This window comes from Danio aesculapii, chromosome 22, assembly GCF_903798145.1.
Source record: "Danio aesculapii chromosome 22, fDanAes4.1, whole genome shotgun sequence".
Classification (NCBI taxonomy): domain Eukaryota; kingdom Metazoa; phylum Chordata; class Actinopteri; order Cypriniformes; family Danionidae; genus Danio; species Danio aesculapii.
Window position 1 is genome coordinate 26,831,635 of NC_079456.1, and position 72,089 is coordinate 26,903,723.

A 72,089-nucleotide genomic window follows, 5' to 3' on the forward strand; every position below is an offset into this window, starting at 1 on the left:
AAACACTACAAACTATAAAATACTATTCATGAAAATACCTAAATAACAGACAAATCAAATGCCCTACACAAGCGAGCTGCGCTCCAGACCAGTTCAGCTCGATGACGTATAATGCCTCTGACACCGCCTGTAGTCCAGTTTAGCAACTTGATAGCAAACGTCTTTTTAAAAAAGCGTAACCGCTTTAAAAAAAAATCAAGAGTGTGCTGTAACTGATGTGTTTTATGTCGTAGAACAAAACGTGAAAGTATCTTGAGTTTGTGTTAGCCACGGACCATATTTAAGCAATTTTACTGAAATCCCATTTAAAAAACCAATTGACTTTGGGACGAGGGAACCAGAACAGCTAAAATGCTAACTCGCTTCCGGGTTTTTGCATACAAATTGACGTCATAGTTCCTCCACTCTATTGGATGAAATAATGAAACTGCATTTCTAGGACCATAGTTTTGTAACAGCGCCACCTGCCGCATTGGATGAATTAGCGGAAACTTAAGTTTCAGGACTGCCTTTCCAGCGCCACCTACCTGATAAGGTGATATAGTGAAACTGCATTTCTAGGGCCGTAGTTTTGTAACAGCCTGTTTTTTTATGTAAAATACACCAGTGAGGTTAAAGTGGGAAACACCTGCTTTGAGCAACAATTTTAAATTAAAACAAACTAATTTACAGCTAAAAAATAAAAGAAAATGTTTTTTAAACAGATATTGTGAAGAAAGATGAAAAACTGTAACCATTGACTTCCATAGTAGGAAAAACAAATACTATGGAAGTCAGTGGTTACAGGTTTCCAACATATTTCTAAATAACTTCTTTTGTGTTTAACAATGGAAAGAAATTGATAAAGATTTGAAACAAGTAAAGGGTGAGTATATAATAAAATATTTTTTTATCCTGTTAATGATTACTATATTGTACAACTATAACTTAATGACATTGGTCTAAAACTCAATTCCTGGACTGTCATAGCTCTACTCAGCCCCTAAGTAAACACAACTGATCCTGGTCTAATCAAGGTCTTCAAGGTAACTAAAAATGTCCAAATAGCTGTGAGTTGGAGCTGGTTGGAACAAAACGGTGCAGATCTTTGGCTCTGTTGCAGTACAAGTTGAAGCCGACTGTCTCTCAGTCTCCACTCTGAAGTCATGAGGTGTATTTCTATGTTCTGCAATCTTCTCATTATTGATGTGGTTTCTTACAGATGACTAGCATGGCTGCTAATATTAGCACAGCGAGTGACTCTGTCCTTTCTCTCCAGTTGGAAACTCAGATGGATGATGCTTCTGCTTAAACCAGGTCTACTCAATAGATACGTTCACCTTCATTGCTTAACAGTTATGTCTGTAATCTCTTTTTGTCATGTTTTCTTGATATTTTACTATATTTCGTTGCATATCTGGTGTGAATTACCACTCTCAACAGTTTAACGACATGTGTCCAGTAGGTTAGTGGTAGTGCAATATTTCAGGCCAGTTTTGTCCATCTCAGGCAATCTTTTCATGGTTAGATGTTACTTTAAATTTTACACTCACGACGTCCCCACAACACACATTCAGTCTCTGTGTTGGAGTTCACACTGGTGCAACTTGAATGAATCTGGTCCCCATAAGTAACTATAATGTTGTGTGTGGAAGGTCCTCATAAAGCGTGTTTTACTCAAGGTGTGTGTGAGAGAGCACAGACAGAAGTTCCAGGACAGGAGTAAATATTTAAGTTGAAGCTGACTGTCTCTCAATCTCCTTTCTGAAGTCATGAGGCGAGTTAATGTTCTGCAATCTTCTCATTATTGATATGGTTTCTTACAGATGACTAGCATGGCTGCTAATACTACTGCAGCAGGTGACTTTGATGCTTCTCTTCAGGAAACTCAGATGGATGATGCTTCTGATTATTGGTGTAGTCCCAAATTTTAAATGAAAGTAGGCAAAGAAACGATGAAAGTCGATGTTTCTTTCATTCATTAGCTATGTATGTATGTATGTATGTATGTATATATATATATATATATATATATATATATATATATATATATATATATATATATATATATATATATATATATATATATATATATATATATATATATATATATACACACACATATAGGACGACTATCCATTTAAAAAGAAAAAAAAAACATAACAAATTTGTTCGTTTTAAAGGGTAATGCTAATAGTCTAATCCTATTTAATGATTTATGTTTAGCTAATAGTGCCCCCCCAACAGACTCAGAGATTGGCTGTATGTATACAGTATGTAGCTTATTTAATCATTTTATTATTGAAAAAAAGAGTCATTCAAGATAGTTACAACAATTTAGTTCAATTTTATTTAAGTTAACTCAATAGGGCCTGTGCATACATGAAAAGACAGCTTTTGAACTTAGTTTCTTTACTGGCTTATTACTTTACATTTAATAGGTTCCTTTAAATATCAATTAGCCATTATTTTTGATTGTCACATTCATGCATGCTTGTTTCCAACCAAGCTATTAGGAGTCTGTCATCTGTTGTAATTAGTGTTATAATTATAATGTGTTATAATTAGTGTCGTTCCCTGTAGCGGTAGGCATGATTAAGACAAATGTGAAATACTGCGATTTTAGGAATTTAATTTTAGGGCGGATCAGGATCAGATCCTTTTGGGGTAAACAAAGAAAAATGTGTTATATACATATATACACATTTTTAAGTAAGAATTCAAAATAATACACTTAAAAATGTTTGACTAATATGGTAGGCTAGAATACTAAACTAGCAGTATTCCACTGTATTATATAGACAGGCAAAGTCATTTGAGTTCTGAATGAGCCAAATAGGCTCAACATACCTGTTTACTGTAGTACAAATTACTTTCTATATTCAATTATTTTTTTCCATCTATTAAATAAATAAAACTGCCACTTTTTAAATTCAAAATGGCATAAATATGAACATATAAAAATGTACAGGTTATTTTACATGTTTCACGATCATAATAAAAGACATAATAAAAAATAAATGAATACGATATAACACGTGATGTTTTTCTCTGATATGAAGTTAAAATTAGTACATTCAGTGAGTGGTTCTGTCACTATGTTTAATCCTGTGCATGAATGTATGCTATAGGTAATACCACATGCACGGTAATGTGTTTTATAATCATAGTTAAATTTGAAATAATCATAGCGAAATGTTTGTTAAGAGTTGCATTTTTGCTGGAGTAAACAGATGTGATGATGAGGGAAGCATCGGGAACAGTGGAGGGGAAACCCGATGGAAGCTCCTCCATGATCCTTTGATTGGGGTAAAAATGATACAAGTGTTTCTGTAGTAAAGAACTACAAATATGCAGATATTATAAGAATCTTTGGATAAACACACACCTTCTGCTCTCACTCTGCACAGCTGTGGTTTGCTGATTAAATGGAAAACGAGCTGAAAACGCCGCTGTTTTCATATCAAATTTAAAGGGGACTGAGGCGATCATTTAGTAGTGTACAGTTCATGAGCTAAATCGCAAAAAATTCAAGGGGGATGAATAGCTAAAGCGACGCCCATGCTGTTTCATAAATTTACCTGATCGTTTCAGTGAGACATCATTCAGCTGACTTGTCGGGGTCTTCGAAAAACTCTCACGAAATTTTCTCACAGCTGCTGCAGTCGTCAGGGGGCGGGGAATGGTGCAATTTAAACAAAAATGTACCAGTTGCAACCAATCAATATGCGAGTTAAAAAAAACATTTGGTATATAGTTATAGACGACGTGAATACATGTAAATAAGGGAAGTTTAATCGGAAAAAAATAGAGTATACCGAGGGTATACGCAATTATTGATCCTCAGAAGTCGTAATACCCAAACAGCTCATGGAAAAAAGTAAGAATGCTGAGTATACGTGCGTATAACAAAGACTACACCACTGCTTCTGATCAAACCAAATCTATTCAACAGGTACAGGACCAGAATTAATTTATTTTCTCTCTTAATTTTGTTCTCTCATCTGGGTCAACCACTAGAAGAGACTCGATGCCATGTAATTGTACTTAGTCAATAGTCTGATGTTTGTCTTTGTCTGATAAACTACTACTGAACTTTTATTTCACTTACAACTTTATTTTAAAACAGAAAGATTCTACAAATACCACATGTAAATTATAAAACTGACAATATCTTAACAATAGTTGCAAATTTGCAATTAATTGTGGCATTTCTACTTTATTTGTTTTATAGATGTAATGCACAAATCTTCAAGATTTGATTTCAAGATTTGATCACAGACACAGTGAACAGTCTTGCACCCAAAAGCACCTGGAACAGGAGAAGAACCCAGTCAGAACACACATAACAAAAAAAAAATGGGGCTAGAGAGTGATCTTTCTTAATATGTTCTCATAGAGCCTTCAGCAGACGTGGCTCTTCCTCCTGCTGAAGTGAATACGTCACCACCATCCGACGAGCAAATGCCTTCTGGAATGTGAAAACCGTACAGTTTTACATTTATAAATTGCATCACAGTTTAAAGAAATTATTACTGTAAACAAGCTCTCTGACATGGCAGGGTTTGTAACTTATGGCTTAAAAAAAACATGAAATAATTTGTTAGGTATAAAATGACAAATATTTAAGCTTGACACCGATTAAAATCTGCGTTTGTTTTGTTTTACATATTCTACTGTTACACGTGGCCATTTGTAGTTTAATTTAGCATAAAGCAACATATGTCTAATAGCAACATGTAAAGGTGGCCTTGCAGCACTGTCTCCAGAAGTAATCTGATGTTTTGATCTCCTGGATGCGTGTTGATGTATTCACTTCAGTAGTAGAAAGAGCCACCGCTGCAAAAGGTTCTATGAGAAATATTCAACATTTTAAGAAATATCAGTAATAAAAATAAATAAATCTTTTTAAAATGTTTACTATGCACAAGCGATGTAATTTGTTAAACTAAAGTTTCAAAGTAATTTCTACTTTTACAAATTATCTCAAAAGCATGTAGTTCTTATCATCATTACAAACATAACTGAACTACATCTACAAATGTTTTTGCAGTGAACATTTATTTAAAAATAAGCTCAACTAAATAGTTTTACTGTAGTCATAACGTCATAAAACCTTTATTTGTTGCTCAACCCATCCAACATGAGTGAATCAGCTAGCATTGCACATGTAAGCTTTTGTTATGAAACCACAATTATATTAGTATTAGGTTCCTCTAAATATTGGTTACTTTAAGCTGTGTGGAATGATAGCTGGAAGACATTTCATTCCCTACAAGCATTTTTAACAACAAAAAAGCATTTTCAGCACACTGAAGCTGCATCCTCAATGTTGCTTATGATGCTGGATGCCATGGTATATATGGTATACACCCTCAGCACTGATCCCAAATTCATCCAAGTTTTTACAAATGAACTCCTCTAAGTTTCCGTATTTGAACCACTGGAGACACATGGGCTGTTTTGAGAGTGTTGTTGGTTCCTTTCTGGTCATTGAGTGTCTTGCTGCTATGGGGGGTCAGAGAGCTCTCACATTTCATCTAAAATATCTTCATTTGTGTTCTGAGAGGGCAACTGAGAAGGCAAATGCATTTGAATATGAATAGACAGAATAGAGAGGGCGGCGTCCGCGTCAGCTCCCTCGCCACCCGCATCCTCAGCAGTTATATCCGTGCCTAGGGTGGCAGAACAGAGAGGGCGGCGTCCGCGACACCTCCCTCACCACCCGCGTCCTCAGTTATATCCACGACCAAATCCTGCTTGGCAGACTTTCTTTTCAAGCCTTATAAACAGCAACGTAAATAATGCTTGTAAACTCTTTGGAATGATAGAGAGCCCCAACAACCCCCCCCCACCCCCCAAGCTCATTTCTTTACTGACAAGATCAGTAATATCAGATAGGCAATCAGCTCATCCAATCAGCCAAGTTGTGTCGAAATCAGACAAGCTCAACCACAACTTAAGAAATCAGACATTATGTTTGATTTCATGGCAATTAATGGTAAAATCTGAGAAGAGATTGTGCAAGTTATGAAAAAACATCAACCTGCACTCTTGACACGCTCCCCACATCATTCTTTAAAACGGTGTTTACCTGTTTAGAAATGGATCGACTAAAAGTGGTAAATGCTTCACTTCTCTCAGGGTTTTTCCAAACTCACTTAAAACTGCAGTTGTTAAACCTCTCTTGAAGAAGAGCAACCTGGATAATTCACTATTGAGCAATTACAGGCCCATCTCAAATCTCCTTTTCATTGGCAAAATCATTGAAAAAGTTGTTTTTAACCAGGTTAACAAGTTCTTAAACTTCAAGGGGTGTTTAGACAATTTTCAATCTGGTTTCAGACCACATCACAGTACAGAGAGTGCCCTTATAAAGATAATCAATGATATCCGCCTTAATACAAACTAACAGTGCTGGTACTGTTCAATCTAAGTGCCGCATTTGACACTGTCGATCACAGCATACTTCTGGATAGGCTGGAAAACTGGGTTGGGCTGTCTGGGACGGTCCTCAAATGGTTTAGATCTTACCTTGAAGGGAGAGGTTACCATGTCAGTATAGGTGATCATAGGTCAAGGTGGACACCCATGACATGTGGAGTCCCACAAGGCTCGATTCTGGCACCTCTCCTGTTCAACCTTTATTTGTTAATTGATTGTTAATGCGTGCACACGGCGCATACCTGAAGGCATTTTCAGTAGATCGCAGAATTCACGAGTCACCATAGAAAGTCACGGTGAGAAAAAAAGCAATGCACCTTACAGAGGCGGAGCTGGAGGTTTTAATGACAGATTACACATCTGCATCAATGAAAGAAAGAAATATAAGATAAGAAATAGATAAGAAAAGAAAAAATAAATAATATGAAAATTTGTTAGTTCATTAAATTGCACATGCCACCCTCCCTTTTATTGTAATGAAAAATGTAACTTCTCTTTAACATCCTTCTTGAGTATGTTATGTAACCATTCATGCATTTAATTTTCTTGCCATTAATTTCTTAAGGCCACAATACAAATGTGTTTTGACTCGTATATAAGGCTTATAGAAATTGTAATCCTTCTGGAGCTAGAATAACTCTGTCCAAAGTCATAATTAAACACAGAAACATTCTCTGAAAACGTAATATTTGATTACTGGAGCCATGTATTAAACACTTTAGAATATTCTTTCTGTCATGTAGCTAATAGAAAGGAGGTTGAGGCCTGTCTAACTGCTGTGGCCCACCAGTTAGAGGAGCTGCTCTGTCCTTTAATAAAGGCTCATCAGTGGTTGAGTTATTTGACTTAAACCACACAATCTGTCACTGATGTAGATGAATGCAGATGAAGTTCCTTCTGCCTCAACTAACAAGCAGTGCAAGAATTTGTCTGCACTTTTCCATATTTAAATTTCACTATCGTATCACAAAACAATCTTTTATTTATTTATTTTAATTCTAAAGTAGCTGTATAAGGTCCATCTTCAAAGACAAATAAAGTCACACGAGCATCATCTTAAGGAAAGAAATGTAAAGGAAAAAATATGTTACATGTTGAAAGGTGTGTGAGTGTGTGTATAAAGCAATGTAAAAATCAAATCATTCATTTTATTTCAGGAAATAAAGAAATGAACAGTGCTTCAGTCCAAACTATTTAATTAAAAAATTTTTTTGACAAATTATATTTCTTAGCACACTTCCATCTCTTTGGTCTGCTTGGGTCACTGAGGTTTCCTCTGGGTCAGGCTGCAGGTAGGGTGTCATCTTGTAAGGCAGAAAAGGGTATCCTTTATCCTCCAGCAAGTAACAATGTAGTGCCCAGTAATGATTCAAGTGTACAATACAAATATAGTGAAATGAAACATTGTTTAATTCAACATGCTTTACACAATGTTTTTTTTTTTTTACTATATTTGTATTATACAATTAAATCTTTGCTCCCTGAAAATCAGCCATTTAGCCTCAACGTAGTGATGAGGTGGGGTCATCATCACTTATGAGCTAGTAAGTGGAAGCAGTAATGAGTTTAATAGTTGAAACACCAAAAGATTAAGGACAGAAAATTAAGATGTAACTGCACATTTATACCATTGACAGATTTCATATTATCAGTGTCATTTAGTGACTGATGGAGCTTTAAAATAGGCAGTAATTAATGGTCACAATAGCATTTGGAAACCCTGAAAAATTGTTTAAAAAAATATATATAAAGTGTGTGTGTGTGTGTGTGAGAGAATAGATGTTTACATATGAACGTCGTCCTACATCTTAAAATATGGATATATTTTCCTACAAAAGACAAAGCTGTACTTATATTATAAGTTACAGAAAAATGTGAGGGGTGCAGAATGAAAGAAAACCACAAGAGCTCTATGTGAGATTCAAAATCAAGTCCCCACACACACCATAAAGGAATGTGTGTTTGCAGGATCACCACAAATCATAAACTAATGCGTGTTTGTATAATGCAGATAATATGCATATGAGGTCCTTGTAAGTGACATTCATTCAGTTTTGGAAATACCATGAACAATTTTTAAATCATCATCATTATATGCAGGTATAAATGCTGATTTTTATCAGACCTCTGAAACCTTTAGAAAGGGTGGTCCCCACAGATGATGATTGTAAAGTCTGTCCCCCAAAAAGCGCATGTGTGTGTGTGTGAGAGAATAATAGCTTGTGCCTAAAGATTTAATGCGTTTAAAATCCTAGCAACATTTCCATCATTCTATGGTTCATATTTGGGTAACTCATGGAAAAATTCACTAAAGTTGAGTAAACAGAACGGGCTCCAATGAGTTTCATTTGCAGCAGCTCATCTTTCAGTTTTTGAAAAGGTTTGATGTAACTTTTGCCAGCTTTAAGAAGTCCGGCCAAGGTCTTAATACATCTTATACAAACAGGTTTCAAAAGACCCTTGATAATAAAACTTAATCTTTTAACTAGAATAAAACAGGACATAGAGAACCAACTTTTATTTCAAAATGAATTTAATGCAAACAGCACAAAGGATAATATTGCCAGTTGTGAACCATACTCAAAAGGGAAAGTTCATGTATTTGTGGAACAAATCAGATTTTGGTTAACCATTTAAATGCTACAGTTACACTACAGCACATCCAAAGCCAACATGGTTTAACAATTAGTGAGAAGGTTAATCTTCATGAGGGAAGGCTTCAGAAACTTTGTGTTCCCAATGAGAAGATGTTGACAAAAAAGGTCAAATCCACAAGATCAGCCCCTACGACCTGCAAAATTAAAACTATGGCTTAAATGGGAGTTTTAACTCATCTCGAATAACTTTGCTGCTTGGCACAATAACTTACGCTTGCAGCAGTATTTGACTCTCAGGAACTTGTATGTGCCGACACATGGATCAGAGAATACACTGTTGGTGGCTGATATGGTGCAGCTCCGATGTCCATCACAGCTACACAGACAATTCATGAAACCCATTTGATTAAATTGGACATGCCGGTTTGTTTTAGTTGTGTATAATGCTTATAAAACACCATACAAAAGTTTATATGCCAATCACATGCCCCCATCTATCGATAAATCAAAACTGTTAAAGCCTTAGAGGGGAAGAAAAAAAAAAAAAAAAAACTTATACCTTCTGGACACAATGTACAGAGAGTTGCGTGAAATGCAGTTGGTTTTTCGGATTTGACCCCATGGACGATGGTCAATGCAGGTTCTTCTATCTGTACGTCCATAGTTTGCAGCAAGTATGTGGATCTTACGAAATCCTACAGAGGGAGAAAGGAGAGAGAAAAAAAAAAAAAAAACACACACTAATACCACAATATTTATCCCACATGCCTAAATATATTGGGACACTTTAACAGCTTACTAGGACAAGACAGCACCAGATTAAGTCCTTCACACTCAGTTGCGGTTCCTGTAAATAGGACAGTCCAGCTTCAGTAACAAATTTCACCTACTTAAAGAAACTCTGGGGGGGGGGATTTTTTGGGATATGACACTCACTAGAAGACCTCCTACAGTAATCATCATCATCATCATCATCATCATGACCATGGCCACCATTTGCAGATATTAGCAGGCTGGAGTTCAGAAGAATTACTGAAATGAACAAGACAGAACTGATTAAGACACTTGTGCGTTTCTATTCACATTATTAGTAGCACAAAACCTGATAAAAAGAAAAAAAAATTCACATGAAAACAATATATCTAAAATACAATTACACCACACATCTGCTTTCTCAATTCAGTAAGAAACTCACAGGTGAGAAATAAACTGATAGAAAACATGATTCTGCTGTTGTCCTCAACATTCCATGCAGCCTTTACTGATTCAAATTTATAGGCCGCTGGTGTGAGTGGTAATGAGCGACACCTGTGTGCCACACCAATCTGCAGTCCCACAAAGGACAACACGAGGATGAGTGACCGGCGCATAACAGTTCTGAAGGGAAGTTAATAAACATTATCAATCAATAATAATATAATAAAAATAATTATAATAATATTGCCTTTATAAAGGCAAATGCAGAAAAGAGGAAGTGCTAATGACTAGACTAAGATTAGGACATAGTAGTTTAAATTTCACTCCTGCTTTAATGGGGAAAAGTTTATCAGATAAATGTGACGAGTGTAATATAACAGAAAATGTAGAGCACGTCCTTATGAAATGTAATAAATATAAGTCAGAAAGGAAAATCTTGAAGGAAATAATGTATGAATTAGAACAAGAATGGAGATTGAAAGGATTATTGGGGCAGTTGAGAAATATGTGGGAAATTAGCAAGGCTATTTTAAACTTCCTTAGAGATACGGGACTGGAGCATAAGATATAGATGATTATCATTTTTTAATTTTTCATTTTAATTATTTAACCCTTGAAGTTACACGTCCTGGTACAGTAGGTTGCAATCCGCCATTAAATCAAGATGTGTGTGTGTGTGTGTGTGTGTGTGTGTGTGTGTTTTACAGTAAACGGCATGTTCTAGCAGAATAAAACACAACAGGTTTATCAACGACACAACAGGACTGTAGGCTGCGTTCACACTGCGAGGCTTAGTGCTCAAATCTTTTTTCTCAGAGCTGATTTTTTTGCATAGCTGTTCCCAGAAAAAGTACAGATACGGACAGCACAAAATGTCTAATTATGCACACAATATATGAAGTAAGTACGTTGTCAGATCATATATGATTGCCCTTTTCACAGACAACCGTGGTGTATTTCATGAACTGTAAAGGATTGTTTTGCTACAACTGATGTGTATTTCAGCATTTGAAATCTAAAATAAGTCACTTTTTTTCTATCGGAGAGAAAGTTCCCCCTTGAAATGAAAGTGTCCCGTCCTTTGGACCAATAGTATCATCCTGCACAACTGGAGTAGCTGCACATTAGACCCTTTTCACAATGACGTCGCTTCACTTCCCCCTATTTGCAACACAGTGTATTTTTAGTTCTGGTTTACCTTTGAATGAATGGGAGACTTCTCTGGAAAATGTACAAATAAAAATATTAACATTGCACGATCTGATTTAAGACTATTATTAGTATTGGGCTTGTGTCCAAATGTTTCTCTTTTAATAATGAACTGCTTTCTGAGTTTGAAAATGATTCTTTAAGTTATTAAGAATAGGTATAAGCTATTGTTTATCAAGAAAAGCATATGTTTGCAACCTTTTCACTTATTAATTAGTTTTTTTTCCTCAATAATGGATTTATTTTTACTTTAATGCTGCTCTGAATATAAATTTATATCATTTGGTCTATAAATGCAACCAGTTTCATAATTTATTATTTACTGATCTATTAATGTTTTGTTCAGTTTCTCCATTTGAAGAAATTATGTCCTACCGCCACCTTTTGGGTGGATTTAATTTGATATTAGTACTGCATTTTAATTAATAACGCTACAAATAAATTCATAATCTAATAATACTGAATTCAAATACAGTCTTCTTAGTGTTATTTTTGCAACTGTAATTTTTTTAATGCTTTTGTTTGATTATTAAGAGTCACATACAACATTGTTATTTCATTTAAATATTAAATAGACATAAATGTTTTATGTTCATGAATAAAATACCTTTATAGAAATAAAATGGCAGAGAACTGAGCAGTAGAATGTGAACAATATGAATGTGTTTGTGAATCAGCTGTCCACTGTATAGAACCACAGTGAAACGCACACCGTTTTATTTATTTTTTATTCTTCAGGACACAAAATAAAAAAAAAAAATAATAATAATTCTGGCATAAAAAAAATGTTGAGCACCCGTGTAAACATCTGAAATCTTTATTTGACAAATACTGACAAGTCCATACCAACTTCATCTGCAGTAAAGACAGCAACACAAAGCAATAGACTGTTTAAAGTCCTATTTTTCTTGGTTCAAGCTGAAATCTGGATGATCTGTAAGATTTTTTAGACGTCAGATGTCTCACCTTGGGTGCAGACAACAGAAAACAGTCATAGTTACAGTCTAACCGTTTCTGTAGTAAATATACAGCTGACTGGCTGAGTTCTCTATGGGGATTTCTGTGTAGGCGGAAGTAACCATACACTGCGTGGAGTGAAACTGGAAACGGCATGACGTCATGTGAAAAGGGTCTGCAGCAGCACCACCTACCGCATTAACAGCATCTTAATTTTTTCTAATATTCCAAGTTTCTGCACTCTATTGTTAACTGTTATTGAAACCAATAACAGTAAAAATATAAAAGTAAAAAAATCCTATTCATGAAAAAAACACCTACCGCATAGAGTGGAGGAACTATGACGTCACTTAGGCGAATTGGCTGCTAGCATAAAACTGGTTCCCTGGTTTTGTTTGGAAAATGGCAGCGTGAAGTTGACAGCGCAGGTGAATCAGTCCTGGGACATTTGACTCTTTGCCCTCAGTTCTCAGCCCAGATCGTTTGACATAACATGTATTCTTCACTCTAAACTTTTTCTGATCAGTGAGGGGATCTTTTGGATATACTTAACGTTACACATTTAATTTTTTTTTTTTTTAATGTCTGTTATGCAAGTTAATTAAGCGTGTTTGTTGCCATGGCTCACTCTTTCTTGGATACTTTACTTTTTGTTAGTGCTGTGATTGATCTTGTTCGATAAATTTATGGACTATGTCAAAGGATAAAAAACGCAAATCAAAATCGATGGATTCATCTTTAAGTCTTGGTGCCTGTGTTACGGTGGACTTGGCCTCAGATGTAGGCCTACTCATTCCACTACCCGAAACTCCACTTAAGGAACCTAAACAAAAAAAAAGGCAGAAATGGCGATGATGACGCCGTTGAAGACTTGCAGTCTGTTACATATTTGTGTTATTTGTGCTCTGTTTGTGTTTTCTCTCTCGCTCTGCTCTCCCATATCTGCTTTCTTTATTCACAGGTTCCGTTCATTGGTCTATTCAGCTGTCAGTCATTTCTCCCCCGGTTACGTCATTCTTACTTCACATCCAATAAGCAAAGACCACCCACCATAAAAGCGTGCGCCAGACCACTCACCAGCTCCCTCTCTTTTTTCCCTTTCTTATCTTGTTTTCTTGTTGCGTTGCATTACGAAAAAACCCGTCTAACTGTGTATTTTGTTGTTGCCCATTTCTGTGTGCACGTTATCCGTCCGTTATTTGTACATCCCTCCATTTCTCTGTTTAAACGTTGTTTACGAGGCTTGGACGAAGCGGACAGGTAAGAAGGTCACGTGACATACATTTTGCAACACTTAGGACTACTCTTCTGTATAGTACATTAGGTTAGGGGCGAGCGCCACCCCTTGTACTTTTGGATAGATAGATAGTGTAGACAGTCAGGACTCGGAAGACTCTTCGCGTGCTAATTATTTTGTTTCACATAGTTAGTTAGCTAGATGCTTTTGGGAAGTTAGATTTAGTTAGGGTTTTGTTCTTTTCGTTCCTTTAGCGCCGTCCATGTCCCTTCTGCCAGCTGTTCTGTCTTTGTATTTGTTTCAGTGTTGTAAATATTGTAAATAGTATATTTTGCCTTACTTTATTTTCTTTATTTTGGATTTATTCGTTGTTTTTGTTCACTTTGGGAAATATAAATAAAAATCACAATTTTGGTATTATTTTGGTTGTCTTTAGCACTTATTTACTGTTTGTATAAATATATTTTAATTACAAATAAATGTCAAACCCCACCATCCCCTGAACTAACATCAGGGGTTTGTAACACAGTCTCCTTTAGCCACTGTAATTATATCATCCCTCAAGTCCATTATTAATCAGAGAGCCGACATCCTTTATAAGGGCATCGAGGAGCTTAAATTGTCAGTTGAATTTCTGGCAGAAGAGATCAAGGATGTGAAGGGAAAAGTGGAGCGAGTCGTTAAACGAGATTTACGTATGTAAATGCGGTTCTATGAGTTCTGGATGACCGCCAGAGGCAGTGCTTCACACTGGATATCATCCCATCGCAGATGCACAGGTCGAGTCTAGTACAAACAAAGTCCCTCATGACCAGGAAGATTGGGATCCTCCCCTATTTAATCCCGTAACTTCCTGCAAACTGTCCCTATGGAATCTTCTTGTCTAGACTCCGAGTGACAGAGAACTCTGGCGGTCATCCAGAACTTATAGAACCGCATTTACATACGTAAATCTCGTTCTATTTCGTTCTTCCTGACCACCAGAGGCAGTGCTTCACACTGGATGACTTATAGCCACAAGGTCATGAGGAGGCTGTTTACCTTTAGGAAGTTGAAGGTCCCCACAGGACAGCGGTTTCAAAAGTGTTTAATGTAGCCACATTACATCTGTAGTATCTGGAAAACATATTCGTAGACGACCAAGAAGCCGCTGCACAAATATCATTTAGGGGAACACCCTTTAGTGCGGCCCAAGATGTCGATATACCCCTTGTGTATAACATAAGTTTATAATTAGTTCCTTCTTCTGTATCCTCTGTAGGAGGATTAAATGCTGCCAGTTCAATTGCTTGATTTTGGAAAAAGGCTGAGAGTCTTTTGGGGAAAAAAGTTGGGTTTGGCCACAGTGTCACTGCTGAACTATCTGCATTCCAACGCATGCAGGTTGTATTGACAGATAATGCGTGTAGCTCACCCACTCGCTTTGCCGAAGTAATTGCTAAAAGAAAAGCAGTTTTCAATGATAGCCACTTTAAGTCACTGTGCTCCAGGGGTTCAAAAGGAGGTAGTGTAAGGGATTTCAAGACTAGACTCAAATCCCATGAAGGTACTCTAATTTTCTGCGGGGGTCGTAATCGCTGTACCCCTCTTAGAAATTGAGTAATCAAGGTATGAGATCCCAATGTGTGACCCTCTATTCTAACATGATGCGCTGAAATTGCAGCTACATAGTCTTTCAGCGTGGAAGCTGCTCGATTGTTTTCCAACAGAGATTGCAAAAAACGTAACACCAAGGGAACAGGGCATTCTTCTGGGGATACGTTTTCCTCTTTACACCAATTTGAGAACAGCTTCCACCTATAAGCGTAAGCGCTCCTAGTGGAAGGAGCTCTAGAGTTCATTATAGTGTTTTGCACCTCCTGATCACAGACTCTTAAAAGTGATTCTGGCCCCTCAGAGGCCAAGCACAAAGCTGAAGGTGGTCCGGATTCGGGTGCCAAATCTGACCCCCCAACTGGTGGAGGAGGTCCCTCCTCCTGGGAAGGCTCCAGGGTTTCCCCTCTAGGAGCCTGTGCATCATTGGGAACCAAGGTCTCCCCGGCCAGTTTGGTGCTACTAACAGAACCCTGTGGCACCCTTGAAAGACTCTGTGAACGGTTGCCAATATCAGCGGTATTGGAGGGAAGGCATACAGCAGCTGATGTGGCCAGTCGTGTGCTAGAGCATCCTGCCCTAGGGGGCTGGACTCCTCTGACAGAGAAAACCAGAGAGGGCACTGGGTTGACGCTGCTGACGCAAAAAGGTCTACTTCTGCCCTGCCGAACCGCTGCCATATCATCTCCACTACCTCTGGGTTGAGTTTCCACTCCCCTTCTGGAGGCTTGTGCCGTGACAGGAAATCTGCCACTGCATTGTTCACCCCTGGTCTGTGCATTGCTCTGAGGCTTGCCAACCGAGGAAATGCCCAGGTCAACAGTTTCTGTGATACTCGAAGAGACTGGCTGGACCTTGTGCCCCCTTGATGGTTGATGTGGTAAATAACTGAAGTATTGTCTGACCTGACAAGAACATGCCTGCCTAGCAGATTCCGAGCAAAATACTTCAATGCCAGCATCACTGCCCATAGTTCCAGTGTGTTTATGTTCTCTCCTTTTTGCTTGGAGTTCCAATGCCCTCTGATTATTCTGTGTCTCCAGACTGCCCCCCAGCCTGAAAGAGAAGCATCGGTCTGGACTACCTCTCGACGAGATGGAATCCTGCCCAGAGCAACTCCCTGTTTTAGATAAGCTCTGTTCCTCCATGGTTGCAATGTGAGAAAGCCTTTCTGTTTTACTTTGACCATTGTGTTCTTGTGCCTCATGGGATCTAAGTGCAATCCGTTCACCCATCTCTGAAAGGGACGAAGTGAGAGTAGGCCCAATGGTATGACCATGGCTGCTGCTGCCAGCATACCCATGAGTCTGAGAAAGCACCTGAATGGTAGCTTGGTTTGGTTTCGGAATCGTTGAATGAGAAGCAGAATAGCATCCAACCGCTGTTCTGTTGGGAAGGCTATCATCAATCGGGAGTCCAGTACAATCCCAATGTACTTTATGGACTGAGTTGGAGTTAACTGGCTCTTGCTGAAGTTCACTTCCAGGCCCAGTTGGGCAATGTGGGAAAGCAACTGAGCAGCATCTACCACTGCCTGCTCCTGAGAATGAGAGCAAAGAAGCCAGTCATCCAGATATGGGAGTATTCGTAATCCTTTGGCTTGCATTGGGGCAAGTGCTGCTGCAACGCACCTGGTGAAGACCCTTGGTGATAGAGACAGCCCGAATGGAAGTACCCGGAACTGATACACCTGTTCTTGGAATGCAAACCGAAGGAACGGTCTGTGCTGTGGGGTGATTGGAATATGGAAGTAAGCATCCTTTAAGTCTATTGTGGTGAACCATTGTCCTTGTCTAACTGACTGGAGAACATCTGTTACGTGCAACATGCGAAAGGGTAATACCTTTAGAAACTTGTTGAGAGACCGAAGATCGAGTATAGGTCTCATTCCACCGCCTTTTTTTGGGACAACAAAGTATATTGAATAGAACCCATTGAGCCGTTCTGACCATTTTACTGGCTCGATCGCTTCTTTCTGTAAGTTTTTTTATTTCTAGTTTTAAGGCATTCGTGCTGTTGGGGTCTGAGACTGTAGTCATTCTTACCCCTCTGAAAGTAGGAGGCCGCCGTCGGAACTGCAACTTGTATCCCTGAATTAAAGTTGCTAAAACCCAAGTGTCTGAGGTTGTTGTCTCCCAGTACTTGAGCTGCTGATGAGAAAAACGTCCGACAGACAGCCGCAGACCTTCAGGTCCTGCATCTCTGGCCTTTATTATTCCTGGAAGGCTGCTGGGTTGGTGCTCTGCCCCTTGGGACCTGAAAAGATTGTCGGCCCTGTCCTTAAGGTCGCTGAACGAATCGTTCTACCCCATGAAACCTGTCCAAGTGCTGATATTGGCTTCTACGGACACCTGCTGGGTTTGTAGGAGTTTGAAATTGTGGTGCTTCATTGCACCTAGGAGTCTGCCTGTACTGCAAGCAAGTTGACGGACCTCTCCTTAGGTCTGCATATTGCTGTCTGGTCTGATTGGCCTGTACACTACGTTCTAATGTCTGTTGAGCTGCTGGGCCAAATATCTGTCCAGGAACTACTGGTAAGTCTCTCAGAGTCTTCCTACAAGATTCAGACAGAGGTGATTGACCAAGCCAGACCTGTCGTCGCGCTTGTGTGAGTGTTGACATGAGTCTACCCAATTCTCTTGTCATGAAAGCCACTGATTGTAAAGTAGCATCACTGAAGTCTTGGACTATAGTGTCTCTCTCAGCTGACTGCAGAGATTGAGACATTGCTAATACAAGATGAGAGAGAGAGTTGCCAATGCGACCCATACGTGCTGCAGTGTTATATGCCTGTATAAGAAGATCATCAGTAATTCGACACTGAGGCCTTGGGCAGCGGACATTAGGTTTCACAACCTCATCCGGGGAAAGAACAAAAGAAGCAATGATAAGATCAACCTTAGGCATCTGACCCAGCCCAAAAATATCTGCATCTTGCATCGCAGCCAAGGCCCTGCTGGCACTTGTATGGTGGGTCAGTGATTTTGGATTAGCCCAACATTTATGTAGTTCCTAAATATAATCCTTTGATGGTGGAATTGTGAGAGCAGATGGCTGAACCATACCCCTAAAGAAAGCCGAAGTTGGTGGGGCTGCTAATGGGGCTGTATCAAGACCCAAGCGGGCCAATGCTGCCCGAAGTGCGCTTTTCACTACTTCTTGCTCTGACTGAGAGCTTTCTGTGGATACACCAGTATCATGAGATTCGTTTAAAGAAAGCGAAGACTGATTTTCCGCAGTAATTTCACTTTCATCTTCCTCAAAAAACTGGCTTTGAGAAGCAGCCATCGATATAGCATCCTCTTCAGAAACAGGTAACTGTAAAGTGGGGTTTTCAACTGATGAAACTAGCTTTTCTCCCGATTGCAAATTCATAATAAGTGATTTAATTTGGGCAAACTCAGCAGTTAACACATCCATCTTCTTAGCTAATGGATCTTTTGATCTTTTACTCAAAATAGCACCTGCATCCACAGTATGCTTTCGTCTGGTTATCACCTTACGTGGTGGGGGTGGTGCTGGCGGAGCATCAACCAACAGCCCTTCCACTGAAGCTATTCTCGAAGTCCTCCTTTCCCAAGACAAAACTCTGCAATTCATGCAGGCATCCTCTGTGAGACCCTGTTTCAGGTGTTCCAAACCCAAGCAGGATGGGCAGCAATCATGACCATCATCCTTTTGCATAATAGCCATGCACAATGTGCATAATTGAGATGATTTTTCCATTTTTATTTTATTTTTATTTATTTATTTATTTTATTTGTATTTATTTATTTATTTTTTTTAAATCAAGCGAATAACTATAATCAATGAATCACAAGAACTGACAACAGAGCAGTCACTCTTAATATACTGTTGCAAGAAATTACAACACAGTCCAATAGCGCCCCCGGGCGAACACAACCTGAACAGCTATAACAACGCAGAGGAGCTGATTCACCACTCAGTAATATATTCAACAGAGACGCGCACATACACTCGTGGAACATAAATACCGCACCGCAGAGCGTAATCACTCTTGCTGCAGTACTCGTGTAGAATACAGTAGCAACCCAAGCGAAAATCACTCTATGGCTGCAACATAGCAGACGTGTAATTATACTCACCTTATTTTTAAGAACCTTAACTGAACCAATGCAGCCTCTGGAGGACGTGTAGTCACGTAACACCAGAATTGTTACGAGGCTGATAATGGCTTCGGCGTGTCTTCCTTAAAATTCTCTGACCTGTAGTACATACGCTCGAGAAGATTATAGGGACAGTTTGCAGGAAGTTACGGGATTAAATAGGGGAGGATCCCGAGTCTTCCTGGTCATGAGGGACTTAGTTTGTATTAGACTCGACCTGTGCATCTGCGATGGGATGATATCCAGTGTGAAGCACTGCCTCTGGCGGTCAGGAAGAACAAAATAGAACGAGTCACAACTGCTGAAAAAAAAATCGGAGAGTTGGAAATAAGGTACAGGATCTCTCCAGATATCAGAGGAGGTGGAATTTGTGGCTCTACGGTTTATCTGAACAACAAGGAGAAAACGTCAGACAGAAAGTTCTTGATATATGTGAGGCTGTCATCCCAACCTTTGCTAGAAAAGCTCACGAGCTCATTGATGTGGTACATCGTTTGGGTAAGATGAGGAGCGAGAGTGCTCTGTCCTCTGAAAAAAAACCTTGAGGGATTATTCTACAGTTCACAATGCGTCACTTTCGTGATGCTCTCTGGAAAGCTGCAAAGAACTCTCCCTATCTAACAAAACATCACTTGCGGTTCGCGGAGGATCTGTCCCCCGAAGATCGAGAGCAGCGCAATAAACTTTGGCCACTTGTGGAGAGAGCTCGGCAACAAGGACGCCGCGCTTATTTTGTCGGTCCAAAGGCGTTTGTTGATGGTAAAGAACTTGTTTCACAGAATATGGAAGTCGCCGAATGAATCATACCCAAATAAGGTTGCTATTAGGTCTGCTACTTTTTTGGCCAAAGGTTTCATTTTAATAATGGTGGACTTTTTTTTTTCTTTATATATATTATTTTATTCGATTATGATTACAATTATACTTCTATTTTTATTAAGTGCTATACAAAAATCAAAGTTTTTGATTTAGACTTGAAGCACTTTTTTTCTTTATTAGTATCTATATTGATTTATTTGTATATTTATTTCATTTTTATTTCTGGTAATTTAGATTTTTATTTTTTATTTTTTGTCATAACATGCTATTGATTTAGATTTTCTAATGATCCCAATATCGTTGTTTAAAAGATTTTATTCATGGGATATCTAGGGCTAATTCACCTGTTCCTACCGTTCTGGTGTCATTGTTAATGTTTCCAAATTTGTCTATTTGTTCAGTTAATGCAAGAGGGTTGCATAATGATATTAAACGTAAAGCTATTTTCTTATATGCAAAATCGATCAACACTGTTTTTTGTTTCATACAAGAGTCACATGCAAATTCTAGTGATATTAAGTTTTGGAAGCCACAGTGGGGTGATGAATTATTTTCTTCATTTGGCTCAAATTATTCTGCAGGTGTTTTAACTTTAAAGCACAAGTTTAGAGGAAAGATTATAGAAACAATAGCTGATCCTGAAGGCCATTACATTTTTTACTGATTACTTTAAATGATATTTTCTTTGTTTTGGGTAACATTTATGGGTTTAATACAGCAAAAAATAACCTTAAACTATTTAATTCTATAGAAACACATTTAGAGTATTTTAAATCTAAATATCATAGCATATTTATTATCTTGAGTGGAGACTTCAATCAGACTATAAATAATAATTTAGACAGATCACCTCCTAGACCTCAGCATGTTCAAGGACCCACACACAATTGTGGACACACTCTTGATCTACTTATAACTAAGGGTTTACACATTTCTTCAACTGTTGTTAAGGATGTTGCACTATCTGATCATTTCTGTATTTTCTTTGACATATTGATCACTCCAGCTATTAAAGACAGATCTGTCTTTGTCAGAAAGAGATGCATAAATGAGAACACTAATGAGCAGTTTATGAAGGCCATATCGCTAGCACCAAGTATATCTGCAGACTCTGTTGATTCTCTCCTTGATTTGTTTAACTCTAAAGTTAAGAATGTCATAGACGGCATTGCTCCTGTTAAAGCCAAGAATATAACTAGCAGGCAAAGGGGATCTTGGACTAGGTCCCCAAGAATACAAATGACGAAAAGACAGTGCAGAAAAGCTGAGCGTATGTGGAGAAAGACAAAACTAGTAGTCCATTATAATATCTATAAAGACAGTCTTCGTGCTTTTAATATGGAACTAAAAACTGCTAGGCAGACTTTCTTTTCAAGCCTTATAAACAGCAACGTAAACAATGCTCGTAAACTCTTTGCAACGATAGAGAAACTCACAACATCCCCCCCCCCCCCCCCCCCCCCAGTTGGATTCCCAGTGAGCTACTCTCTGAAAGCAAATGTAATGAGTTTGCTCATTTCTTTACTGACAAGATCAATAATATTAGAAAGGCAATCAGCTCATCCAATCAGCCAAGTTGTGTCGAAGTCAGACTAGCTCAACCACAACATAAGAAATCAGACATTATGTCCGATTTCATGGCAATTAATGGCAAAATCTTAGAAGAGATCGTGCAAATTATGAAAACATCAACCTGCACTCTTGACACGCTCCCCACATCATTCTTTAAAACGGTGTTTACCTGTTTAGAAATGGATCTTCTAAAAGTGGTAAATGCTTCACTTCTCTCAGGGATTTTTCCTAACTCACGTAAAACTGCAGTTGTTAAACCCCTCTTGAAGAAGAGCAACCTGGATAACACCATATTGAGCAATTACAGGCCCATCTCAAATCTCCCTTTCATTGGCAAAATCATTGAAAAAGTTGTTTTTAACCAGGTTAACAAGTTCTTAAACTTCAAGGGGTGTTTAGACAATTTTCAATCTGGTTTCAGACCACATCACAGTACAGAGAGTGCCCTTATAAAGATAATCAATGACATCCGCCTAATTACAGATTCAGGTAAACTAACAGTGCTGGTACTGCTCGATCTCAGTGCCGCATTTGACACTGTCGATCACAGCATACTTCTGGATAGGCTGGAAAACTGGGTTGGGCTGTCTGGGACGGTCCTCAAATGGTTCAGATCTTACCTTGAAGGAAGAGGTTACTATGTCAGTATAGGTGACCATAGGTCGAGGTGGACACCCATGACATGTGGAGTCCCACAAGGCTCGATTCTGGCACCTCTCCTGTTCAACCTTTATATGCTCCCTCTGAGCCGAATAATGAGAAAAAAACAAATCTCCTATCACAGCTATGCTGATGACACTCAGATCTACCTAGCCTTACTGCCTAATGACTACAGCCCCATTGACACCCTCTGCCAATGCATTGATGAAATTAACAATTGGATGTGCCAAAACTTTCTTCAGTTAAACAAAGAGAAAACTGAAGTGATTGCGTTTGGGAACAGAGATGAGGTTTTCAAGGTGAATGCGTACCTTGGCTCTAAGGGTCAAACAAAAAAAAAATAAGGTCAAGAATCTTGGTGTGACTCTGGAGTCAGATCTGAGTTTTAATAGTCATATCAAAGCAGTTAGTAAATCAGCATACTATCATCTCAAAAACATTGCAAGAATTAGATGCTTTGTTTCCAGTGAAGACTTAGAGAAACTTGTTCATGCTTTTATCAGCAGCAGGATGGATTACTGTAATGGCCTCCTCACTGGCCTTCCCAAAAAGACAGTCAGACAGTTGCAGCTTATCCAGAACGCTGCGGCCAGAATTCTGAGCAGAACCAGGAAATCAGAGCACATCACACCTGTCCTCAGGTCTTTACACTGGCTCCCAGTTACATTCAGAATAGATTTTAAAGTATTATTACTGGACTATAAATCACTAAATGGCCTAGGACCTCAATACATTATAGATATGCTCACTGAATACAAACCTAACAGATCACTCAGATCTTTAGGATCAAATAGATTAGAAATCCCAAGAGTTAAGTCAAAGCAGGGTGAATCGGCTTTCAGCTACTACGCCCCTCGCTGCTGGAATCAGCTTCCAGAAATGATCAGATGTGCTCCAACATTAGGCACGTTCAAATCAAGACTGAAAACACATCTGTTTAGCTGTGCCTTTACTGAATAAGCACTGTGCTACGTCGAACTACTATGTTTTTCTCTTCTTTTTAATTCTTTTATAACACATTTTATCAGCTTTTATTTTATTTTATTTTTATTTTTACCATTTCTATTATTTGTTTTTATTTCTCTTATACTTGTTTCTTTTATTCCTGTTTATGTAAAGCACTTTGAATTGCCACTGTGTATGAAATGTGCTATATAAATAAACTTGCCTTGCCTTGCCTTGCCTTACTGGAAACTTAATTTTCTTTTATTAGAGGATGCACAAATTTGTCATTCTGTGGTATCTAAGATACATTTTTTTTCTCAACAAAGCTCAAGCTAAAGATAATTTTGGATCTAACTGGGAGCTGCTAAAATATAATATTAGATTACTTTTAATCAAAGCTGGAAGTCAAAAAGCAAAACAGCATAAAGCAGAGGAACTTGATATTATTAAAAAACTTGTTAGCATGTCATGCACTCCTTTTGAAAACTTATCTATCGACCAGAAATCAGAATTGGTTGAACTTCAAAATTCATTAGATAATCTGTATATTCAGAAAGCAATGGGTGCTTTTGTTCGCTCAAGAAGAAGATGGTTGGAGGAGGGAGAACGCAATTCCAACTATTTCTTTAAATTGGAAAAGCAGCGAAACCATCTAAACTCTATTAGTAGCCTCAATGTAAATGGAGTAGTTTTGAAGAACTATAAAGAAATCTATAATTGTTGTGAAAAGTTTTACAAAGACCTTTATTGCTCCAGACACTCCCAACAGAATATGGATTTATTTTTTAACTCTCTAGACACTGACGTTATTCGCAAAATTGATAACCATAGCAAGAATTTATGTGAAGCTCTAATTCAAATGAAAGATATTTCTGAGGCCATTGACAAATTAAAATTAAACAAATCTCCTGATAATGATGGTTTAACCACAGAATTTTATAAGAAATTTTCGAATGATATTTCTCCATTTCTTTTTAATGTTTATTTAGAAAGCCTCAAAAAAGGTATTCTCCCTCCTTCTATGACCCAGGGTGTTATAAATCTGATTCCAAAACCTCAAAAAGACCCTTCTCTGTTGGAAAATTGGCGACCCATAAGTCTTCTGAATAATGATTATAAGATATTAGCTATGATTTTTGCCAAAAAGATTAAATATGTTCTAGATGATATAATAGATGAATGTCAGTCTGGCTTTTTGAAGGATAGACTTATCTCAAACAATATAATACTTGTTCTTGATATTTTGGATTACTCCGAGATGATTCCAGATGACAGTTTTTTTACTTTTTCTTGATTTTTATAAAGCATTTGATTTCTATTGAGTTCCCTTTTATTCTTAAAGCGTCAAGTACTTTTGGTTTTGGTCCTAATTTTGTTAATGCTATTCAAACTTTGTACAGTAATGCTAATGCTTCTGTAAAATTACAACATGGTACCACTCATAGATTTAATATTAATAGAGGCATTCGTCAAGGCTGCCCTATTGCGCCTTACCTTTTTCTTCTTCCTATGCAACTTTTAGCCTTTGATATTCAAAATAGTAATTTGAAAGGCATTTCTGTGGCAAATCGATCGTTTTTAATTAGTCAACTGGCTGATGACACAACTCTTTTTTTACAAAATAAACATCAGGTCATCTTAGATTTAGACAAAATTAATCTTTTTTCCTTGGCTTCTGGTTTACATCTTAATATTCATAAATGTGAACTTTTATCTATAAAAGACTCTACTACTGATAGTAAAATTTGTGACATCCCAGTTAAATCTGAAATTAAATATCTAGGTATAATTGTATGTACAGATCAAAAAAAGAGATCAAAGCTAAATTTTGAACCTCTTATACTCTCTATGCGGCGCAAATTAAATTCTTGGTTACAGCGTGATTTATCTATAACAGGTAGAGTGTTACTTTCTAAAGCAGATGGATTATCCCGGGTTATCTATCCCGCTATGGCACTGGATGTATCAGTGGAAATCTGTCGAATACTGGACAAAATTATAGTAGACTTTGTTTGGAACTGTAAAACTCACCTAATCAAAAAAAGTGTTATGCTAGCTGATCGGGCCTTGGGAGGATTCGATTTAGTGGATTTTTCCACACTTAATAATTTATTTAAAATTAAGTGGTTAAAGATGTTTTTAAACAACCCAACATCATGTTGGAATTTTATTCCAAATTATATTTTTAGCTCAGTTGGAGGTTTACATTTTTTGTTGTGCTGTAATTTTGACGTTTCTAAAATACCAATAAACGTATCTAGTTTTCATAAACAGGCTTTAATATGTTGGTCCCTTACATATAATTATAATTTTTCTCCACGTACCTATTTTATTTGGAATAATAAAAATATTAGATATAAAAACAAATCTCTTTTTTTAAATAATTGGTTTAATAAAAATATACTTTTAGTTAGTCAGCTCTTAGATGACTGTGATGTCCCTTTTTCATACAAAAAATTTATGCGTCAGTTTTCTTTTCCTGTTCCCCCCAAAGAATATGGCATAGTTTTTGGTGCAATCCCTGATTGTGTTATACCTTTAGTCAAATCTGGCCCTAAAGGTTCTTTAGATTCTTTAATTTTTGACAACACAAATCTTTTTGTTGATCAAACTCTTCTCAGTTCTATGTCAAACAAAGATATTCGCATGGTTATTAATAGTTCTCGGATCTCTTTACCTGATTGCATAGGTTTTTGGAATAATGCATTTGATGACATAGATTGGAAACAGGTTTGGCTTCTTCGGAAAAAATTCTTTTATCTAATAAAGCTGTTGAAGTCTCAATCAAAATCATTCATAATTGCTACCCAATAAATACCAAACTAGCTAAATTTAATAACAATAGTTCCCCTAACTGCTCATTTTGTACTCAATATGATGAAACACTAAACCATTTATTTTGGGAGTGTACTTACTGTAAAGTGTTATGGGTAGACTTTTTCAATTTCATTAAAAAATTCTTATTTCCAAACTACTGCATCTCCCCAAAAATTGTATTCTTTGGTTACTCGCTGAATGTAGATCCTTTTCATTGTAAATTTATTATTAATTTATTGTTGTTTTTAGCAAAAAACCATAAATGTAAATTTTCAAAGAAACACCCTTACTTTTTTATTCTCAGAAAGGACTTTGAAATTTATGTGAACTCTTTAAAAGACTCTAACAATTGCATTGCATGTAAAACGCTTTCTTGGTGTAAATCATTTAAACTTGTTTAATTTGCTGGAATTTTATTTATGTAACCCTCTTTGTCTCCTTGTTCATATTGTATCTTTGTAATGTTCTTTCTTGCATAATTAAAAAATAAATAAATAAATGAATAAATAAAACTGGTTACCTTGATAAAATCCCAATAGGATTTTCCCATAGGCTTTTCAAAGATTGCAAATAATAAGCTCTGTGTTCAAACACTGTTCATTACACTTACACGTTTTGTCCAGCCGGATAATCCTCACAAGAATATTCAATTTTGAGCATATTTGGATCTTAAATGGAAACGCAAGAATTGAAAAGCTAACATTAGGCTATAAACGGACTACACTGCCCTCGGGGCGCTCGTCTGTGACGTCAGCACCACCCTGCTACAGACAACTTTTCTAGCTTATTTTTAGAAATATGGTCTATGACAAAGAGTTAATCTCTCTGTTTATTATATTATAACGCACGCTATATATTATAAACAAATAAATACGTAAATACACATAGACCTACGTGCCTTTTGGATCATTTTTACATGGGAAATACTTCTGTTTTGCTTTACTGTTGTTGTAAAAGTTTTAATAATATGTATAAATGTGCCTACATAATATTATAATAAGACATATTTAAATAAGTGTATCGCTCGCGTGCATACAGCCTGCTTACCTTAACTACAAACTATAAAATACTATTCATGAAAAAACCTAAATAACAGACAAATCCAAATGCCCAACACAAGCGAGCTGCGCTCCAGACCAGTTCAGCTCGATGACGTATAATGCCTCCGACACCGCCTGTAGTCCAGTTTAGCAACTTGATAGCAAACGTCTTTTTAAAGAAGCGTAACCGATTTAAAAAATCAAGAGTGTGCTGTAACTGATGTGTTTTATGTCGTAGAACAAAACGTGAAAGTATCTTGAGTTTGTGTTAGCCACGGACCATATTTAAGCATTTCTAGGACCATAGTTTTGTAACATCAAACCAAATCTATTCAACAGGTACAGGACCAGAATTAATTTAGTTTCTCTCTTAATTTTGTTCTCTCTCTCTCTCTCTCTCTCTCTCTCTCTTTCTCTCTCTCTTCTCCATGTTCTATGTGGCTCTGATTTACTGTATTATATGTATTTTTAACATACATTTTACTGTACTGTATTTAATGTATTATATCAATCAGACTGATTGATCAATATTGGCATTGGCCATTAAAAAATCTCATCTCAGTCAACCACTAGAAGAGACTCCATGCTATGTAATTGTACTTAGTCAATAGTCTGATGTTTGTCTTTGTCTGATAAACTACTACTGAACTTTTATTTCACTTACAACTTTATTTAAAAAAAGAAAGATTCTACAAAGCACCACATGTAAATGATAAAACTGACAATATCTTAACAACAGTTGCAAATTTACTGTCTTTTAATATACTGAAGAATTAATTGTGGCATTTCTACTTTATTTGTTTTATAGATGTAATGCACAAATCTTCAGAATTCAACATCACAGACACAGTGAACAGTCTTGCACCCAAAAGCACCTGGAACAGGAAAAGAACCCAGTCAGAACACACATAACAAAAAAGAAATGGGGCTAGAGAGTGATCTTTCTTAATATGTTCTCAGAGAGCCTTCAGCAGACGTGGCTTTTCCTCCTGCTGAAGTGAATACGTCACCACCATCCAAGAGATTAAAACATCATCCGACGAGCAAATGCCTTCTGGAATGTGAAAACCGTACAGTTTTACATTTATAAGTTGCATCACAGTTTAAAGAAATTATTACTGTAAACAAGCTCTCTGACATGGCAGGGTTTGTAATTTATGGCTTAAAAAAAAACATGAAATAATTTGTTTGGAATAAAATGACAAATATTTAAGCTTGACACCGATTAAAATCTGCGCTTGTTTTGTTTTACATATTCTACTGTTACACGTGGCCATTTGTAGTTTAATTTAGCATAAAGCAACATATGTCTAATAGCAACATGTAAAGGTGGCCTTGCAGCACTGTCTCCAGAAGGCATCTGATGATGTTTTGATCTCCTGGATGCATGTTGATGTATTCACTTCAGTAGTAGAAAGAGCCACCGCTGCTAAAGGTTCTATGAGAAATATTCAACATGTTAAGAAATATCAATAATAAAATAAATAAATCTTTTTAAAATGTTTACTATGCACAAGCGATGTAATTTGTTAAACTAAAGTTTCAAAGTAATTTCTACTTTTACAAATAATCTCAAAAGCATGTAGTTCTTATCATCATTACAAATATAACTGAACTACATCTACAAATGTTTTTGCAGTGAACATTTATTTAAAAATAAGCTCAACTAAATAGTTTTATTGTAGTCATAACTGTCACGATTCTTAGACAGGATCCAAATGCAAGTTTTTTAATGAAGAACAAAGGGAAAAAATGTCTCAAAGGATATCACAGGAAACCACGAATCTTTCACGAACATCGAAGGAATCTGGGGAACAATAGACAAGGACAAACAACGGACTGATAACCAGCAGATACCACAGGCTGAAATATATAGTCAGCAAACAAGGATCAGCTGGAGGATGATCAAGTCAGCTGACGAGTCAGCTGATAGAAAGCACGCCGTCCACACCAAAGGTAAACAAATAACACACCCTCGCACACGACAACACACAAGGCATGACACATAACATACAGAAAGAACACACAAACCCATCAACCGTGACAGTACCCCCTCTCCTAGGAGCGCCTCCTGGCGCTCCCAGAAGAGCTTACCTGGCGATTGTAATCATCGATGAGAGAATGATCCAATATGTCCCTTGCAGGAACCCAACTCCTCTCCTCTGGACCGTAACCTTCCCAGTCCACCAAGTACTGGAATCCTCGTCCCCTCCGTCTAGAGTCCAGAATGCGCTTAACCGAATAAGCCGTCTCCCCATCTACGAGACGCGGCGGGGGGGGAACCGGAGTAGGCGGATTTATGGCCGTATGAAAAACGGGCTTCAATTTAGAAACATGAAATACGGGATGAATTCTCCTGTACGCTGGAGGAAGTTTGAGGCGGACTGCCACCGGACTAATGATCTTGATGACAGAAAACGGGCCAATGAATTTGGGTGCAAGTTTATTACATACGGTGCGGAGAGGGATATTTCTAGATGAAAGCCACACTTTTTGACCGACAACGTAAACGGGAGGCTTAGACCGGTGGCGATCGGCTTTAGCCTTGGTGCGCGAACCCACTTGAAGGAGGGTCTGTCTGGCCCTGTTCCAAGTGCGTTGACACCTCTGGACAAAAGCGTGGGCGGAGGGAACCGCGACTTCAGATTCCAGACTGGGAAATGCAGGTGGCTGGTACCCTAGACTACCTTCAAATGGAGAGAGGCCCGTGGCAGACACTGGTAAAGAGTTATGTGCGTACTCCACCCATGAGAGCTGCTGGCTCCAGGAGGATGGATTCTGAGACACTAAACATCGTAACATACGTTCAAGATCCTGGTTGGCTCTCTCTGTCTGACCGTTACTCTGAGGGTGGAAACCAGAAGAAAGACTAACAGTCGCCCCCAGTAAATGACAAAACTCTCTCCAAAATTTAGAGATGAACTGAGGCCCCCTGTCAGAAACCACATCTGTCGGGAGGCCATGGATACGAAAGACATGATCAATGACAGCAGCCGCTGTCTCTCTGGCTGATGGTAATTTGGGCAGAGGGATGAAGTGAGTGGCTTTCGAAAACCGGTCCACTACGGTCAAAATCACCGTATTCCCGTTGGAGGGGGGAAGACCCGTGACGAAATCTAACGCAATATGGGACCAGGGTCTCGACGGCACTGACAGCGGCTGAAGGAGTCCAGCGGGAGGACGATTGGAAGTCTTAGAAACAGCGCAAACTGAGCAAGCCAACACAAAATCCCTTATGTCACGAGCCATAACTGGCCACCAGAATCGTTGTTTAATTAGAGACAAGGTGCGACTCACCCCCGGATGACAGGCCAACTTGGAAGAGTGACCCCAACGGATGACATCAGACCGTAATTCCTCTGGCACAAATAAATGACTCGGTGGGCATCCAGACGGAGGCGTTACCCCTTCTAAGGCCATGCGGACCCTCGACTCGATCTCCCAGGTGACAGCAGAGATAAAAAGTCTGCGTGGCACGATGGATTCAGGAGGTGATGCATGCTCGGAGTGATCAAAAATTCGAGACAGTGCGTCAGGCTTAACATTCTTAGAACCTGGTCGGTACGAGATGGAAAAATCGAAACGTCCGAAAAATAATGCCCACCTTGCCTGCCTAGAGTTCAATCTTTTGGCGGATTGGATATACTCCAGATTTTTATGATCGGTCCAAACGATAAAGGGAACCCCCGAACCCTCTAGCCAATGACGCCACTCTTCCAACGCAAGCTTGACAGCCAACAGCTCTCTATTACCAATATCATAATTTCGTTCTGCATTGTTTAGACGATGTGAAAAATACGCGCAGGGATGCATCTTGCCGTCCGAGGAAGAGCGCTGGGACAGGATAGCACCGACCCCCACCTCTGATGCGTCAACCTCCACCACGAACTGCCGTGATGGATCAGGGGCAATGAGAATGGGGGCTGAAACAAAGCAGCTTTTCAGTCGGTCGAACGCAACTTGTGCTGCATTGGACCACCTGAACGGAGTCTTGGTGGAGGTTAAGGCAGTCAGAGGTGCGGCGAGCTGGCTGAAGTTGCGAATAAAACGCCGGTAAAAATTGGCAAAACCCAGAAACCTCTGCAGGGCCTTGCGGGAGTCTGGGGTTGGCCAATTTACCACAGCCTGAACTTTCTCTGGATCCATGCGCATCCCCTCGACCGACACAATATGTCCCAGAAACGGAACAGACTGTGCATGAAATACGCATTTCTCCGCCTTGACATAAAGCCCATTCTCTAGCAGCCTCTGAAGCACTCGCCTGACGTGTTGAATATGTTCCTGGAGAGAATGGGAAAATATCAGTATGTCATCCAGGTAAACATAAATGAACTGATCTAGCATATCTCTCAACACATCATTCACGAGTGCTTGGAAGACTGCAGGGGCGTTGGACAGACCGAAAGGAAGGACGCAATACTCAAAGTGCCCCCTGGGGGTATTAAAAGCAGTCTTCCATTCATCGCCCTCTCGAATACGGACCAAATGGTAAGCGTTGCGGAGATCTAATTTTGTAAAAAAGGACGCCCCCTGCAGACGTTCAAAGGCAGAAGACATCAGCGGCAAAGGATATGTATTCTTCACCGTGATAGCGTTCAGCCCTCGGTAGTCTATACAAGGACGGAGGGAGCCATCTTTCTTTTTCACAAAAAAAAATCCCGCCCCTGCTGGTGATGAAGAAGGACGGATGATCTTAGCTGCTAGAGAATCAGAAATATATTTCTCCATGGCCTCCCTCTCTGGAGCGGAGAGCGAATAAAGTTTGCCTTTAGGCGGAGACGTACCTGGCAATAACTCTATAGCACAGTCATAGGGACGATGTGGAGGAAGAGAAGCAGCTCGAGACTTACTGAACACTCTCTTCAGGTCGAGGTACTCACTGGGCACGTTTGACAGATCCATGTGTTCTTCCTGAAAAACAGAACGAGACACAGAAGAACAGGCAGACAACAGACACGTAGCATGACAGCTCTCACTCCAAGAGATTATTGATTCCTGCCTCCAATTAATATGTGGATTGTGCATTACCAACCATGGGTGCCCAAGGACCACTGGAGTGACAGGAGCTTCTGTTAAAAAAAAATGAATAACTTCAGAGTGGTTACCAGAGGTGATCAATCTTATAGGACAAGTGGAATGAGTAATGGAAGGAAGAGAGAAACCATTGAGAGCATGAACAGATATGGGTTGGGAGAGAGAAATCACAGGAAGTCCAAGTCTTTGAACTAAATCAGAGTCAATAAAATTTCCCTCCGCACCAGAGTCAATAAGTGCTTTAGTCATAAAATTCCCAGATGACCACTCCAACTTAACCTTCAAAAGTGTGGCTGCAAGAGAGGATTTGTCCAAAGATACCCCACCCGTCAGTAACCTCTTACCTACTGACGGGCTCTGGCTTTTACGGGACAATGCGCCGCGATGTGACCCGCACCAGCGCAGTACATACACAGGCCCTCGCTGCGGCGTCTGCGTTTCTCCTCCAGCGACAGCCTAGAGCGGCCCATCTGCATGGGTTCAGGTTCCGAGAGGGGCGTGTCCACCAACCCCGGAAATACAGTGGCAGCCGGAAGAGGAGAATTCTCCAGAGCGTATGTGTGTCGCGTGTGTCTCTCCCGGAGCTGAAGACGAGAGTCCACGTGAATGGCTAGATCAATAAGCCCATCCAGGGTTTTAGGAAGATCCAAAGCAAAGATCTCGTCCTTTATGCGATCCGCCAACCCGTGAAGAAAGACGTCCCATTGTGCCTGAGCGTTCCACTCACTCTCCGCCGCCAGGGTGCGGAACTCAATGGAGTAATCAGCAACACTCCGCTGCCCCTGTTGCAACTCCGTGAGCATTCGGGCCGCCTCTCTGCCCGCCACGGCTCGATCGAAAACCTTCTTGAGTTCCTCTGAAAAGGCTTTAAACGAAGAACAACATGGCAGTTTCTTCTCCCACACAGCGGTTCCCCATAGCGCTGCTCTCCCGGTGAGAAGCGTGATGACGAACGCCACTTTTGACTCCTCCGTGGAAAATGAGGAAGGCTGCAAGGAGAAGTACAGCGAGCACTTCGCTAAAAAGGCACGACACAACTCCGGTTCTCCGGAGTAGAAGGCCGGAGGTGGGAGGCGAGGCTCGGAAGATCGAGCAGCTTGATCAGATGCGGACACAACAGGTGGACTGATGTTTGCTGCAACAGGCTGTTGGATACCAGCAGTATGAAGATGCTGCAGCTGTGTGGTGAGTTCAGACACCTGTGTGACCAACGCTTGGATAGCGCGACTGGTGGTGGTCATCTGTTCATCTTGCCTGTCCATGCGTGTGGTGGCTTGCGAAACAAACTCAGCCAGGCCGGAGATACTTGCTGGATCCATGTTCGATCAGTCCGTTCTGTCACGATTCTTAGACAGGATCCAAATGCAAGTTTTTTAATGAAGAACAAAGGGAAAAAATGTCTCAAAGGATATCACAGGAAACCACGAATCTTTCACGAACATCGAAGGAATCTGGGGAACAATAGACAAGGACAAACAACGGACTGATAACCAGCAGATACCACAGGCTGAAATATATAGTCAGCAAACAAGGATCAGCTGGAGGATGATCAAGTCAGCTGACGAGTCAGCTGATAGAAAGCACGCCGTCCACACCAAAGGTAAACAAATAACACACCCTCGCACACGACAACACACAAGGCATGACACATAACATACAGAAAGAACACACAAACCCATCAACCGTGACAATAACGTCATAAAACCTCTATTTGTTGCTCAAGTGAATCAGCTAGCATTGCACATGTAAGCTTTTCTTATGAATCCACAATTATATTAAGTAATAAGTTCCTCTAAATATTGGTTACTTTAGACTGTGTGGAATGATAGCTGGAAGACATTTGATTCCTTACAAGCATTTTTAACAACAAAAAAAAGCATTTTCAGCACACTGAAGCTGCATCCTCAAGTGCGGTTTATTTATAAACTAATTTAGAGAGGATCACGTGCTTCTGATCAACATGGCTGACACCTCAATAGCTCTGTAATCTGCCCTATTAGATGATTACGGAGGCATTATAAAAAATCTGAGTTTTTTCATTCCAGTTATCTTCATCTTGAAGCATCCCCCCTTCCACCCCTACTTCCCACCCTATAGGGCAACACGGTGGCTCAGTGGCTAGCATTGTTGCCTCACAGCAAGAACGCTGCTAGTCGAACCTCCTATCGGGCCGGTTGGCATTTCTGTGCGGAGTTTGCATGCTCTCCCTGTGTTCGCATTGGTTTCCTCCGGGTTCCCCGGTTTTCTCCCACCGTCTAAAAACATACACCATAGCCAATCGACTAAACGAAATTATCACCTAAGACAACCTTAGTTTACAATTCTCACACGGCGACAATCAGGGGAGTTCTCGAGACCTCCTGAGCTCGAACTCTCCTCCCGCCGTTCTAACGGTAGGGAGCCCTGGGCTCGAGGATATCAAGGTCACCAAGAATACAAATGATGAAAAGAAAAGCTGAGCGTATGTGGAGAAAGACGAAACTAGTAGTCCATTATGATATCTATAAAGACAGTCCTTATAATTTTAATATGGAACTAAGCACTGCTAGACTGACTTTCTTTTCAAGCCTAATAAACAGCAACGTAAATAACGTAACTCTTTGCAACGATAGAGAGACTCACAACACCCCCCTCCCCCCACAAGGTCAGATTCCCAGTGAACTACTTCATGAAACAAATGTAATGAGTTTGCTCATTTCTTTACTGACAAGATCAGTAATATCAGAAAGGCAATCAGCTCATCCAATCAGCCAAGTTATGTCGAAATCAGACAAGCTCAACCACAACTTAAGAAATCAGACATTATGTTTGATATATCATATACTTTAGCTGTTTGTGTATGTGGACACGTGAATAAAGTCATAAGTGTTTTAACTTATTTTTTTTTATTTAGATAATTTGAGTTCAGAAACTGCAGAGATGATAAAATATATAAAAAAAAATACTATAATGACTGAAATGGGAAACCATACTTGTGAAATTCAATAGGTGGCGATAATGCTCCCAAGGAGTTAGTTACCATATATGGTTTGCCTAGATTGTGTGTGCTAGATTGTTAATGCGCGCGCACGGCGAATACCTGAAGGCATTTTCAGTAGATCGCCGAATTCACGAGTCACCATAGAAAGTCACGGTGAGAAAAAAGGGCAATGCACTTTACAGAGGCGGAGCTGGAGGTTTTAATCACAGATTACACATTTGCACATGCCACCCTCCCTTTTATTGTAATGAAAAATTTAACTTCTCTTTAACATCCTTCTTGAGTATGTTATGTAACCATTCATGCATTTAATTTTCTTGCCATTAATTTCTTAAGGCCACAATACAAATGTGTATTGACTCGTATATAAGGCTTATAGAAATTGTAATCCTTCTGGAGCTAGATTAACTCTGTCCAAAGTCATAATTAAACACAGAAACATTCTCTGAAAACTTAATATTTGATTACTGGAGCCATGTATTAAACACTTTAGAATATTCTTTCTGTCATGTAGCTAATAGAAAGGAGGCAGAGGCCTGTCTAACTGCTGTGGCCCACCAGTTAGAGGAGCTGCTCTGTCCTTTAATAAAGGCTCATCAGTGGTTGAGTTATTTGACTTAAACCACACAATCTGTCACTGATGTAGATGAATGCAGATGAAGTTCCTTCTGCCTCAACTAACAAGCAGTGCAAGAATTTGTCTGCACTTTTCCATATTTTAATTTCACTATCGTATCAAAAAACAATCTTTTATTTATTTATTTTAATTTAAATTTTCACTTCCATCTCTTTGGTCTGCTTGGGTCACTGAGGTTTCCTCTGGGTCAGGCTGCAGGTAGGGTGTCATCTTGTAAGGCAGAAAAGGGTATCCTTTATCCTCCAGCAAGTAACAATGTAGTGCCCAGTAATGATTCAAGTGTACAATACAAATATAGTGAAATGAAACATTGTTTAATTCAACTTGCTTTACACACTGTTTTTTATTTTTTACTATATTTGTATTATACAATTGAATCTTTACTCCCTGAAAATCAGCCATTTAGCCTCAACATAGTGATGAGGTTGGGTCATCATCACTTATGAGCTAGTAAGTGGAAGCAGTAATGAGTTTAATAGTTGAAACACCAAAAGATTAAGGACAGAAAATTAAGTTGTAACTGCACATTTATACCATTGACAGATTTCATATTATCAGTGTCATTTGTTACAATATGTTATGTATATAGACAGCAGGATGGGAGGATGTGACAGACCATGTATGGTTTGTAGTGTATGACGTCATTGTTATGCGCATGCATGTGAAGTAAAGGAAGCATAGTGAAAACCTGCATGTCTGAGATTCATTGATATATAGAGTGATAGTTGAGTATTAGAGTGAACTAAGCATAAACATGGTGGCAGCGGTAAATTACCAAGAAGAAAAGTGAAAGACCGAGGTAAATCGCTACGGAGAAAGTGATTAAGAGAGACGTGCGCCGATCATGGAGGGTGCTTTCGGATTGAAGCCGCCAGCGAATTTTGACTGGAATGCGACGAATATACCAAAAGCTTGGAAAGCATGGGAAGAAGAGTTTTCCCTGTACATTGATTTATCGCTTACAGATGCGGATGACAAGACGAAGGTAAAAGTTTTCCAGTATTTAATCAGAGAAACCGGGAGAGAACTGAGTAAGACGCTAGGCGCCGCCCTCCCGGCTGACGGTGAACTGACGCTCGAATGGCTGATAACCGCATTCAGAAACCACTGCAATCCAGCACCAAACGAAACAGTAGAAAGATACAAATTTTTCTCCAGAAATCAAAACTCAGGCGAAATGATTGATAAGTATATTACTGATTTGAAAGTGCTAGCGGACACATGCAACTTTGGATCAGCTAAAGATTCACTGATTAGAGACCGAATTGTCTGCGGCATACTGAACTCACATGTGAGAGAACGTCTATTAAGAGAGCCTGAACTGACGCTTGAGAAATGCGTAAGGATTTGTAGAGCATCAGAACTGTCAAAAGAGAATGTAATGACCATAGAAGGACAGAAAGCTGAAGAAGTGCACACAGTACAGAGAATTAAACAAAATCAGGGTGCAAAACAAACTCCTACAAAGTGTAAATTTTGTGGAAAACAGCATGAGTGGAAAAAACTGAGTTGCCCAGCTTATGGAAAGCAATGCAGAAAATGTGGCAAATTAAACCATTTTGCTGCCACGTGTAAAACAAAAGAAACTAAGGGAAAAGGAATACACAGTGTGGCAGAAATTGAAGAGGAACCATTTCAGGAAATCCTAAGCCTTAGTTCGCAAATGAGAGAGGACACACAGGAAAAACAACTGTTTGCAACCATGTTGATAGGAGAAAGACCAGTAAAATTTCAATTAGACTGTGGAGCCAGTTGTAACGTAATCCCCATTCAGCAGTTAAACCCTGACACTGTGATGGAAAAGACTGAACAAATCCTGGTCATGTATAATAAGAGCACCCTGAAACCAGTAGGAAAATGCAAAATAAAAATAAGAAACCCGAGAAATAGAAAACTGTACCGGCTGGAGTTTATTGTTGTGGAGGACACCTCTTCAGTGCCCCTGCTGGGAAACAAGGCAGTACAGGCAATGGATCTGGTAAGAATACAGCATGAAAATATTATGGCAATTGATGATATTGTTACCACAGAAAGATGCAGAGGAAAAGAACCATGGGACAAAAGTGACATACATAGGGAGTATGCTGACGTATTTGGGGGAGATGGATGCCTGGAAGGAGAATATAACCTAGAAGTGGATCCTGCAGTGAAATCAGTAAGGCTTCCAAAGCGAAGAGTTCCTGTGGCACTAATGAAACACCTAAAAGATGAGCTGGGAAGCTTGGTAGAGAGAGGCATTATAGCTCAGGTGGAAAAGAGCACAGAGTGGATTAGCAGCATGGTGGTGGTGAAAAAACCGTCTGGAAAACTCAGAATTTGTATTGACCCAAGACCACTAAACAAAGCATTGAGACGTCAACATTTTCCCTTACCCACCATAGATGATGTTCTCCCCGATCTGACCAAAGCGAGAGTCTTTACAGTGTGTGACGTGAAAGATGGGTTCTGGCACATAAGGCTTTCAGAAGAGTCAAGCTACCTCACTACCTTTGCAACGCCATGTGGCAGGTACAGATGGATTAGAATGCCTATGGGAATCAGCCCGGCTCCAGAAGTGTTCCAGCACAGGTTGACTCAGACATTAGAGGGGCTTCCAGGAATACGGATAATAGCGGATGACATCCTTATCTGTGGTGAAGGTGACAATGATGAGGCAGCTGAGAAAGATCATGACACAAAGCTAAGACAACTCCTGGATCGTTGTAGAGACAGAAACATTAAACTAAATTTCAACAAACTCAAGCTAAGACAGAAAGAGGTGCCATATATTGGACACAGACTGACATCTGAGGGACTAAAGATTGACCCAGAGAAGGTGAGAGCTATATTGGAGATGCCCAGGCCATCTGATGTGAAGGGACTCCAGAGATTATTAGGTATGGTGAACTATTTGTCTAAATTTTGTGCACACTTATCAGACAGCTGTGACACATTGAGACAACTAACACACAAAGATGTGATTTGGGAGTGGACTGATGTACAGGAAGATGCATTCAACAAACTGAAACAAATGATTGCCTCAGCACCTGTTTTGAAGTACTACAATCCAGAGGACGACCTAGTTCTGCAATGTGACTCCTCTGAGACAGGACTGGGCGCAGCACTTTTGCAGGCAGGACAACCAGTCGCTTATAGCAGCAGAGCCCTCACAGCCACAGAAAAAGGGTATGCACAAGTAGAAAAAGAATGCCTAGCAATTCTTTTTGGAATGGAGAAATTTCACCAGTACACATATGGCAGGAAAGTAGAAGTACACTCAGACCACAAACCCCTAGAAACCATTGTAAAAAAGCCATTGCTTAATGCGCCCAAAAGATTACAGAGAATGCTTTTGAGACTGCAACGATATGACATTAACGTTATCTATGTGCCAGGTTGACTGATGCACTTAGCAGATACTCTCAGCAGAGCATACCTACCAGAATGTGCTGCAGAAGGATCAGTAGAGACATAAATTGAGACAATCAACATGTTGCAGTACCTGCCCATATCAGAAGGGATTCTACAAAAGATACAGAGAGAAACAGCTAAGGATGAGAAATTTCAGATGTTGCAGCAAGTGATAGCTCAGGGATGGCCAGAGGAGAAAACTCAGCTGAAAGAAGAGGTGAGACAATTCTTTTCTATAAGAGAAGAGCTTAGTGAGCAAGGTGGAGTGATTTTTAGAGGAGAGAGAGCTCTAATACCAGCAAAGCTGAGAACAGAGATCATGGAGAGAATTCATGCATCACATCTAGGCATAGAAAGCTGTTTACGAAGAGCAAGAGACTGTGTATACTGGCCTGGAATGAGTGCCGCTATGAGAGAATACATAGGGAAATGTGCTGTTTGCAGAACTGTAGATGTGCGACAGCAGAAAGAGACAATGTGCGCACATGACATTCCGATAAGGCCTTGGGCAAAAGTAGGCACAGATTTATTTTCATTCAACAACAGAGCGTATATCTCATCACAGTTGACTATTTTTCTAACTTCTGGGAAATTGATTATCTCACTGATACCAGCTCAAGCACAGTGATACACAAACTAAAGGCCCATTTTGCACGACACGGGATCCCAGACACAGTTATCTCTGATAACGGGCCACAGTACAGCTCTCAGGAATTTAAAAAATTCAGCATAGCTTGGGAATTTAGGCATGTGACGTCATCTCCAGCATATCCGCAAAGCAACGGCAAAGCCGAGTCAGCAGTTAAAACGGCAAAACATCTCATGGAAAAAGCTAAGAGAGCAAAAGCTGATCCATACCTGGCTATACTAGAGCACAGGAACACTCCATCTCAAGGATTTAATGCCAGTCCTGCCCAAAGACTCATGAGCAGAAGAACTAAAACATTACTGCCAACACGGGACAGCCTCCTGCAGCCAGGTGTTGTAAACACAGAGCATGCTGTAGAAATCAACCAACGCAAACAAGCCTACTACTACAACAGAGGGGCGAAAGATCTTAGACCTCTGCAGAAGGGAGAACAAGTAAGAGTCCAGCTGGACACAAAACGTAAAGCACACTGGACACCGGCAAAGGTGGAAAGAATGACCAATAACCGATCATACACTGTCAAGCTGGAAAATGGAACTGTTGTACGGAGAAATCGGAAACATCTCAGGACTGTGCCTGGAGGACCACAGAGAGCAGACACAGGGAATACTGTCAAGCTAGCTCAGACAAATCATCCAGATGAGGGACATACAAAGGCAGTTCCAGAGACACGCATTACACGCACACACCATACAGACACCAGCAACAGTGTTGTGATAACTAGAAGTGGCAGAATAGTTAAAAGACCAACACACTTGAGAGATTTTGTTTAAACATCTGTCATTGTTCTTATGACACTGAAGTGAAATTAAGAGCATACAGTGTTATGCTGTTGTGCACATGTTGTAATGTTATGTTGTTCCTTGCATACAGTGCACATAATACTGTATAAAAAAAAAAAAAAAAGGAAAGATGTTACAATATGTTATGTATATAGACAGCAGGATGGGAGGATGTGACAGACCATGCATGGTTTGTAGTGTATGACGTCATTGTTATGCGCATGCATGTGAAGAAAAGGAAGCATAGTGAAAACCTGCGTGTCTGAGATTCATTGATATATAGAGAGATAGTTGAGTATTAGAGTGATCCAAGCATAAACAATTTAGTGACTGATGGAGCTTTAAAATAGGCTGCAATTAATGCTCACAATAGCATTTGGAAACCCTGAAAAAATAAAGTGTGTGTGAGTTTGAGAGAATAGATGTGAACGACGTCCTACATCTTAAAAATTGGATATATTTTCCTACAAAAGACAAAGCTGCACTTATATTATGTTACAGAAAAATGTGAGGGGTGCAGAATGAGAAAGAAAAACACGAGAGCTCTATGTGACATTCGAAATAGAATGCGTGTTTGTAGGGTCCCCACAAATCATAAACTAATGCGTGTTTGTATTATGCAGATATGCATGAGGTTCTTGTAAGTGACATTCATTCAATTTTTTGGAAATACCATGAACAATGTTTTAATCATTACTTCTTAAATTCAGGTATAAATACTGATTTTTATCAGACCTCTGAAACCTTTAGAAAGGGTGGTCCCCACAGGTAATGGTTGTAAAGTCTGTTCCCCAAAAAGCGCGCGCGTGTGTGTGTGTGTGTGTGTGTGTGTGTGTGTGTGTGTGTGTGTGTGTGTGTGTGTGTGTGTGTGTGTGTGTGTGTGTGTGTGTGTGTGTGTGTGTGTGTGTGTATTACTAGCTTGTGCCTTAAGATTTAAAGCATTTAAGATCCTAGCAACATTTCCATTATTCTATGGTTCATATTTGGTTAACTCATGGAAAAATTCACTTCAGTTGATAAACAGAACTGGCACCAATGAGTTTCATTTGCAGTAGCTCATCTTTCAGTTTTTGAAAAGGTTTTTCAGGATTAAAGTAACTTTTGCCAGCTTCAACAAGTCTGGCCATATTGTGACCAAAGTCTTAATGCATGTCATTTATACAAACAGGTTTCTAAAGACCCTTGATAATAAAACTTAATATTTCAACTAAATAAAAAAAAAAAAAAAAAAAAAACAGGAGATCAACAGAACCAACATTTTCATGTCAAAATGCATTTAATGCAAACAGCACAAAGGATAATATTGGCAGGTGTTTAACAACATCATGGTTTAACATTTAGTGAGAAGGTTAAGCTTCATGAGGGAAGGCTTCAGAACCCACCCCCCCCCCCCCCTTCTTTGCGTTCCCAAGGAGATGTTGACAAAGGTCAAATCCACAAGATCAGCCCCTACGACCTGCAAAATTAAAACGGTGGCTTAATGGGAGTTTTAACTCATCTCGAATAACTTTGCTGCTCTGCACAATAACTTACGCTTGCAGCAGTATTTGACTCTCAGGAACTTGTATGTGCCGACACATGGATCAGAGAATACACTGTTGGTGGCTGATATGGTGCAGCTCCCACGTCCATCACAGCTACACAGACAATTCATGAAACCCATTTGATTAAATTGGACATACCAGTTTGTTCTAGTTGTGTGTGTGTGTGTGTGTGTGTGTGTGTGTGTGTGTAATGCTTATAAAACACCATAAGGGAGACCACACAAAAGTCTACGCCCATCACATGCCCCCCCATCGGGGACGAAAAAAAAAAAAACACTATACCTTCTGGACACAATGTACAGAGAGTTGCGTGAAATGCAGTTGGTGTTTCGGATTTGACCCCATGGACGATGGTCAATGCAGGTTCTTCTATCTGTACGTCCATAGTTTGCAGCAAGTATGTGGATCTTACGAAATCCTACAGAGGGAAAAAAAATAATAATAAAAACCCACACTACATCAAAACCACAATATTTAACTCGCATGTTTTATTATATTGGGACACTTTTACAGCTTACTAGGACAAGACAACACCAGATCAAGTCCCTCACATGCAGTTACGATTCCTGTAAAAAAAAAAAAAAAAAACAGTCCAGCTTCAGTAACTTAAGTGGACAAATTTCATCTACTTAAAGAAAATCTGTAATGATGTCAAGGATCACTAAACCAGAGCAGTTGTTTGGGGGGAGAGATTTTTTTTGGGACATAAAACTCACTAGAAGTCCTCCTGCAGTAATCATCATCATCATCATGACCACGGCCACCATTTGCTGATATCTGCAGGCTGGAGTTCAGAAGCATTACTGAAATGAACAAGACAGAACTGATTAAGACACTTGTGCATTTCTATTCACATTATTAGTAGCACAAAACCTGATACAAAGAAAAAAAATTTCACATGAAAACAATATAACTAAAATAGAATTTCACTGCACATCTGCTTTCTCAATTCAGTAAGAAACTCACAGGTGAGAACTAAACTGAGAGAAAACATGATTCTGCTGTCGTCCTCAACATTCCATGCAGCCTTTACTGATTCAAATTTATAGGCCGCTGGTGTGAGTGGTAATGAGCGACACCTGTGTGCCACACCAATCTGCAGTCCCACAAAGGACAACATGAGGATGAGTGACCAGCGCATAACAGTTCTGAAGGGAAGTTAATAAACATTATCAATCAATAATAATATAATAAAAATAATTATAATAATATTGCTTTTATAAAGGCAAATGCAGAAAAGAGGAAGTGCTAATGACTAGACTAAGATTAGGACATAGTAGTTTAAATTTCACTCCTGCTTTAATGGAGAAAAGTTTATCAGATAAATGTGACGAGTGTAATATAACAGAAAATGTAGAGCACGTCCTTATGAAATGTAATAAATATAAGTCAGAAAGGAAAATCTTGAAGGAAATAATGTATGAATTAGAACAAGAATGGAGCCTGAAAGGATTATTGGGGCAGTTGGGAAAAATTTGGGAAATTAGCAAGGCTATTTTAAACTTCCTTAGAGATACGGGACTGGAGCATAAGATATAGATGATTATTATTTTTTTATTTTTGAATGTACGTGAACCCTTGAAGTTGCACGTCCCGGTACAGTAGGTACAGATCCGTCATTAAATCAAGAAAGAAAAGTGTGTGTGTGTGTGTGTGTGTGTGTTTTACAGTAAACGGCATGTTCTCGCAGAATAAAGCACAACAGGTTTATCAATGACACTACAGGACTGTAGGCTGCGTTCACACTGCGAGGCTTAGTGCTCAAATCAGATTTTTTTCTCAGAGCTGATTTTTTGCATAGCTGTTCACAGAAAAAGTACAGATACGGACAGCACAAAATGTCTAATTATGCACACAATGTATGAAATAACCACGTTGTCAGATCATATATGATTGCCCTTTTCACAGACAACCGTGGTGTATTTCATGAACTGTAAAGGATTGTTTTGCTACAGCTGATCTGTATTTCGGCATTTGAAAATAAGTCACTTTTTTTCTATCGGAGAGAAAGTTCCCCCTTGAAATGAAAGTGTCCCGTCCTTTGGACCAATAGTATCATCCTGCACAACTGGAGTAGCTGCACATTAGACCCTTTTCACAATGACGTCGCTTCACTTCCCCTTATCGGCAACGCAGTGTATTTTTAGTTCCGGTTTACCTTTGAATGAATGGGAGACTTCTCTGGAAAATGTACAAATAAAATATTAACATTGCACGATCTGATTTAAGACTATTATTAGTATTGGGCATGTGTCCAAATGTTTCTCTTTTAATAATGAACTGCTTTCTGAGTTTGAAAATGATTCTTAAAGTTATTAAGAATAGGTATAAGCTATTGTTTATCAAGAAAAGCATATGTTTGCAATCTTTTCACTTATTAATTAGGTTTATTTCCTCAATAATGGATTTATTTTTACTTTAATGCTGCTCTGAATATAAATTTATATCATTTGTTGTATGTAAATGTTCCAGCATGAGTACAATTCTTTACTAAATCTTCTTATATTACCTGGTAAGTATGTTTATAAATGCAACCAGTTTCATAGTTTATTATTTACTGATCTATTAATGTTTTGTTCAGTTTCTCCATTTGAATGAAGAAATTATGTCCTACCGCCACCTTTTGGGTGGATTTAATTTGATATTAGTACTGCATTTTAATTAATAACGCTACAAATAAATTCATAATCTAATAATACTGATTTCAAATGCAGTCTTCTTGGTGTTATTTTTGCAATTGTAAATTTTTTTATGCTTTTGTTTGATTATTAAGAGTCACATACAACATTGTTATTCTATTTAATTTAATTTGAATATTAAATAGACATAAATGTTTTATGTTCATGAATAAAATACCTTTATAGAAATAAAATGGCAGAGAACTGAGCAGTAGAATGTGAACAATATAAATGTGTTTGTGAATCAGCTGTCCACTGTATAGAACCACAGTGAAACGCACACCGTTTTATTTCTTTTTTATTCTTCAGGACACACAAAAAAAAAAAATAATAATAATAATTCTGACATAAAAAAAAATGTTGAGCACCCGTGTAAACATCTGAAATCTTTATTTGACAAATACTGACAAGTCCATACCAACTTCATCTGCAGTAAAGACAAGTTTTTTAGATGTCAGATGTCTCACCTTGGATGCAGACAACAGAAACCAGTCGTAGTCACAGTCTAACCGTTTCTGTAGTAAATATACAGCTGACTGGCTGAGTTCTCTATGGGGATTTCTGTGTAGGCGGAAGTAACGATACACTGCGTGGAGTGAAACCAGAAACCGCGTAACGTTATGTGAAAAGGGTCTGCAGCAGCACCATCTACCGCATTAACAACATCTCAATTTTTTCTAATGTTCCAAGTTTCTGCACTCTATTGTTAACTGTTATTGAAACAAATAACAGTAAAAATATAAAAATAAAAAATTCAGATTCCTGAAAAAAAAAAAAACCTACCGCATAGAGTGGAGGAACTATGATGTCACTTTGTAGTCGAATCGGCTGCTAGCATAAAACTGGTTCCCTCGATAAAATCCCTATAGGATTTTCCCATAGGCTTTTCGAAGATTGCAAATAATAAGCTCTGTGTTCAAACACCTTTCATTACACTTACACGTTTTATCCAGCCGGATAATCCTCACATGAAAATTCAACTTCAAGCACTTTTGGATCTTAAATGGAAACGCAAGAATTGAAAAGCTAACATTAGGCTATAAACGGACTACACTGGCCTCGGGGCGCTCGTCTGTGACGTCAGCACCACCCTGCTACAGACAACTTTTCTAGCTTATTTTTAGAAATATGGTCCATGACAAAGAGTTAATCTCTCTGTTTATTATATTATAACGCACGCTATATATTATAAACAAATAAATACGTAAATACACATAGACTTACGTGCCTTTTGGATCGTTTTTACATGGGAAATACTTCTGTTTTGCTTTACGGTTGTTGTAAAAGTTTTAAAAATATGTATAAATGTGCCTACATAATATTATAATAAGACATATTTAAATAAGTGTATCGCTCGCGTGCACACAGCCCGCTTACTGTAACAGACGACAGAAATGAGGCGTGAGGGACAAGTCTATCAAATGCCTGCAAGTTCCATCATGGACACAGAGCAACATTCAGTATTCTTTTTATGTCACATAGTACAGCGAAAAGTAGCCCGTACAGTCACCACTGCTATACATTTTATGGAGGAGTGTAAATATTGCAGTTATGATGGAGTTAAATGTGTTCAGATGAAAAAAAAAAATCGTCGAAAAATCACTTGATCACGTTAAAATGACAGTTATGGCCGTATGCAGTGGTACGGTATGGTTCGGTACGTCTGTTGACAGTGGAAACGGCCATAAAAGCGTACCAAACCGAACTGTACCGTACCACTTTTTCAGCACCCTTTGGAAAGGGTACCAAACACGAAAAAGGGTACCAAAAGGCGGAGCTAGACGTGCAGCTGAATGCTATTGGTTAACAGAGATACGTCATTCGCTTACGCAACAAGCCAGAATGAAAACAAAAAACCCACCCGAGAGATTACAGTGGATTTATATATACATAGAATAACGAGCCATCGTCGATCCGGGCTCAAACAAACCTTGTGGTTTTGATGAACAGCAAAAAGCCATGGAGTAGAGCAGAATCTACTCTGTGCCTTTTTTACCAGGCAGTTTGAAGCGCGAGCGGTTCCGCTTTCTTCCTTGAGTTCGCCGCGCGTCTATATCTGAAATAACAAACTTCTTGAGCTCATGATAATAACCTGCGCTTGATTATTGACATGCTTTTAAAACCCGATCCTGTCAGACACTCACAAATGCGAGAGTGAAGCGTGAAAAAAGAAAGTAGAAGCCGGAAAAAAGGAGCACATTATTTTCAGTAAACATGAACAAAATGCCATGTTTAACTATTATCTTTACCTTTTGGACTAATATGAATCGGGAATGAAGGAATTACTGTCTAACAGATTACAGACACAGATAAGAGGTTTTCACTGACTGTGGGCTATATTTTGTGTTGTTTTTTGAACCCAAATAAGGACTAAATGTCTGTTGTGTGTAGTTCTTTAGTTGGTAACATATCGAAGACCGTAAGGGGCTGTATGTGTTTATACATGTTTATTTATTTATTTATTTAATATAATTACAGACGTTACAGTAGGCTGTTTTGTCATTGATCTGCAGTTATAATCAACTCATGTTCATAGAAAAGGTTAGTAATAAACATTTCTACACAAGTATTTATGTGTGTAAAGCATTTGTTTTGTGAGAAGTGCTTTTCATATGATATGTGAGTGACCCGTACAGCTTTACTGTAGACATTTTCTCGAGCGAGAATGACGTCGACTGAAACTTTCTGCCATACACCATGCCCACCAAAAGGGTACCCTTGGTAGTGGAAACGCAAGCCTGATAAAGGTGCCCCGTACCAACCCGAACCGTATCGTACCGTACCAGTCAGTGGAAATGAGCCATTAATATGTAGGTGTTTTTACACATTTATTTAAACATTTGCATTACTGAGAGCAGGAAAGAGACAGGCTGCACTGGTAAGCAATATCTTTATAATATCGTTTAATTAAATAAATGATAAACAAATTAATCTGTCTTGACTGCCTTTACAAGTGAAGGCATTATCTACACATAATATGAAATCCCAATTAGAAAAACACTACAAACTATAAAATACTATTCATGAAAATACCTAAATAACAGACAAATCCAAATGCCCAACACAAGCGAGCTGCGCTCCAGACCAGTTCAGCTTGATGACGTATAATGCCTCCGACACCGCCTGTAGTCCAGTTTAGCAACTTGATAGCAAACGTCTTTTTAAAAAAGCGTAACCGATAAAAAAAATCAAGAGTGTGCTGTAACTGATGTGTTTTATGTCGTAGAACAAAACGTGAAATTATCTTGAGTTTGTGTTAGCCACGGACCATATTTAAGCGATTTTACTGAAATCCCATTTAAAAAACCAATTGACTTTGGGACGAGGGAACCAGAATAGCTAAAATGCTAACTCGCTTCCGGGTTTTTGCATACAAATTGACGTCATAGTTCCTCCACTCTATTGGATGAAATAATGAAACTGCATTTCTAGGACCATAGTTTTGTAACAGCGCCACCTGCCGCATTGGATGAATTAGCGGAAACTTAAGTTTCAGGACTGCCTTTCCAGCGCCACCTACCTGATAAGGTGATATAGTGAAACTGCATTTCTAGGGCCGTAGTTTTGTAACAGCCTTTTTTTTTATGATAAATACACCAGTGAGGTTAAAATGGGAAACACCTGCTTTGAGCAACAATTTTAAATAAAAACAAACAAATTTACACCTAAAAATAAAAGAAAAACAGATATTGTGAAGAAAGATGGAAAACTGTAACCATTGACTTCCATAGTAGGAAAAACAAATACTATTGAAGTCAGTGGTTACAGGTTTCCAACATAATTCTAAATAACTTCTTTTGTGTTTAACAATGGAAAGAAATTGATAAAGATTTGAAACAAGTAAAGGGTGAGTACATAATAAAATATTTTTTTATCCTGTTAATGATTACTATATTGTACAACTATAACTTAATGACATTGGTCTAAAACTCAATTCCTGGACTGTCATAGCTCTACTCAGCCCCTAAGAAAACACAACTGATCCTGGTCTAATCAAGGTCTTCAAGGTAACTAAAAATGTCCAAATAGCTGTGAGTTAGAGCTGGTTGGAACAAAACGGTGCAGATCTTTGGCTCTGTTGCAGTACAAGTTGAAGCCGACTGTCTCTCAGTCTCCACTCTGAAGTCATGAGGTGTATTTCTATGTTCTGCAATCTTCTCATTATTGATGTGGTCTCTTACAGATGACTAGCATGGCTGCTAATATTAGTGCAGCAAGTGACTCTGTCCTTTCTCTCCAGTTGGAAACTCAGATAGATGATGCTTCTGCTTAAACCAGGTCTACTCAATAGATACGTTCACCTTCATCGCTAAACAGTTATGTGTGTAATCTTTTTTTGTCATGTTTTCTTGATATTTTACTATATTTCGTTGCATATCTGGTGTGAATTACCACTCTCAACAGTTTAACGACATGTGTCCAGTAGGTTAGTGGTAGTGCAATATTTCAGGCCAGTTTTGTCCATCTCAGGCAATCTTTTCACAACACACATTCAGTCTCTGTGTTGGAGTTCACACTGGTGCATTAACTTGAATGAATCTGGTCCCCATAAGTAACTATAATGTTGTGTGTGGAAGGTCCTCATAAAGCGTGTTTTACTCAAGGTGTGTGTGTGAGAGCACAGACAGAAGTTCCAGGACAGGAGTAAATATTTAAGTTGAAGCTGACTGTCTCTCAATCTCCTTTCTGAAGTCATGAGGCGAGTAATGTTCTGCAATCTTCTCATTATTGATATGGTTTCTTACAGATGACTAGCATGGCTGCTAATACTACTGCAGCAGGTGACTTTGATGCTTCTCTTCAGGAAACTCAAATGGATGATGCTTCTGATTATTGGTGTAGTCCCAAATTTTAAATGAAAGTAGGCAAAGAACGATTGAAAGTTGATGTTTCTTTCATTCATTAGCTATGTATGTATGTATGTATGTATGTATATATATATATATATATATATATATATATATATATATATATATATATATATATATATATATATATACATATAGGGCGACTATCCATTAAAAAGAAAAAAAAACATAACAAATTTGTTCGTTTTAAAGAGTAATGCTAATAGTCTAATCCTATTTAATGATTTATGTTTAGCTAATAGTGCCCCCCCCCCCCCCCAACAAACTCAGAGATTGGCTGTATGTATACAGTATGTAGCTTATTTAATCATTTTATTATTATAAAAAAAGAGTCATTTTTATTTAAGTTAACTCAATAGGGCCTGTGCATACATGGAAAGACAGCTTTTTAACTTAGTTTCTTTACTGGCTTATTACTTTACATTTAATAGGTTCCTTTAAATATCAATTAGCCATTATTTTTGATTGTCACATTCGTGCATGCTTGTTTCCAGCCAAGCTGTTAGGAGTCTGTCATCTGTTGTACTAGTACTATTTTATACTAGTAGTTACCCTTTTAAATTGCATATTGTTCCGCGATTTATGAGTCTTTGCCTCATCGTTTTTAGTGTTTTAATTAGTGTCGTTCCCTGTAGCGGTAGGCATGATTAAGACAAATGTGAAATACTGCGATTTTAGGAATTTAGTTTTAGGGCGGCTCAGGATCAGATCCTTTTGGGGTAAACAAAGAAAAACGTGTTATATACATATATACACATTTTTAAGTAAGAATTCAAAATAATACACTTAAAAATGTTTGACTAATATGGTAGGCTAGAATACTAAACTAGCAGTATTCCACTGTATTATATAGACAGGCAAAGTCATTTGAGTTCTGAATGAGCCAAATAGGCTCAACATACCTGTTTACTGTAGTACAAATGACTAAACTAAATTAAAATTAAAAAAATAAAATAAAACTGCCACTTTTTAAATTCAAAATGGCATAAATATGAACATATAAAAATGTACAGGTTATTTTACATATTTCACTATCATAATATAAGTCATAATAAAAAATAAATAAATACGATACAACACGTGATGTTTTCCTCTGATATGCAGTTAAAATTAGTACATTCAGTGAGTGGTTCTGTCACTATGTTTAATCCTGTGCATGAATGTATGCTATAGTTAATACCACATGCACAGTAATGTGTTTTTTAATCATAGTTAAATTTGAAATAATCATAGCGAAATGTTTGTTAAGAGTTGCATTTTTGCTGGAGTAAACAGATGTGATGATGAGGGAAGCATCGGGAACAGTGGAGGGGAAACCCGATTGCTCCTCCATGATTCTTTGATTGGGGTAAAAATGATACAAGTGTTTCTGTAGTAAAGAACTACAAATATGCAAATATTATAAAAATCTTTGGATAAACACACACCTTCTGCTCTCACTCTGCACAGCTGTGGTTTGCTGATTAAATGGAAAACAAGCTGAAACGCCGCTGTTTTCATATCAAATTTAAAGGGGACTGAGGCGATCATTTAGTAGTGTACAGTTCATGAGCTAAATCGCAAAAATTCAAGGGGGATGAATAGCTAAAGCGACGCCCATGCTGTTTCATAAATTTACCTGATTGTTTCAGTGAGACATCATTCAGCTGACTTGTCGGGGTCTTCGAAAAACTCTCACGAAATTTTCTCACAGCTGCTGCAGTCGTCAGGGGGCGGGGAATGGTGCAATTTAAACAAAATGTACCAGTTGCAACCAATCAATATGCGAGTTAAAAAAAACATTGGTATATAGTTATAGACGACGTGAATACATGTAAATAAGGGAAGTTTAATCAGAAAAAAATAGAGTATACCGAGGGTATACACAATTATTGATCCTCAGAAGTCGTAATACCCAAACAGCTCATGGAAAAAAGTAAGCATGCTGAGTATACGTGCGTATAACAAGGACTACACCACTGCTTCTGATCAAACCAAATCTATTCAACAGGTACAGGACCAGAATTAATTTACTTTCTCTCTTAATTTTGTTCTCTCTCTCTCTCTCTCTCTCTCTCTCTCTCTTTCTCTCTCTCTTCTCCAATTTCTACGTGGCTCTGATTTACTGTATTATATGTATTTTTAACATACATTTCACTGTACTGTATTTAATGTATTATATCAACCAGACTGATTGATCAATATTGGCATTGGCCATTAAAAAATCTCATCTCGGTCAACCACTAGAAGAGACTCCATGCTATGTAATTGTACTTAGTCAATAGTCTGATGTTTGTCTTTGTCTAATAACCTACTACTGAACTTTTATTTCACTTACAACTTTATTTTAAAACAGAAAGATTCTACAAATACCACATGTAAATTATAAAACTGACAATATCTTAACAATAGTTGCAAATTTGCAATTAATTGTGGCATTTCTACTTTATTTGTTTTATAGATGTAATGCACAAATCTTCAGGATTCAACATCACAGACACAGTGAACAGTCTTGCACCCAAAAGCACCTGGAACATGAGAAGAACCCAGTCAGAACACACATAACAAAAAAGAAATGGGGCTAGAGAGTGATCTTTCTTAATATGTTCTCATAGAGCCTTCAGCAGACGTGGCTCTTCCTCCTGCTGAAGTGAATACGTCATCACGATCCAAGAGATCAAAACATCATCAGATGAGCAAATGCCTTCTGGAATGGAAAAACCGTACAGTTTACATTTATAAATTGCATCACAGCTTTAAAGAAATTATTACTGTAAACAAGCTTCTCTGACATGGCAGGGTTTGTAACTTATGGCTTAAAAAAAAAACATCAAATAATTTGTTAGGTATAAATGACAAATATTTAAGCTTGACACCGATTAAAATCTGCGTTTGTTTTGTTTTACATATTCTACTGTTACACGTGGCCATTTGTAGTTTAATTTAGCATAAAGCAACATATGTCTAACTAGCAACATGTAAAGGTGGCCTTGCAGCACTGTCTCCAGAAGGCATCTGATGATGTTTTGATCTCCTGGATGCGTGTTGATGTATTCACTTCAGTAGTAGAAAGAGCCACCACTGCAAAAGGTTCTATGAGAAATATTCAACATGTTAAGAAATATCAATAATAAAAATAAACAAATCTTTTTAAAATGTTTACTATGCACAAGCGATGTAATTTGTTAAACTAAAGTTTCAAAGTAATTTCTACTTTTACAAATAATCTCAAAAGCATGTAGTTCTTATCATCATTACAAATATAACTGAACTACATCTACAAATGTTTTTGCAGTGAACAATTATTTAAAATAAGCTCAACTAAATAGTTTTATTGTAGTCATAATGTCATAAAACCTTTATTTTTGTTGCTCAACCCATCCAACATAAGAGTGAATCAGCTAGCATTGCACATGTAAGCTTTTCTTATGAAACCACAATTATATTAAGTAATAAGTTCCTCTAAATATTGGTTACTTTAGACTGTGTGGAATGATAGCTGGAAGACATTTCATTCCTTACAAGCAGTTTTAACAACAAAAAAAAGCATTTTCAGCAAGCTGAAGCTGCATCCTCAATGTTGGTTATGATGCTGGATGCCATGGTATATATGGTATACCCCCTCAGCACTGATCCCAAATTCAAAAGTTTTGACAGGAGATTGAGATCCCAAAGTTTTTACAAATGAACTCCTCTAAGTTTCCGTATTTGAACCACTGGAGACACATGGGCTGTTTTGAGAGTGTTGTTGGTTCCTTTCTGGTCATTGAGTGTCTTGCTGCTATGGGGGGGTCAGAAGACCATAAGTTGGACCAACTTTATTTTTTACATTTTTCATATTATTAAAATGGCCAAATTCTGACCGAGGAAAGTTTTCATTTTCATTTTCACTTCAGTGTTTAATTTAAACAAGTTTTAACAGATTTCTAAAAAAATGTAATGATACATAAAAAAGATATACATTTCTATTTTAAAACAAGTATCTTTTCAAATTTTTTATTCAAAACTGTCATTTATACAACTGTAAAATAACTTTGTTTAAATGTCTAATTGTGAATAAACACTTATACTAGTATGGTAAGCAATTTGACAGAATGGTTGAAAATATTTTTTGGTACATCACGGTACAAGTGTGGTTATGATAACCATCCGACAAGATAACCCAGCAAACATTAGTTCTTAAAATGTCACTAAAATGCAATATTATGCATAATTAAATAGGAATCAAGCAAATAACTGCAACGAGGTTCAGTTTTTCAGAGAAATCACCCTTTCAATAAGCTGGCTACTGGCCTGATAGTGTAATGTTAAAAAAATGTTTATTAACTGATAAAGAGAGAGTTTAATAAAGACTTATTTTAGCCATAGTGCAAATGAAACATGTCTCATATATCAGTATTGTGCCTCTACACAGGCTGTATTTGTTCTGATAAATTGTTTCAACTGACACTGGACATGCTACTCTGAGAGTTTAGGAAAACTGGTGGGATCATATACTTTAGCTGTTTATTCCACAATAATATCCAGCTGCAGGACCGCAGAACAACACATGTTTCAGGCACACACAATCCAGCACACACAATCTAGGCAAACCATACGATGTTACGACGGATGTTAATGTTATTAACGTCTTCTCGAACCTCGTCATCAATATATTTGTTTATATATTGTTAATAAATATAGTACACAATAAACAATAGTGTTTACTATTTTACAAATATTGCAATCGAGACGGGTAAATGGGGAGCGTTGTTTCCGATCGCCATTCAATATAATAGTGTCACGCCACTTAGACAGAGAGGATCCAAATGCAAGTATTTAATGAACTGATGAAAGAATGTAACAAAGAATACCACTGGATGTTCTGGATACACGGAAGATTAAGAATAAAAGAGAGCCACAGGCCACAACTGAGACATCAAACGGACAGCGAAAGAGACTGGGGAACAACAGGCAGGAACAAGGACAAACAACGGACTGATAACCAGAACATACCACAGGCGGAATATAAAGTCAGCCAAATAAGGTTCAGCTGGAGGATGATTAAGTCAGCTATAGCACTATAGCACACTGTCAACACAAGAAGGTAAACAAACACACACCCTTGCACACGACAACACACATGGCATGACATATAACATACAGGAGGAACACGCAGATCCATAAACCGTGACAGTACCCCCTCTCCTAGGAGCGCCTCTTGGCGCTCCCAGAAGAGCTTACCTGACGATTGTAATCATCGATGAGAGAATGATCCAATATGTCCCTTGCAGGAACCCAACTTCTCTTCTTTGGACCGTAACCCTCCCAGTCCACCAAGTACTGGAATCCTCGTCCCCTCCGTCTCGAGTCCAGAATGCGCTTAACCGAATAAACCGTCTCCCCTTCTACGAGACGCGGCGGGGGTGGGGGGGACCGGAGTTGGCAGATTAATGGCCGTATGAAAAACGGGCTTCAATTTAGAGACATGAAAAACAGGATGATTTCTCCTGTACGCTGGAGGAAGTTTGAGGCGGACTGCCACCAGACTGATGAATTTGATGACAGAAAACGGGCCAATGAATTTAGGTGCAAGTTTATTACATACGGTGCGGAGAGGGATATTTCTAGATGAAAGCCACACTTTTTGACCGACAACGTAAACGGGAGGCTTAGACCGGTGGCAATCGGCTTTAGCCTTGGTGCGCAAACCTACTTGAAGGAGGGTCTGTCTGGCCCTGTTCCAAGTACGTCGACACTGGTTAAAGGTGTGGGCGGAGGGAACCACAACTTCAGATTCCAGACTGGGAAAAGCAGGTGGCTGGTACCCTAGACTACACTCAAATGAAGAGAGGCCCGTGGCAGACACTGGTAATGAGTTATGTGCGTACTCAACCCATGAAAGTTGCTGGCTCCAGGAGGATGGATTCTGAGAGACTAAACATCATAACATACATTCAAGATCTTGGTTGGCTAACTCCGTTTGACCTATACTCTGAGGGTGGAAACCAGAAGAAAGACTAACAGTCGCCCCCAGTAAATGACAAAACTCTCTCCAAAATTTAGAGATGAACTGAGGCCCCCTGTCAGAAACCACATCTGTCGGGCGGCCATGAATACGAAAGACATGGTCAATGACAGCAACCGCTCTCTCTCTGGCTGATGGTAATTTGGGCAGAGGAATAAAGTGAGTGGCTTTCGAAAACTGGTCCACTACGGTCAAAATCACCGTATTCCCGTTGGAGGGGGGGAGACCTGTAACGAAATCTAGCGCAATATGGGACCAGGGTCTCGATGGCACTGACAGCCGTTGAAGAAGTCCAGCGGGGGGGGGGAGCGATTGGAAGTCTTAGAAACAGCGCAAACTGAGCAAGCCAACACACAATCTCTTATGTCACGAGCCATAACTGGCCACCAGAATCGTTGTTTGATTAGAGACAAGGTACGACTCACCCCCGGATGACAGGCCAACCTGGAAGAGTGACCCCAATGAATGACGTCAGACCGTAATTCCTCTGGCACAAATAAACGACCCGGTGGGCATCCAGGCGGAGGCGTTACCCCTTCTAAGGCCATGCGGACCCTCGATCTCCCAGGTGATAGCAGAGATAAAAAGTCTGCGTGGCACGATGGCTTCAGGAGATAATGCATGCTCGGAGTGGTCAAAAATTCGAGACAGTGCATCAGGTTTAACATTCTTAGAACCTGGTCGGTAAGAGATGGAAAAATCGAAACATCCGAAAAATAAAGTCCACCGCGCCTGCCTAGAGTTTAATCTTTTGGCGGATTGGATGTATTCCAGATTTTTATGATCGGTCCAAATGATAAAGGGAACCCCCGAACCCTCTAGCCAATGACGCCACTCTTCTAACGCAAGCTTGACAGCCAGCAGTTCTCGATTACCAATATCATAATTTCGTTCTGCATTGTTTAGATGATGTGAAAGATACGTGCAGGGATGCATCTTGCCGTCTGAGGAAGAGCGCTGGGACAGGATAGCACCGACCCCCACCTCTGATGCGTCAACCTCCACCACGAACTGCCGTGATGGATCAGGGGCAATAAGAATGGATGCTGAAACAAAGCAGCTTTTCAGACTTGCGCTGCATTGGACCACCTGAACGGAGTCTTGATGGAGGTTAAGGCAGTCAGAGGCGTGGCGAGCTGGCTGAAGTTGCGAATGAAACGCAGGTAAAAATTGGCAAAACCAAGAAACCTCTGCAGGGCCTTGCGGGAGTCTGGGGTTGGCCAATCTACCACAGCCTGAACTTTCTTTGGATCCATGCGCATCCCCTCGACCGACACGATATGTCCCAAAAAAGGAACAGACTGTGCATGAAATACGCATTTCTCCGCCTTGACATAAAGCCCATTCTCTAGCAGCCTCTGAAGCACTCGCCTGACGTGTTGAATATGTTCCTGGAGAGAATGGAAAAATATCAGTATGTCATCCAGGTAAACATAAATGAACTGATCTAGCATATCTCTCAACACATCATTCACGAGTGCTTGGAAGACTGCAGGGGAGTTGGACAGACCGAAAGGAAGAACACAATATTCGAAGTGCCCCCTGGGGGTATTAAAAGCAGTCTTCCATTCATCACCTTCTCGAATGCGGACCAAATGGTAAGCGTTGCGGAGGTCTAATTTCGTGAAAAAGGACGCCCCTGCAGACGTTCGAAGGCAGAAGACATCAGCAGTAAAGGATAAGTATTCTTCACAGTGATAGCGTTCAGCCCTCGGTAGTCTATACAAGGACAGAGGGAGCCATCTTTCTTTTTCATGAAAAACCCCCCCGCCCCTGCTGGTGATGAAGAAGGACGGATGATCTTAGCTGCTGGAGAATCAGAAATATATTTCTCCATGGCCTCCCTCTCTGGAGCGGAGAGCGAATAAAGTTTGCCTTTAGGCAGAGACGTACCTGATATTAACTCTATAGCACAGTCATAGGGATGATGTGGAGGCAGAGAAGCAGCTCGAGACTTACTGAACACTCTCTTCAGGTCGAGGTACTCACTGGGCACGTTTGACAGATCCATGTGTTCCTCCTGAAAAACAGAACGAGACACAGAAGAACAGGCAGACAACAGACACATAGCATGACAGCTCTCACTCCAAGAAATTATAGATTCCTGCCTCCAGTTAAAATGTGGATTGTGTATTACCAGCCAACGATGCCCAAGGACTACTGGAGTGACAGGAGCTTCAGTTAAAAAAAAAGAATAATTTCAGAGTGGTTACCAGAGGTGATCAGTCTTATAGGACCAGTGAAATGAGTGCTTGAGTACTAAAATTCCCAGATGACCACTCCAACTTAACATTCAAAAGAGTAGCCGCAAGAGAGGACTTGTTCAAAGATACTCCACCCGTCAGTAATCTCTTGTCTACTGACGGCCTCTGGGTTTTACCCTGAATCGCGATGTGATCAGCACCACCGCTGTGCAACACCGGGCCCTCGCTGCGGCGTCTGTGCTTCTCCTCCAGCGACAGCCTAGAGTGACCCATCTGCATGCCTTCGGGTTCCGAGAGGGGCGTGTCCTTCAGTCCCGGAACTACAGTGACAACCGGAAAAGGTGATCTCAGTAAAAGAGACTGGGGAACAACAGGCAGGAACAAGGACAAACAACGGACTGATAACCAGAACATACCACAGGCGGAATATAAAGTCAGCCAAATAAGGTTCAGCTGGAGGATGATTAAGTCAGCTGATGACATAAGCTGATACTATAGCACACTGTCAACACAAGAAGGTAAACAAACACACCCTCGCACACGACAACACACATGGCATGACACACAACATACAGGAGGAACACACAGATCCATAAACCGTGACAAATAGACTGAACAGTTTTCTATCAGGCATCATAGATGATCAGTCATTATCTGACAGAGTCAACATAGCAGATACTCGTTTGTTGGCCTTGCTGAATTATTTAAATTGGACAGGTTTTATTAATATAATGGATTCATTTATCATGAAGCAAATAATAGCAAGTTAAAATAGGAAATATTACATTTGTAATAAAAATCTTTTTAAATGTAATAAATGAATAACACTATATTAATATTTTACTCAACCGATTTAATAGTATTTATTTGTTTAATGACTTCTTTATCAATGATTTCCCATATTAAATACTACAGTAATTTATAGTGAGCAAAATATTGTTTTTAAACCATAAAGTACTGGTAATTTGTTGTAATTACAGTATAGTTGCAACAAATTTAGCATTACAAACAAATTAACTGTTAATAATTAATTAAAATAATAATAAAAATTATATATATAAATATATATCTATATATTACAGTTTAGTAAAAGATAATAGTTTATAATCAGATAATCAGTTAAGATAAAATAATATATATTATATATTGTTTAAATAATTAACTATAGTAACTCATTTTAATGTGACACATTATTGTTTGCTTTTTATTTACAAAGCGATTTAACCAAGTATGATAATATTAAAATCCTGAATTAGTTTATTACACTTTATCCTATTATTAGATGGTCTGTTATGTTTTCTTTGTGTATGTGGACACGTGAATAAAGTCATAAGTGTTTTAACTTATTTTTTTATTTACATCTTTTGAGTTCAGAAACTGCAGAGATGATAAAATGATCGTTACGATACAAAAATACTATAATGACTGAAATGGGAAACCATATTGTGAAATTCAATAGGTGGCGATAATGCTCCTAAGGAGTTAGTTACCATATATGGTTTGCTTAGATTGTGTGTGCTAGATTGTTAATGCGCGCGCACGGCGAATACCTGAAGGCATTTTCAGTAGATCGCCGAATTCACGAGTCACCATAGAAAGTCACGGTGAGAGAAAAAAAGCAACGCACTTTACAGAGGCGGAGCTGGAGGTTTTAATGACAGATTACACATCTGCATCAATGAAAGAAAGAAATATAAGATAAGAAATAGATAAGAAAAGAAAAAATAAATAACAAGAAAATTTGTTAGTTCATTAAATTGCACATGCCACCCTCCCTTTTATTGTAATGAAAAATGTAACTTCTCTTTAACATCTTTCTTGAGTATGTTATGTAACCATTCATGCATTTGAATGGCGGCGCAGAGAACGTAAACAAAGACGGGGGAAGCGCGGCGGGCTAAGAGCTAAGCTAAAGCTAACACCACACCGGCTCTCTTTACCCAGCATCTTTTTCGCCAATGTACGGTCACTGGTGAACAAAATGGATGAGATTCGACTGCGCATCAACCACAGCAAAAGATTATGGAACTGTAATGTCATGATTTTTACAGAAACATGGCTAAACAGCAGTATACCAGACAAGGCTATATCGCTAACGGAGCATCAAACATTCCGAGCAGACAGAACGGCGGATGACTCCGGTAAGACCAGAGGCGGAGGATTATGCATTTATATTAACAAAGCTTGGTGCACAAACTCTGTCGTCGTTGGAAGACATTGCTCTGTTAACCTGGAATTTCTAATGGTTAAATGTAGACCCTTTTATCTGCCACAGGCGTTCACCTCCACCATAATAACTGCCGCTTATATCCCTCCCGACGCTGATGCCAAGCTCGCTATGAATGAACTTCATGCAGCCATCAGCAAACAACAGACTGCTCACCCAGAGGCTGCTTTTATTGTTGCGGGGGATTTTAATCACTCAAACTTAAAGACAGTGCTCCCCAAATTCCATCAAAACATTTTCTGCCACACAAGGGGAAACAAAACTTTAGACCAAGTTTACACAAACATGGCTGAAGCATATGCTGTGACCCCCCTCCCCCACTTGGGTCAATCAGATCACCTTTCTTTGTTTCTCACTCCCAAGTACTCACCCATCGTCAACCGTGTGAAGCCATCAGTAAGGACCATCAAAGTGTGGCCAGCGGCGGTGGACTCCACACTCCAGGACAGGTTTGAACACACAGACGAGTATGTTTGCTTCCCAGGCCACATGTGGCTCTCACACAGACATTGATAGTTACACTTCCTCTGTTCTGGAATATATCAACACCACCATAGACAGTGTTACAACCCAGAAACAGATCACCACTTACCCAAATCAAAAGCCATGGATGAACAAGGAGGTGCGCCTCCTGCTGAAGGCACGCAACACTGCCTTCAGATCAGGGGATGCACAGGCCTACAGCACTTCCAGGGCTAATCTGAAGAGGGGCATCAAAAAGGCCAAGCACTGCTACAAGCTAAAGCTAGAGGAACACTTTTCCAACTCTGATCCTCGGCGCATGTGGCAGGGCATCCAGGCCATCAGCAACTACAAACCCAGCCAGTCCACCCCCACAGCCACAAATGTCTCCTTCCTGAACGAGCTAAATGACTTTTATGCCCGCTTTGAAAGAGACAATACAGAACCCTACACCAGGAACACTACCTCAACCGACCACTCAACTATCACACTCACCTCCTCAGAAGTCTACACCTAACTGAGTCGGATCAATGTGCGTAAGGCTGCTGGACCAGACGGTATTCCTGGGCGCGTCCTCAAAGCATGTGCAGAACAGCTCGCTGGGGTATTCACAGACATTTTCAACCTGTCGCTTAACCTAGCAACTGTGCCAACATGCTTTAAAACCACCTCTATTGTGCCAGTGCCGAAACACTATAGCCCAACATGCCTGAATGACTACCGCCCTGTAGCACTTACACCCATCATCATGAAGTGCTTCGAGCGGTTGGTCCTGGCACATCTGAAAGACTCTCTGCCATCCACACTGGACCCACATCAGTTTGCCTACCGTGGCAACAGGAGCACAGAAGATGCCGTCTCCATAGCACTGCACTCTTTACTCACACACCTGGACAATAAAAACACTTATGCACGAATGCTGTTTGTTGACTTCAGCTCAGCATTCAACACTGTCATACCCTCTAAGTTACTGATCAAACTCAGACACCTGGATATCAACGCGTCTCTCTGCAACTGGGTTATGGACTTTCTGACTAACAGACCTCAGAATGTTAGATCAGGCCACATCTGCTCCACCACCGTCACACTCAACACTGGTGTACCACAGGGCTGCGTGCTGAGCCCCTTCCTCTACTCCCTTTTTACCATCGACTGTAGGCCTGTGAACAGATCCAACACCATCATCAAATTTGCAGATGACACCACAGTGATCTAATGGTCTAATCAGCAATAATGATGAGACTGCCTACAGGGAGGAGATACAGCATCTGGCCACTTGGTGCACCGACAATAATCTGCTCCTTAACACCAGCAAGACCAAGGAGCTCATTGTGGACTTCAGGAAGGGACGAACAGGCTCACATGATCCCATCCACATTAATGGGATGGCCGTTGAGCCTGTCTCATCCTTCAAGTTCCTGGGGACCCACATCTCTAAGGACCTTTCCTGGACCACCAACACCTCCAGCCTGGTCAAGAAGGCTCACCAGCGCCTATTCTTCTTGAGGCAACTTAAGAAGAACCAGCTTTCGTCAGCCGTTTTGGTGAACTTCTACCGATGCACAATAGAAAGCATCCTGACCAACTGCGTCACAGTCTGGTATGGAAGCTGCTCTGTTGCTGAGCGTAAGGCACTGCAGCGGGTGGTGAAAACTGCCCAATGCATCACAGGGACTACACTGCCAGCCATAGAGGACATCCAGAAGAAACACTGTCTCCGCCGAGCACGCAGTATTCTTAAGGACACCTCTCACCCTGCTCACAGACTGTTTTCTCTCCTGCCTTCCGGCAGGCGCTTCAGGCTCCCCCGGACAAAAACCAGCAGACTGAGGAACAGCTTTTTCCCCAGAGCTGTCTTCCTTTTGAACTCTGCCCCTCACTGACTCTTTTGCCCCCCCAATACACCCCCCACACTCCTCTAACTTATACTCCTCACAATCACTGCACTATTTAACATTTGCACATTTAAAGTTTGCACATATTCATTGCACTGATTCACTTATTTGAACTGGACATACCCACTGCACATGGACATTTGTAATTATGTTTATCTATCTGCACACTTCTGCTATTAATAGCATCCTGTACATATATTCATTTATTGTAAATCTGTTTATAGCTAATACAACCTGTATATAATATTCATAGTACATCCATCTGTAAATATTACCATAGTTTTTCTATAACTGCACTTTATAACTTATACCTGTATCCTGCACTTGCTGCTATTGCACTGCTGGTTAGACCTAAACTGCATTTCGTTGCCTTGTACTTGTACATGTGTAATGACAATAAAGTTGAATCTAATCTAATCTAATCTAATCCTTCTGGAGCTAGAATAACTCTGTCCAAAGTCATAATTAAACACAGAAACATTCTCTGAAAATGTAATATTTGATTACTGGAGCCATGTATTAAACACTTTAGAATATTCTTTCTGTCATGTAGCTAATAGAAAGGAGGCAGAGGCCTGTCTGACTGCTGTGGCCCACCAGTTAGAGGAGCTGCTCTGTCCTTTAATAAAGGCTCATCAGTGGTTGAGTTATTTGACTTAAACCACACAATCTGTCACTGATGTAATGATGTAATGATGAGTGATTGTTGTCAGGTAGCTTTAGGTTCTTTTTGTGCTTTTTGTTCTGCATGCAGATGAAGTTCCTTCTGCCTCAACTAACAAGCAGTGCAAGAATTTGTCTGCACTTTTCCATATTTAAATTTCACTATCGTATCACAAAACAATCTTTTATTTATTTATTTTAATTCTAAAGTAGCTGTATAAGGTCCATCTTCAAAGACAAATAAAGTCACACGAGCATCATCTTAAGGTATGCAATGTAAAGGAAAAAATATGTTACATGTTGAAAGGTGTGTGTGTGTGTGTGTGTGTGTGTGTGTATAAAGCAATGTAAAAATCAAATCATTCATTTTATTTCAGGAAATAAAGATATGAACAGTGCTTCAGTCCAAACTATTTAATTAAACATTTTTTTGACAAATTGCATTTCTTAGCGCACTTCCATCTCTTTGGTCTACTTGGGTCACTGAGGTTTCCTCTGGGTCAGGCTGCAGGTAGAGTGTCATCTTGTAAGTCAGAAAAGGGTGTTCTTTAACCTCCAGCAAGTAACAATGTAGTGCCCAGTAATGATTCAAGTGTACAATACAAATATAGTGAAATGAAACATTGTTTAATTCAACATGCTTTACACAATGTTTTTTTACTATATTTGTATTATACAATTGAATCTTTGCTCCCTGAAAATCAGCCATTTAGCCTCAACAAAGTGATGAGGGTCATCATCACTTATGAGCTAGTAAGTGGAAGCAGTAATGAGTTTAATAGTTAAAACACCAAAAGATTAAGAACAGAAAATTAAGTTATACCTGCACATTTATACTATGGACAGATTTCATATTATCAGTGTCCTGATTGATGGAGCTTTAAAATAGGCAGCAATTAATGCTCACAATAGCATTTGGAAACCCTGAAAAAATATATTAAAAATATATAAAGTGTGTGTGTGCGTGTGTGAATAGATGTTTACATAAGTACGACGTCTTACATCTTAAAAATTGGATATATTTTCCTACAAAAGACAAAGCTGCACTTATAATATTATAAGTTACAGAAAAATGTGAGGGGTGCAGAATGAGAGAAAACCACGAGAGCTCTATGTGAGATTCAAAATAGAATGTGTGTTTGCAGGGTCCCCACAAATCATAAACTGAGTGTTTGTATTATGCATATGAGGATCTTGTAAGTGACATTCATTCAGTTTTTTGGAAATACCATGAACAATGTTTTAATCATTACTTCTTAAATTCAGGTATAAATACTGATTTTTATCAGACCTCTGAAACCTTTAGAAAGAGTGGTCCCCACAGGTGATGGTTGTAAAGTCTGTCCCCCAAAAAGCGTGTGTGAGTGTTACTAGCTTGTGCCTAAAGATTTAATGGGTTTAAGATCCTAGCAACACATCCATCATTCTATGGTTCATATTCGGTTAACTCACGGAAAAATTCACTTCAGTTGATTAACAAACAGAACTGGCACCAATGAGTGTCATTTGCAGCAGTTCATCTTTCAGTTTTTGAAAAGGTTTGTCAGGATTGAAGTAACTTTTGCCAGCTTCAACAAGTCTGGCCATATTGTAACCAAAGTCTTAATGCATCTCATTTATACAAACAGGTTTCTAAAGACCCTTGATAAAACTTATTTTAACCAAATAAAACAGGAGATCAACAGAACCAACATTTTCATGTCAAAATGCATTTATTTAATGCAAACCATACTCAAAAGGGAGAGTTTTGTATTTGTGGAACAAATCAGATTTTGGTTAACCATTTAGCACATTTAAATGCTACAGTTACACTACAGCACATCCATAGCCATCATGGTTTAACCACAGTTAGTGAGAAGGTTAATCTTCATGAGGGAAGGCTTCAGAAACGCCCCCTTCTTTGTGTTCCCAATGAGATGTTGACAGGTCAAATCCACAAGATCAGCCCCTACGACCTGCAAAAATAAAACTGTGGCTTAATGGGAGTTTTAACTCATCTCGAATAACTTTGCTGCTCAGCACAATAACTTACGCTTGCAGCAGTATTTGACTCTCAGGAACTTGTACGTGCCGACACACGGATCAGAGAATACACTGTTGGTGGCTGATATGGTGCAGCTCCCACGTCCATCACAGCTACACAGACAATTCATGAAACCAATTTGATAAAATTGGACATACCAGTTTGTTTTAGTTGTGTAATGCTTATGAAAAAAAAAAAAAAAACACCATAAGGAAGACCATACAAAAGTTTGCCCATCACATGCCCCCCCCCCCCCCCCCCCCCCCCCCCCCCATCCAAAAAAAAAAAAAAAAAAAACACACTATACCTTCTGGACACAATGTACAGAGAGTTGCGTGAAATGCAGTTGGTGTTTCGGATTTGACCCCATGGACGATGGTCAACGCAGGTTCTTCTATCTGTACGTCCATAGTTTGCAGCAAGTATGTGGATCTTACTAAATCCTACAGAGGAAAAAAAAAAAACCCCACACACTACATCAAAACCACAATATTTAACCCACATGCTTTAATATATTGGGACACTTTTACAGCTTACTTGGACAAGACAACACCAGATCAAGTCCCTCACACGCAGTTACGATTCCTGTAAAAAAAGGACAGTCCAGCTTCAGTAACTTAAGTGGACAAATTTCATCTACTTCAAGAAAATCTGGAATGATGTAATCACTAAACCAGAGCAGTTGATTTATTTTGGGACAGGAGATTTATTTTGGGACATAAAACTCACTAGAAGTCCTCCTGCAGTAATCATCATCATCATGACCACGGTCACCATTTGCTGATATCGGCAGGCTGGAGTTCAGAAGAATTACTGAAATAAACAAGACAGAACTGATTAAGACACTGGAGCATTGCTATTCACATTATTAGTAGCACAAAACCTGATTCAAAGAAACAAAAATTTCACATGAAAACAGTATAACTAAAATAGAATTTCACTGCACATCTGCTTTCTCAATTCAGTAAGAAACTCACAGGTGAGAACTAAACTGAGAGAAAACATGATTCTGCTGTCGTCCTCAACATTCCATGCAGCCTTTACTGATTCAACTTTATAGGCCGCTGGTGTGAGTGGTCAGCGACACCTGTGTGCCACACCAATCTGCAGTCCCACAAAGGACAACACGAGAATGAGTGACCAGCGCATAACAGTTCTGAAGGGAAGTTAATAAACATTATCAATCAATAATAATATAATAAAAATAATTATAATAATATTGCCTTTATAAAGGCAAATGCAGAAAAGAGGAAGTGCTAATGACTAGACTAAGATTAGGACATAGTAGTTTAAATTTCACTCCTGCTTTAATGGGGAAAAGTTTATCAGATAAATGTGACGAGTGTAATATAACAGAAAATGTAGAGCATGTCCTTATGAAATGTAATAAATATAAGACAGAAAGGAAAATCTTGAAGGAAATAATGTATAAATTAGAACAAGAATGGAGATTGAAAGAATTATTGGGGCAGTTGGGAAAAATTTGGGAAATTAGCAAGGCTATTTTAAACTTCCTTAGAGATACGGGACTGGAGCATAAGATATAGATGATTATCATTTTTTTATTTTTGAATGTACGTGAACCCTTGAAGTTGCACGTCCCGGTACAGTAGGTACAGATCCGTCATTAAATCAAGAAAGAAAGAAAGTTAATGAACATCAAATTGTTAGAGGCTTATGCTTGAGCAATCTACAGCGTGCAAATTCAGCCAACTTGTGAGAGAGAGAGAGAGAGAGAGAGAGAGAGTAAGTGTGTGTGTGTGTGTGTGTGTGTGTGTGTGTGTGTGTGTGTGTGTGTGTGTGTGTGTGTGTGTGTGTGTGTGTTTTACAGTAAACGGCATGTTCTCGCAGAATAAAGCACAACAGGTTTATCAACGACACAACAGGACTGTAGGCTGCGTTCACACTGCGAGGCTTAGTGCTCAAATCTGATTTTTTCTCAGAGCTGATTTTTTTGCATAGCTGTTCACAGAAAAAGTACAGATACGGACAGCACAAAATGTCTAATTATGCACACAATATATGAAGTAAGCACGTTGTCAGAACATATATTATTGCCCTTTTCACAGACAACCGTGGTGTATTTCATGAACTGTAAAGGATTGTTTTGCTACAACTGATCTGTATTTCGGCATTTGAAAATAAGTCACTTTTTTCTATCGAAGAGAAAGTTCCCCCTTGAAATGAAAGTGTCCCGTCCTTTGGACCAATAGTATCATCCTGCACAACTGGAGTAGCTGCACATTAGACCCTTTTCACAATGATGTCGCTTCACTTCCCCCTATCGGCAACGCAGTGTATTTTTAGTTCCGGTTTACCTTTGAATGAATGGGAGACTTCTCTGGAAAATGTACAAATAAAAATATTAACATTGCACGATCTGATTTAAGACTATTATTGGTATTGGGCATGTGTCCAAATGTTTCTCTTTTAAAAATGATCTGCTTTCTGAGTTTGAAAATGATTCTTTAAGTTATTAAGAATATGTATAAGCTATTGTTTATCAAGAAAAGCATATGTTTGCAACCTTTTCACTTATTAATTAGTTTTTTTCCTCAATAATGGATTTATTTTTACTTTAATGCTGCTCTGAATATAAATTTATATCATTTGTTGTATGTAAATGTTCCAGCATGAGTACAATTCTTTACTAAATCTTCTTATATTACCTGGTAAGTAAATGCAACCAGTTTCATAATTTATTATTTACTGATCTATTAATGTTTTGTTCAGTTTCTCCATTTGAAAGAAGAAATTATGTCCTACCGCCACCTTTTGGGTGGATTTAATTTGATATTAGTACTGCATTTTAATTAATAATGCTACAAATAAATTCATAATCTAATAATACTGAATTCAAATGCAGTCTTCTTGGTGTTATTTTTGCAATTGTAATTTTTTAAATGCTTTTGTTTGATTATTAAGAGTCACATACAACATTGTTATTCTATTTAATTTAATTTGAATATTAAATAGACATAAATGTTTTATGTTCATGAATAAAATACCTTTATAGAAATAAGATGGCAGAGAACTGAGCAGTAGAATGTGAACAATATGAATGTGTTTGTGAATCAGCTGTCCACTGTATAGAACCACAGTGAAACGCACACCGTTTTATTTATTTTTTATTTTTCAGGACACAAAAAAATAATAATAATAATAATAATTCTGACATAAAAAAATGTTGAGCACCCGTGTAAACATCTGAAATCTTTATTTGACAAATACTGACAAGTCCATACCAACTTCATCTGCAGTAAAGACAGCAACACAGAGCAATAGACTCTGTTTAAAGTCCCATTTTTCTTGGTTCAAGCAGAAATCTGGATGATCTGTAAGTTTTTTAGATGTCAGATGTCTCACCTTGGATGCAGACAACAGAAACCAGTCGTAGTCACAGTCTAACCGTTTCTGTAGTAAATATACAGCTGACTGGCTGAGTTCTCTATGGGGATTTCTGTGTAGGCGGAAGTAACCATACACTGCGTGGAGTGAAACCAGAAACCGCGTGACGTTATGTGAAAAGGGTCTGCAGCAGCACCATCTACCGCATTAACAACATCTCAATTTTTTCTAATGTTCCAAGTTTCTGCACTCTATTGTTAACTGTTATTGAAACCAATAACAGTAAAAATATAAAAATAAAAAATTCAGATTCCTGAAAAAAAAAAAACACCTACCGCATAGAGTGGAGGAACTATGATGTCACTTTGTAGTCGAATCGGCTGCTAGCATAAAACTGGTTCCCTCGATAAAATCCCTATAGGATTTTCCCATAGGCTTTTCGAAGATTGCAAATAATAAGCTCTATGTTCAAACACCTTTCATTACACTTACACGTTTTATCCAGCTGGATAATCCTCACATGAAAATTCAACTTCAAGCACTTTTGGATCTTAAATGGAAACGCAAGAATTGAAAAGCTAACATTAGGCTATAAACAGACTACACTGCCCTCGGGGCGCTCGTCTGTGACGTCAGCACCACTCTGCTACAGACAACTTTTCTAGCTTATTTTTAGAAATATGGTCCATGACAAAGAGTTAATCTCTCTGTTTATTATATTATAAACAAATAAATACGTAAATACACCTACGTGCCTTTTGGAAAAGGCACAACCTACGTGCCTTTTGGATCGTTTTTACGTGGGAAATACTTCTGTTTTGCTTTACGGTTGTTGTAAAAGTTTTAAAAATATCTATAAACGTGCCTACATAATATTATAATAAGACATATTTAAATAAGTGTATCGCTCGTGTGCCCACAGCCCGCTTACCGTAACAGATGACAGAAATGAGGCGTGAGGGACAAGTCCATCAAATGCCTGCAAGTTCCATCATGGACACAGAGCAACATTCAGTATTCTTTTTATGTCACGAAGTACAGCGAAAAGTAGCCCGTACAGTCACCACTGCTATACATTTTATGGAGGAGTGTAAATATTGCCGTTATGATGGAGTTAAATGTGTTCAGATGAAAAAAAAAAAAAATCATTGAAAAATCACTTGATCACGTTAAAATGACAGTTATGGCCCGTTTCCACTGAGTGGTACGGTATGGTTCGGTACGTCTTTTGACAGTGGAAACGGCCATAAAAGCGTACCAAACCGAACCGTACAGTACCACTTTTTCAGCACCCTTTCGAAAGGGTACCAAACACGAGAAAGGGTACCAAAAGGCGAAGCTAGACGTTCAGCTAAACGCTAATGGTTTACAGAGATACGTCATTCGCTTACGCAACAAGCCAGAATGAAAACAAAAAACCCGCCATGTTTGAAATACACAGCGAGAGATTACAGTGGATTTATATATACATATAATAACGAGCCATCATCGATCCGGGCTCAAACAAACCTTGTCATCTTGATGAACAGCAAAAAGCCATGGAGTAGAGCAGAATCTACTCTGTGCCTTTTTTACCAGGCAGTTTGAAGCGCGAGCGGTTCCGCTTTCTTCCTTGAGTTCGCCGCGCGTCTATATCTGAAATAACAAACTTCTTGAGCTCATGATAATAACCTGCGCTTGATTATTGACATGCTTTTAAAACCCGATCCTGTCAGACACTCACAAATGCGAGAGTGAAGCGTGAAAAAAGAAAGGAGAAGCCGGAAAAAAGGAGCACATTATTTTTCAGTAAACATGAACAAAATGCCATGTTTAACTATTATCTTTACCTTTTGGACTAATATGAACTGGGAATGATGGAATTACTGTTTAACAGAGGCTACATGTGCTGCTGAAGATTACAGACACGGATAAGAGGTTTTCACTGACTGTGGGCTATATTTTGTGTTGTTTTTTGAACCCAAATAAGGACTAAATGTCTGTTGTGTGTAGTTCTTTAGTTGGTAACATATCGGAGACTGTAAGGGGCTATATGTGTTTATATATGTTTATTTATTTAGTTATTTAATATTATTACAGACGTTACAGTAGGCTGTTTCGTCATTGATCTGCAGTTATAATCAACTCATGTTCATAGAAAAGGTTAGTAATAAACATTTCTACACAAGTATTTATGTGTGTAAAGCATCTGTTTTGTGAGAAGTGCTTCTCATATGATATGTGAGTGACCCGTACAGCTTTACTGTAGACATTTTCTCGAGCGAGAATGACGTCAACTGAAACTTTCTGCCATACACCATGCCCACCAAAAGGGTACCCTTGGTAGTGGAAACGCAAGCCTGATAAAGGTGACCCGTACCGACCCGAACCGTATCGTACCGTACCAGTCAGTGGAAACGAGCCATTAATATGTAGGTGTTTTTACACATTTATTTAAACATTTGCATTACTGAGAGCAGGAAAGAGACAGGCTGGACTGGTAAGCAATATCTTTATAATATCGTTTAATTAAAATAAATGATAAACAAACTAATCTGTCTTGACTGCCTTTACAAGTGAAGGCATTATCTACGCATAATATGAAATCCCAATTAGAAAAACACTACAAACTATAAAATACTATTCATGAAAATACCTAAATAACAGACAAATCCAAATGCCCAACACAAGCGAGCTGCGCTCCAGACCAGTTCAGCTCGATGACGTATAATGCCTCCGACACCGCCTGTAGTCCAGTTTAGCAACTTGATAGCAAACGTCTTTTTAAAAAAGCGTAACCGATTGAAAAAAAAATTAAGAGTGTGCTGTAACTGATGTGTTTTATGTCGTAGAACAAAATGTGAAAGTATCTTGAGTTTGTGTTAGCCACGGACCATATTTAAGCGATTTTACTGAAATCCCATTTAAAAAAGCAATTGACTTTGGGACGAGGGAACCAGAACAGCTAAAATGCTAACTCGCTTCCAGGTTTTTGCATACAAATTGACGTCATAGTTCCTCCACTCTATTGGATAAAATAATGAAACTGCATTTCTAGGACCATAGTTTTGTAACAGCGCCACCTGCCGCATTGGATGAATTAGCGGAAACTTAAGTTTCAGGACTGCCTTTCCAGCACCACCTACCTGATAAGGTGATATAGTGAAACTGCATTTCTAGGGCCGTAGTTTTGTAACAGCCTGTTTTTTTATGTAAAATACACCAGTGAGGTTAAAGTGGGAAACACCTGCTTTGAGCAACAATTTTAAATTAAAACAAACAAGTTTACAGCTAAAAAATAAAAGAAAATGTTTTTTAAACAGATATTGTGAAGAAAGATGAAAAACTGTAACTATTGACTTCCATAGTAGGAAAAACAAATACTATTGAAGTCAGTGGTTACAGGTTTCCAACATATTTCTAAATAACTTCTTTTGTGTTTAACAATGGAAAGAAATTGATAAAGATTTGAAACAAGTAAAGGGTGAGTACATAATAAAATATTTTTTTATCCTGTTAATGATTACTATATTGTACAACTATAACT

At 38.9% G+C, this 72,089-nt stretch overlaps 2 protein-coding genes across 3 annotated transcripts; both read right to left on the reverse strand.

The window, feature by feature from the left end:
• Nucleotides 1-8,974: 8,974 nt before the first annotated feature.
• Nucleotides 8,975-43,213, reverse strand: LOC130216433 (D-galactoside-specific lectin-like). 2 transcript variants are annotated; one of them, XM_056448327.1, is made up of 6 exons: nt 43,176-43,213; nt 9,957-10,052; nt 9,820-9,867; nt 9,580-9,715; nt 9,293-9,396; nt 8,975-9,214 (listed from the first exon to the last, which is right to left on the reverse strand). In XM_056448327.1, exons 1-6 carry the CDS (start codon nt 43,201-43,203, stop codon nt 9,201-9,203), a joined length of 426 nt encoding a protein of 141 aa, XP_056304302.1. In that variant the 5' UTR covers nt 43,204-43,213; the 3' UTR covers nt 8,975-9,200. The 2 variants fall into 2 exon arrangements, with proteins under 2 accessions (XP_056304302.1, XP_056304303.1); XM_056448328.1 differs by lacking the exons at nt 8,975-9,214; nt 9,293-9,396; nt 9,580-9,715; nt 9,820-9,867; nt 9,957-10,052 and adding exons at nt 42,072-42,121; nt 42,199-42,302; nt 42,492-42,627; nt 42,728-42,775; nt 42,926-43,012 and having other exon boundaries at nt 43,176-43,203.
• A 21,672-nt stretch (nt 43,214-64,885) lies between these two features.
• LOC130216022 (L-rhamnose-binding lectin CSL3-like) lies at nt 64,886-66,220 on the reverse strand. The gene is made up of 6 exons (XM_056447903.1): nt 66,193-66,220; nt 65,945-66,028; nt 65,753-65,800; nt 65,523-65,658; nt 65,225-65,328; nt 64,886-65,147 (listed from the first exon to the last, which is right to left on the reverse strand). Exons 1-6 carry the CDS (start codon nt 66,218-66,220, stop codon nt 65,134-65,136), a joined length of 414 nt encoding a protein of 137 aa, XP_056303878.1. The 3' UTR covers nt 64,886-65,133.
• Nucleotides 66,221-72,089: the final 5,869 nt, after the last annotated feature.

Bases quoted from the DNA above. Each gene is read 5' to 3' on its own strand.
- LOC130216433 (XM_056448327.1), bottom strand. From the start codon at position 43,203: ATGTTTTCTCTCAGTTTAGTTCTCACCT. The intron at 10,053-43,175 runs GTGAGTTTCTTA...TGTTCATTTCAG, and splicing joins TCTCAGTTTAGTTCTCACCT to TAATTCTTCTGAACTCCAGC. The intron at 9,716-9,819 runs GTAAGCTGTTAA...CTCCCTCTGTAG, and splicing joins TCTGGTGCTGTCTTGTCCTA to GATTTCGTAAGATCCACATA.
- LOC130216022 (XM_056447903.1), bottom strand. From the start codon at position 66,220: ATGTTTTCTCTCAGTTTAGTTCTCACCT. The intron at 66,029-66,192 runs GTGAGTTTCTTA...TGTTTATTTCAG, and splicing joins TCTCAGTTTAGTTCTCACCT to TAATTCTTCTGAACTCCAGC. The intron at 65,329-65,522 runs GTATAGTGTGTT...TTGTCTGTGTAG, and splicing joins CTGTACATTGTGTCCAGAAG to CTGTGATGGACGTGGGAGCT.